The following is a 60,948-nucleotide window of genomic DNA, read 5'->3' as shown; positions in this document are numbered from 1 at the left end:
TTCACATTAATAGAGCAGGTGATAGATGAGCAGGGACGGTTTGTGATACTTAAAGCCCTGATACATGAGGAACAATATGGCATTTTAAACATCGACTGTCCTCTGGCGCATCCCTCAAATTTTTGATTAGTGCTTTCTCTAAGTTGAGTGCTTTTGGAACACGGCACATTATTATAGGGGGGGAGGGGGATTTTAATTGCCTTTTGGATCCGGCCGTGGACAGGATGCCTTGTGGGCCCCAACTATTTCTTCGCAGGCCAAGCAGGTGGTTGACTTACGTGAGGAGTTGGGGCTGGTGGATATTTGGAGATGTCTTCACCCTACCAGCAGGGACTTCACCTTTTTTTCAAACCCACATAAATATCACATGAGGATCGACCTTTTTCTGGCTCCCTCGGCCCTTCTGGATTTGATTATGGGTTGTAAAATTGGGAATATAGCTATATCTGGTCATACGGCAGTATATTTGGAGGTTAAGGCCAAGAGTGAAGGGCTAGGTTTGCGGCACAATTTGCGCGGCCTTTGGTGACTAAGCTACAGCAGATCATAACCCTTTGGGCTGCCTTGAATTCAACACTGACACAAAACGCAAAGGAAGAACTTGCTTTTGCTAGACAGAGGCTGTTCGAATATGGGGATAGGCTAGGGAAGTATTTAGCGTACCTGACTAGGAAAAAGCGTGCTCCCCAATCCATTACTGCAATCAGAGACAGTGTCGGGGTCCTTACATACGATGCTAAAGAGATTAATGAGGTTTTTTGGAGGTTTTACTCTGAATTGTATCAGTCTGAAGATTGCGAAGATAGGAGGGCTAAAATGGAGACCTTTTTTAAGAACCTGGACCTCCCAGGGGTAACCTTGGAACAGGCCTCTCTCCTTAATGCCCCCTTGACAGTTCAGGAAATACAGGAGGCAGCTAGGCAACTTCAGAATGGGAAAGCGCCTGGCCCTGATGGTCTCCCAGGTGAGTTTTATAAGGAGTTTATAGGGATTCTGTCAGGGCTGATGTTGGATATATACAATCACTGCTATATGCATGAATGCCTACCACCATCTTTGAGAGAAGCTAATATTTCCTTAATTCTTAAGAAGGGGAAGGTTTCTGAGGATTGTGCCTCATACAGGCCCATCTCTCTATTAACTTCAGACTTCAAGATTCTGTCCAAGATCCTGGTGCTGAGATTGGAAAGGGTGTTGCCCCATATTATTAAAGAGGACCAGACAGGCTTTTTAAGGGGCTGTAGGTCCTCTAATAATATTAGGAGGTTGCTGAATGTGGTCCAAGTTTGTCAGCAACGATCGATTCAGGGGTTGGTGATTTCCTTAGATGCAGAGAAAGTATTTGACCGGGTGGAATGGCCGTATCTTTTTTACATCTTCAGGTTCGGGTTGGGTGGAGTCTTTGCTAGGTGGGTGGAGGTTTTATGTTGCCACCCTCTGGCCACGGTCATCACCAATGGGATGATGTCTGGGAATTTTAGGATTGGTAGGGGTAGTCGGCAAGGCTGCCCCCTCTCACCATTGTTGTTAACGTTGGTGATAGAGCTGCTGGCAGAGGCTATTCGTCAGAACATCCATATAACCGCTCCAGAAGTGGGATCGAGGGCACACAAGATTACATCGTCCGTGGATCTTGTCCTTCTGTTTTTATTGAACCCGATCACCTCAATACTCCATTTGCTACAATGTATCAAATCATTTGGGGCTATTTCAGGATATAACATAAACTTTGCAAAATTGGAGGCTATGCCTTTGGGGAATCTTTAGGATGTGCCAGGAGTTGAAGGTGGCTCTAAGTTCCCTTTTAAGTGGTCACGGGCAGGGTTCTGGTAGCTAGGCGTTTTTATTACACCCAAGTTTGATCTGTTATTTCGGACTAACTTTGCTCGACAATATTAGGCGAGATCCCCAGAGATGGGAGGCTCTTCCAATTTCATGGCTGGGCCGAATATCTCTCATTAAGATGAATGTTCTTCCTCGTTTGCTTTATCCCATGTGTATGCTCCCTATAATGTTTCCCAGGTCAATGCTGCGGAAGCTTATGGGGTGGTTTGGTTCCTTTGTCTGGCATCGTGGGCGGTCCCTCATCAAACTTCCTAAATTGCAGTTGCCTCAACAAGGGGGAGGAGTTGATTCCCCAGACATCAGGAGGTATCAACTGAGTTCCCTGCTGTCCTTTGTCTGCAATTGGGTAACGATCCAAACTCAATATGGCTGGATATTGAGGCCTTCCAAGCAAAGTGCCCTCTTATTAACCGGTTGTTCATGGATAATATGAGGGCAGTTATGGACCATTGCCGGAACCCCATGTCATTAGTACAGTCAAGGCACGGAGGGCTATGTGTCAGAGTGAGGGTTGCTTATCCAAGACTTCACCACGACTTCACCACTTACACCTATAGTTGGCATGCCAGTGTTCCAACTAGGGATGATGGACGCAGGGTTCAAACTATGGGCAACGAGAGGAGTTTCTAGTTTGGGAGACTTATTTGAGGGGGAGCTTATGATGTCTTTTGAGCAACTGAGCTGCAAGTACAGGTGGCCCAGCAGAGACCTTTTCCGTTTTTTTTTCAGGTTAGGGATTTCATCCAGAAGATGACTATGCTTCTCACTAAGCCCTATTAGCCTGATACAGAGAGGTTGTTGCTACACTCCACAAGCATCCTTTCAGTTAGTGCCCTCTATCTCCTGCTGGGTGACAGGGCCTGGCAGGATATTAACCGGTTATGTGAGGTCTGGGAGCAAGAGGTAGGAGTGGAGATCTCTTCTGAAACATGGGAGAACATATGGGAGAAGACTCAAAAATCTCAATATGTAACAGGACATGCGCTACGCAGTTAAAAGTTCTGCACAGGGCTCATCTGGCACCAGACTGTCTGGCGAAGTTTAAAATCTTCAGTGTGCCCCAAATGTAAAATAAGCGTAGGTACTCTTACCCATTGCTTCTGGACATGCCACAGGCTCTGTGTTTATTGGAGGGCTGTGGAGGGAGAGATAGGGAGGGGATTGAGGACTGAAGTCAAAGTAGACTCGATATCTCCCCTCTTAGGTCTACTGCGTTTACCCTCTTTAGATGTGGGATGGGAAAGAACTATTTAATATTCTTGCACACTGTGCATGGAAGAATATTCTGATGAATTGGGTGTCTGAAAACCCGCCAGGATGGCAGAAATTAATTATGGAGCACATTCCCTTGGACTTTTTCACAACATGAGCACCACACAACAGACAATTTTTATAAGAAATGGCAAATGGGTTATTTGGATATAGATTTATCAGTTATCTTAACTAGGGCATTTGTTTAACGAGGATGATTAGACTGGTCAAGCCTTGGACCCTGGAGGGGGTCTCCTGAGCTAATACGGGTATGTATACAATGCTCCCGTTCCTTTGTATGGGAGCCTTGCGCCGAGCAGAGCTGTTATATTAGATTAGATTTACAGTGTGGAAACAGGCCCTTCGGCCCAACAAGTCCACACCGACCCGCCGAAGCGTAACCCACCCATACCCCTACATTACCCCTTACCTAACACTACGGGCAATTTAGCTTGTCCAATTCACCTAACCCGCACATCTTTGGACTGTGGGAGGAAACCGGAGCACCCGGAGGAAACCCACGCAGACACGGGGAGAACGTGCAAACTCCACACAGTCAGTCGCCTGAGTCGGGTATATTTTGAGGTTTTTGTTTTTGCTTTTTTTTGGTGTTGCTTTGTATTATAGAGTAGATAGTAGTTGTATTGTAATTTGCGATTTTAAAATTTTTATTATACTGATATTGGTGACTGATTTTTTTTCAATAATTTTAATAACTTCACAAAGTTTAAAAAATTGCTAATAAATATATTTACCAAACAAAAAGGGATAAATGGCTTCTTAAAAATTTTGATCATAGACAAAATAAATTACAAGTTTCACTTGTGCAACATAAATGCCCAGTATTAAAATCAAATTCAGTTTGATAATCTTGCAAAGAGCGTTGGATATTTTACTATATTAAATACATCATACAAATTGCTACTGCAGTCATGATGCTATTAAAAATAGTTACAAGGTGTTGTCTTTACAATGTAATTATTCATATGAGGCCATTCTCAATCAATCACTAAACATATTTCAGAGCACTTCCTTTTGCTCCAAGAACTCAATTTGTTTGGAGAAGCCAGAGAAAGATTGAAATAATTTTAGACAATTCTATATAAATTCAACTTAATACATTTGTTACTCTTAGAATAGAATATGCATCCTGCAAATCCTCAAGATATCTAAAATGCTCGAGTCAATGAATGACTTTAAATATTGCTGCTTCTTTATGTCGACAAACATGACAGCCAATTTATACACATCCTCCTCCCCAAGCAGCCATCTAATCTGAACACAAAAAGTGCTGGAAATCATGGCTCATCTAGACTCTAAACACTGTCTCTCCATGGATGCTGCCTGATCTGCTATAATGCCAACATCTGCAGTCATTTGCTCCAACCATCTAATCTGGTTGTTGATTCTGGTTTAGGGAGGAAGATAAGCTAGGACAGTTTGGGAATCCCCTGCATCTCATCCATTAAGCCCATGGAGTTTTGAATAACCATTGGAGTATTTTACTTTTGTCCATCAGGGCACAATTGTAGAACCTGCATATTAAAATGCAAATGACGTGTTACAGATTTGCTCCTCTCAATCAAAATAATCTTCAATGTCAATATTTGGGTTGAGTAAATCCTCTCCGTATGCAGTAAGATCCATCTGATTTAAAATGAGGTTTTCAAAGGTCTCTTCTAAGTCAGTTTCACCGATAAGCACAGCTCCCTTCATCCTTCCATTGTGCATCACTGTTTTCACATACTCCTGGCCACTGGTGCAACGCAGCAACAGCTCGTGATCAGGCCCCAGACCCTGACCATTGAACTTCCCGAGCAATACCACCTGCAAGATAAGAAAAGCATTACGGTCAACTGACATCCTCTAGTAAAGTATTACATCAGCACAGTCATTTACTTTAAAAAGCCAATTGTGTAGAAACTGGTAAACCTCTTTAGAAAGCAGCACATGTGGAATATTGTCTTATCATTAGTACAACTGCATGGGTTTTAAACAAAAGAACTAGGTACAGCTTCGATGAAATCCTACCCATTTTGTCACAACTAATTTCATGATTACCTTATAATTGAAGAATTTGGTGACGTGGGCAAATGATTCAAAGCAGAAATCCAATTCGATCGGTTCCCCTGAGATTTCCGCTGCAATGCACTTTGCTGCATAATATCCCATCTGTCTAGCCTGGGTCCACAGACGCATCTGTTAGGTTGTGTAGATGAATTTTGAAAATCTGTAATTATTCAGGCAAATTGCATTTTCTAAGGTGAATGAAAAATTCTCAGTGACAGATGGTGTGTGTCCCCCGTACCTGTTGCCAAAGTGGACGAGGCTCCCAAGATACAGTACAGACATCGCCTGCAGCAAAGATATCTGGGATTGAGGTATTCATCAGCTCATTTACTTTAAGACCCCCATCTTCTGCCACATCAAACTATGAAAAAAAATCATATCTGTTGATTATTTATTAGAACTTGTCAATAAATGACTGCTGATAATTGTTTTGAATGAAAAGCTCAATTTAAGAATTTCCTCTTCATGTTGTTATTTGCTCTTTAGCACCATAGCGGTTTACAAAACTAGTTAGCATTTGATCCTGTTGCACTCACTCCTCGTTACAGAAATATTCAATTAAGTCCACTTTCCTGCTCTCTCCCCACAACCCTATATTTGGAATTTTTCAAATATTTATTCGCTTGTCCATTAAAAAGTGCTACTAATTAACTTTGCATCGATTATAATCTAATTAAACTTTAATTCCTTAAATGGAGAACTTGCATTTGTATTAACACCTTTCACAATGTTATGATTTCGGAGATAGCACAGTGGAAATCTGCTATTCTCAGAACTGTCACAAGTTAAACATGTAATAAAAGTACACACAATTCTCCCAACCTGGCCTTTTAGACCCAGGTTAACAAAGCACGGACTGGTTTCTGGACTTAAATAGTACAAATAAATAGTTACAAGTAAATGACTTTAAACCGTTGACAAACGACTGACAATTACATCTCTAACCCTCTTATGCAACTTTTTTTTTTACACACACACACACACACACACACACACATACAGGCAGACAAAAAAAAAATGGTGTTATAGATTAAGAGAAGGACTGGGAAGATAGTTCAATCATCCCTGGCCACAAGATTCATGGAGATGACCTTCTTAACTTGTCATGACTTGTTGTTCTGAAATCTTCCTTCTTCAGGTATTATTGCTTGCATGCAGGAGTTGCACATTGATGCCCACATATAAAGTCTCTGACTTATTGGTTAAAACCCACAGCTTATAGCAACTGAGAAGGGGAAATAAACTGCTTTCATCAGACTTGAGGTATTTATTTACTGCAGAGAAAGAGGACAACACTTTCCTTTCTGAAGGTCCATTAGCTTCTGACCAAACAATCATACAGTTGCCACACTACCAAAAGGATGTGGTTCACCAGGATATTGCCTGGTATGGAGGGTACTAACTATGAAGAGAGGTTGAGTAGATTAGAATTAGCTTTGTTAGAAAGATGAAGGTTGAAGAGGCACCTGACTGAGGTCGACAAAATCATGAGGGGTATAGACAGGGTGGATAGCAAGAAGCTCCCCCCCCCCCCCCCCCCCCCGAGTGGGGGACTCAATTACTAGGGTTCATGAGTTCAAGGTAAGAGGGGAAAAGTTTAAGGGAGATATGCGTGTAAAGTTCTTTACACAGAGGGTGGTGTGTGCTTGGAACGCATTGCTAGCGGAGGTGGTAGAGGTGGACACGAGAGCATCATTTAGTATATACCTAGACAGATACATGAATGGGCAGACAACAGAGGGATACAGATGCTTGGAAAATAGGTGACAGGTTTAGATACAGGATCTGGATCAGCGCAGGGTTAGAGGGCCTAAAGACCTGTGCTGTAATTTTCTTTGTTCATACCCATTAGCCACCTAACAGCCAAACACATAGCTGTTAATAGGCAGAAGATCTTTGCAATCAATAACTTTTCACCATTATACAGGACAATCAGCTACATTGCTGGCTGAAGTTTACTTTGAACACACCATTGCAGTCTGCAGCCCAACGCCCCACTCTTTGAACAGCAGTGTGAACAGCACCAATAATCAACGTTGCCACCAAGTTGCATGGCTGCATTCCGTGCACAGCAATTTGCGTCAACATGCCTATCGTGGCATTGTAGTTTTGGACGTCACCGCCATGCATGGGTCTCAGAGCGCCACATAGCCAGTAAGAAAATTAAAGGGAAAGCTGCTTACAATGAATGTCAGGTAACTTGGCTTCAAAAAGGTGCATCAAGCCCTTCAACAATCTTTGTTAAGAACAGCCCATTTCACTTTGCAGTCCAAACTTAACATCACAGAATGTCTCAAAGCAGTTTATAGTTAATGAAGCATGCTGCAGTGCAGTTACAGCTTTAATTTAGGGAAATGTAGCAATTAATTTGTGGAGGTCAAATCAACTCCCAAAAGTAGTAATATAAAGATACAAGTTTTATTTACCAAGAAATAAGTATTTCTGAGGTGACATCAATGGTAATGAAGTAACGTAACCTTCTTGTACTAACTTCCTAGTTTCCTACATTGATTACATACATTAAATCCAGTTTCTAGGGGAGACGTGCATTAGCAGACAATGAGTTTAAGGAAACAAAATAAAAATAGAGTATGCAGATCTGAAATAAAAGCAGAAAATACTGGAAAAAACTCTGGTTGGGCAACATCTGTGAAGAGAAACAGTTTACATTATAGTCCGATATGACTGCTGCTGAGTTTCTCCAGCACCTTCTGTTTTTATTTCATGAGTTCTGGACCTGTCTCTGGCAGAGCATATATTGAGGAAGGAAACTTTTGAAACCAACATGCCTGAACATTTCTTAAGGGGACAATAACATTTTCCTGCCAAAAGCATGTGGAATATTAGGATAGTGTAAGACAATCTGCCTGGCAGTTCTACTCTGAACATCCACAAGGTGGTGTGTAAGCGACACAATCTCAAATTTTTTCTCCACTGCAATGGACTGGACTGGGAATTTCTTCGACTACAAACAGAACCCACACTGAATCACTGCATAGTCCAAGTTGCTGAAATATTCGAGCAAATTCAAATTATTTATTAATCTATTTATCAAAGGCATTTTATGAATCAAGGTAAAGCTAAAAGGAAAGTAGGTGTAAGTCAAGAAGAGCATACTAAATCTGCACTTCCGACACTAAGCACTCATGTCTCAAGTCTCAAGCCATATTGAACAACTTTTATTGTTCAAGGGGACAGAGATAGATTCCAGCCTTTCCAATCTGGCCTTTTAAAAAAAAATCATTCATGGGATGAGGGCATGACTGACCAGGCCAGCATTTATGACTCATCTCTAATTGCCCAGAAAGCAGTTAAGAGTCAACCACATTGCTGTGGGTCCAGAGTCACATGAAGACCAGACTGGGTAAAGATGGCAGTTACCTTCTCTAAAAGACTTTAGTGAACCAGATGGGTTTGTCCGACAATCATCATTAACTCTTAATATTTTTATTGAATTCAATTTTCAGTTGACACAAATTGTCAAAAATATTTGAATGCTTTGTTTTACATGTGTTAACATTTGTTTTACATTTTTAAATCTGTTGTTCCAGGCTGTCCATTTTGATTTGCTAAAGTTTAACGATTGGTGCCTTTCATTCCTAACTGTTATTTGATATGTTATGGTTTGATATCTCAATGAAGGTTTACCTACTGGAAAGATTGGAAAGTGTTTTAGTTTCAGGTTTAAACTGTAGATCAATCACTAGACTGAATTCCTCCAAATTGAGTGTAAGTAGACCTTGAAGCAATAACTCCTGATTGTGCTCTGAGTTTAATGAATGGAGCTTAGGGTACAGAACTAATTTTATTATAAACTGGTCCAAGATGATGTTTAGGTTGTGGTTAGAAGAGTTTGCATGTTTAGGTGTCCTATTAAAAATTCTGGAACTCCTTTGTCAATGAGATTGAGTGCTCCAACATCATATAAGTTGCACCAGATCAGGAAAGCAGTTCATTACCATCTTTTAAACTGCAATTAGGAACAGCAATACATGCCAGCCCAGCCGGCAATATACACATCTGGTGAAGGAACAAACAAAAATACTGATCAGATAAGCCAAGTAGGACAAAAATTGCTACACCTGTTCCAGCAATTGATTCGTGGTTCTGACTCACTCCTTACAAACACAGCATTTGGCTGGAAAAGCACCTTCTACTCTTAGTCAAGGACTATCCTGATTTCAAGTGGGGGAGTCAACTGGCTGAAAATGATTACATACAATACTTACAGGATTGTCTGAGATGAATGGTTCAACATTTGGTATTACTCCAGTTGCACTCACAATTAAATCAGAACCATAGATCTTCCCATTTGTCAACTGTACATAAACAGGCCAAGATTCTGAAAAGAATGGAAAAGTAAATTCCAGTAAGACATGTTCATTGTTTCAGCAACGGAATACCCAGCAATAATTGCACATAATGATACATCTCTCTGCAAGATTCTTTACACAGTTTTCTGTACTAGTTTGAATAGGATGACTGGATTGTTTCCATTCAAACATATGTTGCTCAAGACCATTATAAGCAGGAAACAAAAGGAACTTTGGCCAGTTTGGGCTGAATTCTAATGTACATGCTGGTAGAACAAGAAGATTGTACTAATGCACTATTGTTTGTAGCTCCATGAAGAAAGAATGGCCAATCTGTAGTATCCATTGTTACATTACACATTCACTTTGTTTCTTGCTTAGTACAGTGTAGTTAAAGTACTTGGATCCAGATGGAAGTTCTTCATTTAATTTTTGTGCCAATGGAATGCCTCAGGCATTGTGAAGTGAAGACCAAATACAGTTGCATACTCAGTCATACAGCATGGAAACAGACCCTTCGGTCCAACCAATTCATGCTGACCATTATCCCAAAATAAACTAGCCCCACCTGCTTGCGCTTGGCCCCATATCCCTCCAAACATTTCTTATTTAAGTACTTATCGACATGTCTTTTAAACATTATAACTGTACCTGCATTTCACACATGAATCACCATGTAAAATAGTTACCCCTCGTGTGTTTTTAAAATCTTTTTCCTCTCACCTTAAAAATATGTTCCCTAATCTTAAAATCCCCCAGCCAGGGAAAAAACAAATGCCATTCACCATGTCAATCTCCCTTGATTTTTTTAGACCTCTAAGGTCATTTCTCAAACTCCTACACTCTAATGAAAAAAGTCCCAGCCTATCCAGCCCATCCCTATAACTCAAACCCTCCATTCTCAATAGCATCCTGGTAAATCTATTCTGAACACTCTCCAGCTTAACAATATCCTTCCTATAACAGAGACCAGAATTGGATGAAGTATTGTAGAAAAGGTCTCACCAACACCCTGCATAACTTCGACATGACATTCCAATCCTATACGCAAACATCTGAGCAAAGAAGGGAAACATGCTAAACACTTTCTTAACCACTGTGGTTAATGTGATGCAAACTTCAAAGAATTATCTACCTGAACCCCTTAGGTCTCTTCATTCTACAACACTACCTAAGGCCCTACTTCTAATTGCATAAGTCTTGCCTTTGTTTGTTTGACCAAAATTCAATACTTCACATTTATCCAAATTAAATTGTATCTGCCACTGTTCAGCCCATTGATCAAGATCTCTTTGTAATCCGATATAATCATTTTCACTGTTCACTATAGTACCAATCTTGGTATCTTCCGCAAACTTACCAACCATGCTTTCTACAATCTAATGTAAATCATTTATATAAAATGAAAAACAAAAGTGGACCCAGCACTGATCACTGACCTCCAAGCCAAAAATCAACCCTCCATCACTGTCACCTGCCAACTTTGCGTCCAATTGGCAAGCTCACTCTGAATCTCATGATCTAACTTTACTAATTAGTCTACCATGTGGAAACTTCTTAAAGGCTTTACTAAAGCCAGAGTAAACAGCGTCTACCGATCTGCCCTCTTCAATCTCTTTGGTTACTTCCTCAAAACACTAATTTATGAGACATGATTTCCTTCACACAAAATCATGCTGACTATCCTTAATCATTCCTCGCCTTTCCAAATGCATATAAATCCTAGCTTTCAGAATCACATTCCAACAATGCCAGACTCTCAGGTCTACAGCTCCCAGGCCTCTCCTTTCATTCCTTCTTAAACAAAGGCACAATGTTGGCCAGTCAGCACCTCACCCATATTTATAGATTATAGAAATATCTCTGCAATTTCCTCCCTAACCTCCCACAAAATCCTGGGATACACTAGATTAAGTCACGGCGATTTATTAACTTCATATTTTCCAAGACTTCCACCACTTCCTCTTCTGTAACGTGAACTATTTTCAAAACATCAATATTTATTTGCCCGAGTTCTCTAGCCTCTATTTCTTTCTCCACATTAAAAACTGATGCGAAATATTCAATTAATAACTCATTTACTATTTTCACCACTTCAATATTTATAGCTGTATGTTAATCACAGGTAGTTCATACTACTTTATCAAATATATCAAATATACCAATCGATAATCAATATAAAGAATCTTGTTTGTGCCATTTTGCAGTCTGCTAGGATTTATCATACTGGCTCCCAAGACAAGAATTGTAAATTTATCAAAATTTTGAACTGTGATTATTCTGCAAGACAGCATCATTAACTCTGAGCTATATTAAAATTCAAGTCCTTCCATAGATTGCAGCAGCTGTCATTCAGTAGACCATGCTGTGGTTTTTATGTTGGAAATATCTTTACAATCACACATTATAAAGAGCAGATAAATGTATACTTCAGTATTAACTATATCTTCCTTTCTTTAACTAACGACTGGAAAATCAGAACAATGAACCTTGAATAAAACTACTGGACATTGTTCATCATGCTTCATTCATTCATCCAGACTGCTCACAATGTAGGGGTCACAGTGATTGAGCAGATATATGATTGTGCACTGCTCACAGTTAAATAAGTTCATGTAATCCTCCCCCCCTCATAACATGAAATTTGTCTCCTACCTCAGTTCATCTGTTGCTGAAATCCTCATCCCTTTTAATCAACTCTAGATTTGACTATTCCATAACACTCTTATATTGCTTTCTATTTATTTTAATCTGTTACAAACTTCAGGTCATCCAACATTCTGTTGTCTGTGCCCTTACTTGCACCAAGTCCTACTCACTCATGGCCTCTATGCTCACTGACCCCTGGTCAAGCAAAGTCTCAACTTTAAAATCCTTTCCCTCTCACCCTGCCCCATCTCAGTAATTTCCTCCAGCCCACAACTATCCCAAGAATCTGCATTCCTCTAACTCTGGACTCGCATATTTCGGATCTTACTCGCTTCACCACTAGCGAGGACTTTAAGTGCCTCGCCCTAACCTCTGGAATTCCCGCTCTCACCTCTCTATATCACTTTGCTTTGTTTAAGATGCTCCTTGTAATCTTTTTGGCCAGGCTTGCGTTTCCTGCCACTATATCACCTTAAGTGACTTAATGTCAACTTTTGTCTTATAATACATCTGTGGGGCACTGTGGAATCTTTTATTTCATAAAGAGCATTACAGATAGAAGTTGTTGTTGCTGTAGGTAAAAACAATGACTGCAGATGCTGGAAACAGATTCTGGATCAGTGGTGCTGGATCAGCCGTTCAGGCAGCATCCAAAGTGCAGCGAAATCGACGTTTCGGGCAAAAGCCCTTCATCAGGAATAAAGGCAGTGAGCCTGAAGCGTGGAGAGATAAGCTAGAGGAGGGTGGGGGTGGGGAGAAAGTAGCATAGAGTACAATGGGTGAGTGGGGGAGGGGATGAAGGTGATAGGTCAGGGAGGAGCGGGTGGAGTGGATAGGTGGAAAAGGATATAGGCAGGTCGGACAAGTCATGGGGACAGTGCTGAGCTGGAAGTTTGGAACTAGGTTGAGGTGGGGGAAGGGGAAATGAGGACACTGTTGAAGTCCACATTGATGCCCTGGGGTTGAAGTGTTCCGAGGCGGAAGATGAGGCGTTCTTCCTCCAGGCGTCTGGTGGGGAGGGAGCGGCGGTGAAGGAGGCCAGGACCTCCATGTCCTCGGCAGAGTGGGAGGGGGAACTGAAATGTTGGGCCACAGGGCGGTGTGGTTGATTGGTGCGGGTGTCCCAGAGATATTCCCTAAAGCGCTCTGCTAGGAGGCGCCCAGTCTCCCCTATGTAGATGAGACCGCATCGGGAGCAACGGATACAATAAATGATATTAGTGGATGTGCAGGTAAAACTTTGATGGATGTGGAAGGCTCCTTTAGGGCCTTGGTTAGAGGTGAGGGAGGTGGTGTGGGCACAGGTTTTACAGTTCCTGCAGTGGCAGGGGAAAGTGCCAGGATGGGAGGGTGAGTTGTAGGGGGGCATGGGCCTGACCAGGTAGTCACGGAGGGAACGGTCTTTACGGAAGATGGAAAGGGGTGGGGAGGGAAATATATTCCTGGTGGTGGGGTCTTTTTGGAGGTGGCTGAAATGTCGGCGGATGATTTGGTTTATGTGAAGATTTGTAGGGTTGAAGGTGAGCACCAGGGACGTTCTGTCCTTGTTACGGTTGGAGGGATGGGGTCTGAGGGCAGAGGTGCAGGATGTGGACGAGATGCGTTGGAGGGCATCTTTTAACCACGTGGGAAGGGAAATTGCGGTCTATAAAGGAGGCGGCCATCTGGTGTGTTCTATGGTGGAACTGGTCCTCCTGGGAGCAGATATGGCGGAGGCGGAGGAATTGGGAATACAGGATGGCATTTTTGCAAGAGGTATGGTGGGAAGAGGTGTAATCCAGGTAGCTGTGGGAGTTGGTGGGTTTGTAAAAAATGTCAGTGTCAAGTTGGTCGTCATTAATGGAGATGAAGGGGTCCAGGAAAGGGAGGGAGGTGTCAGAGATGGTCCAGGTAAATTTAAGGTCAGGGTGGAATGTGTTGGTGAAGTTGATAATTGCTCAACCTCTTCGCAGGAGCACGAGGTGGCGCCAATGCAGTCATCAATGTTGCGGAGGAAGAGGTGGGGAGTGGTGCCGGTGTAATTACGGAAGATCAACTGTTCTACGTTGCCGACCTGCCTAGCTCCTTTTCCACCTATCCACTCCACCCACTCCTCCCTGACCTATCACCTTCATCCCCTCCCCCACTCACCCATTGTACTCTATGCTACTTTCTCCCCACCCTCCTCTAGCTTATCTCTCCACGCTTCAGGCTCACTGCCTTTACTCCTGATGAAGGGCTTTTGCCCGAAACTTTAATTTCGCTGCACTTTGGATGCTGCCTGAACTGCTGTGCTCTTCCAGCACCATTGATCCAGAATTGTTGTTGCTGTAGCCAATGTTACTTTACAGTCAGATGATGCAACAAAAGAAATCTTGGATTAGAGCAAACCAAAGAAACCTTAATTCCTAAATACCATCATCTGTTTTTCTTTCTTCTGATCCATTTTCAGGGAATGCCAATGATGTTTTCTGTGATGCTGTAAACTCATCTTGCAGGTAAATCTGATCAACCTCACACTGGTATTCAACATGGACTCTGTGGGAAATCTGAAAGAAAGAAACAAATTCAAGTACAGCACGTTTCACAATCTTCAGACATCCCAATGGTTTTATATCCACTTAAGTGCCTTGACAGGGCGGCACTACACAGTTATAGTGTAGGAAGCACGCTAATCAATTTGATACAAACGTCCACAAATAGTGCTGTGATGAGAACTGTAAAATTCTTTTCAATGATATTGATTCAGGGATAAACACTGGCCAGGAGAATATCAAAAACAGCCCGGTTATTTTCAAAAAGGCACCACGACGTGATCTAGTTTATCACTCATCCAAAGATAATTAAACAATGCAGCACTTGCTCCGTATTATATGAAAGTTAGCTGAGACTTTACTGCAGATACTGCACAGGTTTTGAATAAAAAGCTGATGATACAAGAAAAATCAAAGTGCTACAATACACATGTGAACCGGTGTCAAAAAAGATTATTACTGGTTTTGTGCCTTTCAACTTCATGCCCTCATGCCAGTCTGGTCCCAATGCACTACCATGTGCTCCATCTTCAGAAAGAGTTTTCCTTTCCTGATCCAAACCTGCATTCAAAACAATAAAATAAGTTGATTTTCATCTAGACCATTTGCCACATTGATCATATCAATTTTAATTTAATTCAGGAACTACTTTAGATATTCGCAGTTTCAGTGGTTCACTTTGGGGAAGAAAAACAGTCTCACCAAATGGTGATATTTGTCAAATTTTATGGGGTTACAAGAGATCCAACAGCTCCTGACATCATTTTTTTTTAAGAAGTTCAGTTTCAAGAAACCTGGCCGTACTTAAAAAGATTTGAAACAATAGAGGAATATAATTCCAGTAAGGGAACACTCAAACTTGACATGACTGTCATCCATCAATGCCCTACGGTGCTGTAATTAATATAATAAAACATTGAAAATGATCATCTTAAACTGTAAGAATAAGTGAAATTTCAGTGTAGTTCAGGTCCACTTTATTGCATAAGATGTTAAGTGAAAGGCAAATATTCTAAAATTAGATATAAGTAATGATAATGCAGCTTTAACAATAATGGCACAATTGGTCTAAAGTTATCAGCACATCATTCACTATAAAATGGATTATAAAAGCTGCATCTCTGCAATTACCTTCTGCTGTGTATTTTGTCCTTTTACAAGGGAGAAGAGCCTCGGGCTTATCGGCTTTAAGCTGGGGAATCAAAAATTCAGCTGCTCCTGCATCAAAGAAAGTATTTCCAATAGCTTTATCTTTTATTGCCCAAATCACTTCACATCCTTCAACTTCATAGCTAGAAATACAAAGGCATGACAATTTTAGAATATTTCAGGCACTCAATGAAAATATTACTGTTACAAACTCAAGTCTAGCCTCTTAATAGGTGATTTTGTTAAACATGGTATATTCACTGGCTAGCATTTAAGGTGCAGAGCAGGTCCAACGACTGCTAAATAACAGGTAAGTACTGCCTGCATTTGCTTGAAATGGTCAGCTTCTTAATCTACTCTCATAATGGAAGTGAGATTGCAAGATTAAGGACCAACCCTGGCATCCAATTTTTAACTTATTAATTCCTAGGTTTTAGCAACTCTCCTATACTATCCAGAAGTTTATTTTATTTGTTGGCCAATATTTGCATTAAATTGAATTTTTTATCATTCTGTCTATTTAATGCAACTAACTTCTTTCAGTTTTTGAATGTCTCTTCTGATCTAATTTCCCTTCATCCACATCCACAAAGTGTAGATTTGTGATGTGACAAGTTGCCATTGTACTCCTCAGTCCAATACGCCGCTGTAATTTAAAGAGTAGGAGGGACAACTTCATATAGCACTTATTCCTCCTTCCTGGATACCTTTGCCAAATAAATAACATCTCTTTCCTGCAGCTTCTTAAAATAATGAGTAACGCTGCAACGTTGGCAATTATGAAAGAACACCTAGACACATTTTGGATCATGACATTTGTTGAGTGTCTGAATGGGACTTGGAAGGCAATTGGTGAAGTCGAGGGTACCTATTCAGCTGTTTTATTAATAAATGACAAATATGACCTTAACCCCAAATTTTACTTGTTGTTAATTTAGGAAACAATTACCATCTATTGATGCCACTGGAATATCATTTAGACTCCAACACTTCTGGTTAATGAAACAACTGAACAAGAGAATCACATCCCAATTTATAACAAAATATAGTATTTTAATCAAGGCATTTTTAAAAATTCAGAAGAGTTTCAGAAAAATGCAATGTTTCTCATTGAGGTTCCTTCAGGTCAATATCAAATACCCTCAGAACATGTGCAACATAGCAAAGATCGCCTTAATCTACACAAACAACAGGCCTCAGACCAAACCTAACAAAAACCCCCTTATTGAAATATTGTGGCCTATCTTCAACTCTCACATTAACCCCACTGTGGACTACACACACGAGATTGCTAATTATGGCTGACTACCTGAAGCCCACTTGTAAAAACCCAAACTCATTTCGCATAAGGTAATTACCAACAGACTCAGCAACCTTTTTACATTGAGTTTGAGGTGAAGAGACTTTTTTGTAACCAGCATATCCTCAGCCCTGAGATTATGCTTTCCAATGCCAATATTCTAATACTTAAATCTGATAAACCAAATGTGAGTATTTTATCAAACACTTCACTAAAAGGCATACTTACACCAATTCAAGTGCTATACCGCCATTCCCTATAACAGTAATCCTTTTAGCTTTAGCCAAACGATTTTGAAATTCCTGAAAAGACAAAAAAAAACTGCAAGTAATATGAAGCACTGCCATACTGCAGCACTCCGTGTCCTTATCTATTTTCCCCTTTAGGCTTTATGATTTGTTAAACTAATAGTTATCATTCTCCATTCCATTGTCTGAATCCAATTAATAAATTACAACATTAGAGCTTCATTTAAAAGCAGGGCCTTCAACAGGTTTTAGACTCTGGCCCTATTTTATCTTGTGTTGTGTGCTGACAATGCGAATCATAGCTTCGCCTCAAGTACTGTTTCCCATTATTAGAAAATCATCCCCCTTTTCAAAAAAAAAGTCTTTATAATCTGTTCTACTATTTCCAAAGTCTTTAGATTTGTGGCGATCTTTAAATCCAATCCTATTCCCCCCCCAGTAACTCCTGTGTGAAGCTCTCAAATTGCATTTCTAGTTTTGTCACAGCATGAATATAGTCCTTCCCAAAATCACAAATGACATCATCTGTGACTATGACCATATGGTGCATTCTCTCTTCTCATCCTCTCTACATTTGACCACATAAACTTCCTCCAATGCCTTTCTCCCTCAAACAGATTTCTCCTTGTGCTTTGCTTTTAACAATTCAAACACTACTAGAACATCACCATCACATTTCTCTCCCTATATGTTACCTACAATATCCTCAGAGTCACCCATGTAAATAATTCTTCCTATGGCTTTTTAAGGACTTCTTTTCTATGGAAATCACTAGATTAAAGGAAGTTGCTGTTGCAACTGTAAAATGCACAGATGTATTGGATTTGGTTGGGGAACTGCAAAAGAAAGTATAAGATTGAGTCATCGAATTCATAAGACTAAGCAATTTGAGAGCAGCACGAAGCACACTTGAAACTACGACGGGGTTAACAGCCTCCTGATGTAGAATTTTTGGTACTCAATTTTATCTGATGAGATTTTGCATAAACACACCTTGGCAATGATGACGAACATTTTTTGTAGGGCTAACAATTATGAGTAGGATATACAGAACTTCCAGCAACTGAAAAGGTAATTCAGACTAATTTATCAGTGCTAATAATTATATTCTACATGAGTCTCCTTCCATCTATCATCTCTGCTTGCCCTTCTATTTCTTTTACTCTCATATACATTGAACTTCTGTTTAAATACATAGTTACCATTATTCTCAACTACATAGTTTCACATTCTCCGAGTAAAGACGTTTCTCCAAATTCTTCATCGGATTCAATAAACACTTTACACTTACGACCCTAATTGTGGACCTACCCCGTAACTGGAAACACCTCTTCTCTATACCTAGTTTACTAACCCCTTTCAGAATCCTAAAACACCTCTTGTCAGATTTCCTCTCAGCTTTACCTTTCTAGACTAGATAGTCCAATTTTGTTCAATACTGGAGTCTTCTAACCTGTCTGCCCTGGTACTTGATATCATCCTTACCATCACTTTGCACCTTCAGTATTTCTATACTTTCTAAATTTACCTGGACTCCCTCAGACTCCTAAAATTGGCCTGTTCACGTATAATAAAGTGTCTCCCTTTACTGATGCCTAAGCAAACTTCCTTTGGATCACTTTTCAACGAAGAGATTACATACTTGTGAAAATAGCTTGTGCTCTTGCAAGCAGCAGTTTGAGTCCTTTACTGTCAACGGTATGTGTCTTATAAAACTGTGCAAAATATTGTAACAGATTTTTCTTTAATTTTCAAGGTATTTCCATGGACAGTCCAGCAAAATTATGTTTATTAATTACTATTCCTTAGATGGCTGAGAAATTCTTCGCTTGAACTAGAAACCACCATCTTTAAGCCTCTCAACAGCTCTGGTAAGTAGCAAAGAACCTGCAGCCTCTTCTCCTGTTGACCATATCAACTGCTACTCTTTCCTCTTTGTTGTGCCTCAAAAAATTTAGGGCCAATGACTTTATTCATGGTTAACACAGATGCCTTTGCCTTTTGTCCTTGTTTGCCAGAACTTTACTCCTTTGACTAAACCGAGCTTGCCGAACAGAATTCAGAACTAGTGTTCCATTTAAACTATGTTTCAAAGCACAATCCCAAACATTTTTCATATAAACCCCATTATTGTAACAAAATAAATTCATTAAACTCATACTACTGCTATTAATTCATTAGATTGAAATTCCTGACGGAATAGTAATATGCATCCTTGCTCTTACCAAGAATATTCAGGCTCAGACTAGGATCAGTTTATTTTAAAGGTGTTGTTATGAACCTACAATTAAGTAAAGGAATAATCACACTGAGCTGGAATAGCAAGCAAGAAAGGAACTGGTAGCACAATCTGATAATTGCACTAAGAGAACCTACATTGTACCGATTTGTCTTACGTTTGCTGGACTGTCCATGGAAAGAATGCAGGCTTGGACAACAGCTCGGGGCTCTTCCATTGACCTAGACACCATATTCTTTGCATGCTCAGAAGGCTAGATCTACCTTCTTCCTTGTGAATATAAGGCATTTTATAGTATACAGGGACTAACATTCACAATAGCTCCCAATAGAATTGCCTGGAGTCTTATACAGTCCAATTTCCAGCGATTTAAATTCAATATTCCATTCCAGCTGCTCCTCTTCCAACCCTATGACCCTGCAATGGCTTCCTGGCAAAGTTGGAGCTCAGTATTTAGACTTAGAAGTTTAAATGCCAACACCAACTTCAACTTTACTTATGAGATACATCAGCTCAAACCAAGTACACAAAGTTAAAAAAAGGCTGCTCTAACTTTCCATAAAATGAATGTTTCTGCTGCTGAACTCACGTCACATGATCCAAATCAGATAATTAAATTATAGCACTACCTACTATCCACCGCAGCCCCTTCAGATGATTATACCCCAATCTCTGGAATTCCTTCCCTGAATCTTTTTTGCGTCTCTACCTTATCCTCTTCTTTAGACATAGCTGAAACAGAATCGATCAAACTTTTGGTCACACGTCCCAATGTTACTTTCTTTGCTTTGGTGTCAATTATTCAGTTACAATCTTCTGCAGTGCCATGGAATGCTTTGCGACATTGAAAAGTGTTATACAAATTACAGTTATTGTGTCTGTGGTGGACATTGTCGAAAGCAATAGTCAGAAAATGCCTACAATGACTACATAATGGCTACAAACCTGCAAGTAAATTATCACATCTTAGAGTGTACATCAGGGTCATAATACATTTCAGAGTTCAGATCATAGTGAAAAAGCAGCTCAAGATATCCGAACTCAAAGCTTCACTCACAAGTTTGAATACAGTACTGGCTTCATTCAAAATTGGTTATTACCTTTGCACTGTCTGTATCCCGAATTCCTAATACAAACGGATTGTGCTGGACTATCAGTTTCGGCTTTGCTCCAGCACATATGCAGAGCTTCTCATAAATGTACTCGGTGCCTTCTTCTGTGTGCAGTTTCTGAGTGTAAGTTAACAAAATGTCAAACAAAGTAGTGACAATCATAAAATCTTACAGACCAAAAGGAAACCATTCAGTTGGTCATCTGTGATAGTTCATTAAACAGCTGTCTAATTTAGACCCACTCCCAACTTCATCTTATAACACATAATTCTCTTCAATCACACTTTCTTCAGGAAGTTCTGAAGGAATTTACCTCCGCCATCATTTTAAGTAGTACATCAGAGATCTTAAATCGGAATAAATTTCAGAATTTACCTCCAGTACTGCTGCCAATCATTTAAAATTTATGACTCCTCATTGCCAGGGCAAACAATATTTCTGTATTTGACTGGTCAAACTCCCTCAAATTTGATTAGCTGTATTAAATCTCCCAACTTTCTCTGCAGGAAGCAAAAGAGTCAGTTTATCAATCACTCCACAAAACCAAAGTCACTCATTCTAGCTATTATTCTGGTAGTCCTTGCCTATATCCTCTTCAGGATCTTGATTTAATTTCAACAACAAACATTTTATTAACTGGTACCATGGGACCAGGAGTGTGTCAACTGATCAAATATTCCAGATAATCAATGTAAAAAACACACACCAACAGAAATATAATGCAGCGATATACACTTCACTGTTATATTTTATTTACAGCATAAGTCAGAAATAATAATGCAACTTTGCCTTAAATAAAACTAACTAGTAGACAGCGTTCTCACTCACACCCTCAACAGACTATGTGGATATTGCGGTATTTGAGGAGAAAGCGATTTGACATTGAATCAACTGTTGTTATTTCATGCGGCCATTCAGTTGAACAAGTATATTTATATTCAGGTAAACAAATTTTAAAAACTATAATTTTGCTGGTTTATTGTGTGTGCCGGTTTATAAAGTGCCAGTTAAAACGAAGTTTGCTGAACAGTATTCAAAATTCTGAGCAATATTAGAGGTTTTTGAGGGTTTAACGAGATAATGAGAACCAGTAGATGCAGTACTCTTGAATTCCCAAAGGCATTAGGACTGGAAGTCACCAGTATTAAAAATAAGGAGTCACCCACTTATAATGGAGATAAAGAGAATTTTTTTTCCCTCAGAGGTTAAGTTTTTGGAATTATCTTCCTCAAAAGCTGAAGAAAGCAGAGTCGGTGAATATTTTTAAGATGGAGATGGATATATTCTTAATAACTAAGGGTGAAATGTATCAGGGATATGTAGGAATGCAGAGTAAAGAGATAACCACAATCTTAATGAATAGTGGAGCAGACTCGAGCGCCAAATGGTGTATACCTGCTCTGAACTTGATAACTCATGTGTAGGCAATTTTGGTGCATTTTTCTGGCAACACAGAAATAGATTTGAACAAACAGACAATCTGTCGATAAAATAACATGGTGAAAAATAAAAGGAAAGCTGTGGTCTACAAAATGAAAAAATGTTGAAACTTAACAATATTTTCCAAAATATATTTGATGATATTTTAGAATAATTCACATGGATCCAACTGCAAAGAATCTTAGCATTCAATAAGCATGAACTATCTTTAAAGAAATACTTTCTTACATGATTTGCTGCATCCAGTCTTCGAACTGCAGACTGTATCACTTTAACATTGGGATAGTGCTCTTCCAGTATATGAGAAGGTTTTTCTTCAACCTCAAACTCTTCTAATGTCTTGGAAACCTTCAGAGAAAAAAAATGCCAAATTTGTAATCCACACTGTTAGTGAATGGATAAAGAAACAAAGGCAATGCTAATATTCTCGGTCACTAAACTATGCACACCTGTTTGAAGTTCATCACTGCCTTTATGAGAGGTGATGCTGTAATTAGAAGGATGTCATCTTCTGGAAACTGGCCAGCAAGCTATCAAAATAAAATGAAAATATCTATCTATTGAGAACTGTTAAAAACTATCCAGAAAAGTGCAGCTTAAGTCCAATAAACATAAATGCTATCTACATATTAACATTACAAATAGATAATTAAAACACAACCTGTCAGCATCGACACTCCAAATTGGATCCCTTGAAGATGTTGAGATTCCCAATCAGAATTTTCTTTATATTTGTTTAAAGGTGAAATTGTTGACATTAACACGATGTCCCAGGCAGGCATAGATAAAGGGGACTTGTTGATGGGGCTCTCCGTGCTGGTTCAGGATTCTGGGTGTTGTGTCTGGTTCTTGTCCAGAGCTTAGCACCCTGCCTTGCTGGTAGCTTGACCATTCTTCCATCCTCTACACACACACACTCACTCACTCACAACCACTTGCCTGGCTCTCTCTCTCTCTCTCCACTCATTGTCTTTACCTGCTCAGCTGATTCCACGAATGCTGCGTCCCACTCATCTGTCTCAGCCTGATTCACACGCCTGCCTCACCTGTATCCTGCCATCTCACCTACCGTCCTGTTACAGTAATTGCTTCCCCAGGCTGTGGCATACCTATTTCAGCCCCTACCCACCTGCCTTGCTGCGACCTGTCTCCTGACACCCTGACTTGAGTGTCTCTCTTCTGCTCAACCAGTACCGCCCTTTCCCACTTGGCACTCATCTCCCCAGTTCCATGCTACTGGCTAACCGGCACGTGGCCACTTCCGACCAGTTTTTACCCCTCTCTCCCCCTTCACCCACTGCCATTAAACCGACACCCGTGACACAATGCCCGCTGCCACATCCAGATCTCCCACACACCTGCTTCTTGTTTCCTCACCCACTTCCATCTCCCTCCCTCCTCTCAGACCTACATCTGAGCACCTTGCACCCCCAACTTACCCCACACATGCCTCACTCCCAGCACACCTGCCGGTCCCCGTGCCTCCCCCGTCCTCTCCCAACCCCCCCGCCCCATCGCGCCGCCCCCGTCCTCTCCCAACCCCCCCGCCCCATCGCGCCTCCCCCGTCCTCTTTCCCCCCCCGCCCCATCGCGCCTCCCCCGTCCTCTTCCCCCCCCCCGCCACATCTCACCTGCCTGTCCTCCCTCGCCCACCCCAACAACTCACCTATTTTCCCTCCACCCTCACACCCCAGTCCTCCATACTCACCCACCTTGTACCCTCATTGTGTCCCTGTGTCTGATAGTATGGAATGACACGATAGAAACAGACCCTTCAGTCCAACCAGTCCTCGCTGAACACGTTCCCAAACTAAACTAGTTCCACCTTCCTGCGCTTGGCCCATACCCCTCCAAACCTTTCCTATTCATGAATTTATAATATTTAAGAAACATTTGAATAACCATACTTGCACCACTTCCTCTGGCAATTCACTGCACACACAAACCACTCAGTACAACAAAGTTGCCCCTCATGTTCTTTTTAAATCTTTCTCCTCTCACCTTAAAAATAAGTCCCCTAGTTTTGAACTCCCCAAAGACCCTTGCTATTCACCTTAACTATGCCGCTCACAATTTTATAAACCCTCAAATGTCAACCCTCAAATTCCGACACTCTAGTGAAAAAGTTCCATCCTTAAGTCTACTTTTACATCTCAAACCCTCCATTCTCAGCACCATCCTGGTAAATCGTAACTGTATCCTCTCCAGTTTAATAATATCTTTCCAATAACAGGGCAATTAGAACTGCACGCAGTACTCCACAAGAGGCCTCACCAATGTCATATGCACAACAGTCTGAGCACTGAAGGCAAACGTGCTAAATGTCTTTTTAACCACCCTGTCTACCTGTGATGTAAATTTCAAACAATTATGTACCTGAACCCCTAAGTCTCTCTTCTTCAACACTACCCAGGGCCCTATCATTAATATCATGCTGCCCCTGTTTGGTTTACCAAAATGCAATACCTCACATTTATCCAAATTAAACTCCATCTGCAGCACCTCAGCCCATTGACCCAAATAACCAAGATCTCTTTCTCATCTTAGATACCTTCACCAATTTTGATGTCATCCACAAACTTACTAATCATGCTTCCTATATTCTCATCCAAATCATTTATATATATAAAACAAAAATGGACCCAGTCCCAAACACCACTGGTCACAGGCCTCCAGTCTGAAAAATAACCCTCCACTCTTTAATCCAAAAAGGTCCCCCCTCCCCAGACATCACCCCACCAGACTTTCTTGGGATGAGAACAGCACTGGGTTAAGCCTGGGGCAAAGCTCACTCTCCTTTTTAAAAGCAGAGAAGTAAAAATATTGACTTTTGAACCAAATTGAAATGCCATTGACATTGGGAAAAGCAGAACAAAAAAAAAAATGGCTTTTCTCTGCCCCCATCCACCACTCTCTGGGTACGGACAAGGGTCAAAATGTGGAATAAATATTTCTTGATAAAACAACAACCCCATGGCTTTTACAGGCGGTCAAAAATTGAAACCAAGGGAAAATAAGACAGCCCTCTTCCTGGGGTAACAACCCAAAAAGCAAAATGGAAGACGATCAGAGGCTTAGAAAGGGTAGACAGTGGAAGTCTTTTTCTGAGGATGACGCCGTCAGCTTGTGGCATGGCTACAAATTCAGGTGTGATAGATTTAAGACAGATGTCAGAGGTAGGTTTTTTTATTCAGTGTGGTAAGGACATGGAATGTCCTGCCTGCCAATGTAGTTAACTCAGCCACATTGGGGAAATTTAAACAATCCTTGTATAAGCACATGGATGACGACGGGATGGGCTTAGATTAGTTCACAGGTCGGTGTGACATCGAGGACCGAACGGCCTGTTCTGCGCTGTATTGTTCTGTGAAACTTATACTACTGAAACAGAAAGATTTACTAAATCAAAATGTTATCGTTCAGGTTTACAATGCCTTCCAGTCCCCGCGGCATACACTGGTCACAAAAGGCCTCGGCTAGCCTGATGGTTGGACCTGTTAATGGCCGTTTTGGCAAAACAATTCTCCACTCCCCTAAACTTAAAGGGTAAACAGAAAATACACGCAAAAGCTACGCCAACACTGGCCCCATCTGACACTTCCAGGATGGGGACAGCACAGAGTAAAACACAGAGCAAAGCACACTCTGCTCTTTGGAAACAGAAAATAGAGCTGCTTTGACTTTGTTTAACAAAAGTGAAGTCTATATTACAGAAAAGCAAAAAATGGCTCTACAATGACTCTGTTCCCATCAACATGTTTTGGGCAGGGACCACACAGGGACAAAATAAAAATTAAGAAGCAAAATAAAAAAATACAAGTAATGAAACAAACAAATAATCAACTAAATGAATAAATCTCCTCAGCTCCATCCACACTAAACACTCCTGGGATAGGAACAACAATCCAGAGGAAATTCCCCTGTTCATTTCAACGAAAGATAAAATTCTCCTCACACCAACCTCCATCAAGCACACCTGAGACAGGGACAGTACAGGGCTAAAATAGAAGCTTCCTTGGCTCTTCCAAGTGGGCCAAGATCAGAACAAAGGGAAAAATAAAACAGGCCTCTTCCCGGGACACCAAATAAAACTAAATGCAAACCCAAAAAGCAAAATGAAAACTTATACTACAAAGACAATTAACTAAATCAAAATATTATTTTCCAGGTAAATAGTGCACTCTAGCCCCAACAGCGCCCAGTGATCTTGAAAATTGTCAACTGTGCACGTGAGCACTGCCTGCCCCCTCTCCAGGGACACCCTAGTGTGGACATAATAGTGAAAGGGCAGACAGTCAGGAATGAGCCCCCCCCCCCCCCCCTTCGACCCACTGCCTGGACCGGTCAATGGTCATCCAGGCCAGGCCCAGGAGCAAAGCCATGAGAACGCACGCAGACTTGTCTGCCAATTCCCACATGAGGTGATCATACATCAGGAGGATGGGACTGAAGTGCAACCAAAATTTGAACAGCTGCCCCTTCAAAAAAAAAATCTAAGAATGGGCTGCAGATGAACGTATTCGGCATACAAGCAGAAGACATTCTCCCTGTGTCTGCGTGGGTTTCCTCTAGGTGCTCCGGTTTCCTCCCACAGTCACAAAGATGTGCAGGTCAGGTGAACTGGCCATGCTAAATTATCCATAGTGTTAGTTGCATTAGTCAGAGGGAAATGAGTCTGGGTGGGTTACTCTTCAGAGGGTTGGTATGGATGGTTGGGCCGAAGGGCCTGTTTCCACACTATAGGGAATCTAATCTGAATCTAAAAAACCATCTCCTCCAGATCACAGAACGTGCACATGGTCTGGTAAACTTGCTCAGTTGTTGGTTGCACAGGACTGCTGCATACAGCGCCCTCCACCCCAGAACCCCGGTATAAGGGAGGACTCCTTCGCTGAGGGCCCTCCACTGCGGATCTTTGTCGATGGAGGGTAAAATATTACACCAAGGCATATCCAGGCAGCTGGTGAAGGCACAGCAGTAGAGAGCGTGCAGCATCAAGACATTCCAAACGGCACTGAGAGACACAATCCTCCATCACCAGCCTCTGCCTCCTATCATCAAGCCAATTTTGTATCCAACTGGCAAGCTCACCCATAATCTCACGGGCTCTAATGGGTCCACCATGAACAGAGGATCCCTGATTATTCGGCATTCAATTATTTGAATTTCTGATTATCTGGCAAGATTGCATGGTCCCGATGCTTGGTTAAACTACGTTATCTGGAATTCAGTTAACCAAACAAAATACTCCCCGCTCATGTCCTTTGGATAATCGAGGTTCCTCTGTAGAACCGTGTGAAAGGCATTACTAAAGTCCATGGAAACAACGTCTACCGTTCTGTCCTCAATCGTTTTGGTTACTTCCTCAAAAAAAAACTCAATCAAGTTTGAGAGATGTGATTTCCCTTGCACGAAACCACACTTGCTCTCCCTAATCATTCCTTGCCTTTCCAAATGTGTGCAAATTTTACCTTTCAGAATAATTTTCAATAACTTACTCACCACCAATGTCAAGACTTTCGGGTCTCTAGTTTCCAGGCTTCTCCTTACAGCTTTCTTAAACAATGGCAAACATTAGCCACCCTCTCAACGAATGAAATAACCATGGCTGTCAGGTAACCTTTCTGCTCTCCCCTTCCCTCTGACTCCATCCCTTCTCCCAACCCTACCTCCTGTCAGATGTTCACCATCCCTCTTAACCTTCTGCTCTCAGCAAAGGTCTCAGCTTTATCCCTCTGTTTCTCGACCTTAATGAATTTTGAGCATGACATGACATCAAACACGTCTTCCGTCATCTTCACCTCCGTGATCATTTCTTTGGACAAGAGTCCTCTCCCCATCCCACAGACCCATTCGGCCAGCTCCATTCTCCCTCCACCTAGACCCCTCCCTATGGCTTTTTATCTGTACTCACTCAATCTGTTCATTGAGAACTGTTGACAAGACACTGATTGCTTCAACTGCTCTGCCCCCTCACCGAGTCCAACCTATTTCCCTCTGAACTGACTGCATTCTTTGTGCTTAGATCCAACCCTGCATTTTGTTAATATGACCCCACCATGGCACTTCAGGCCAGTGTATCAACTACAGTTACTAACCTCATATCACCTGGTGATCGTCCCCTCCACTGCCTCCAAGCTGATAGTCCCTCAATCCCAGACAGTTTGCTTCTACCTCCTTCTGAAAATTCACAAACAGGATTGCCCAGACAGACCTATTGTTTTAATCTACTCCTGCCTCATAACTTATCTCTTCCTATCTTGACTCTGTCTTTTGCCCCTGGTCCAGTCTCTGCCCACATATTTGTGATACCTTTGACACTTCACACCGGTTTCGGAATTTCCGGTTTGCAAGGTTCCAGCCAACCAGGACGGTCTCAAGGCTCTCCGCTTCTTCCTGGAGCGGAGGTCTGAACCATCCCCACCCACCTTCCTTGGCTTGGCCAAGCTCATCCTCATCCTGAGCAACTGCTCTCATTTTCTTCAGGTCAGGTGGTGCCCATGGGAACCCACACGGGCCCTTTGTGGGATATGTGGAACATTCCTTGTTCCATTCTTATTCTGGCCCCCACTCAACTCTTTTTCCAATATAGTGAGATATTATCGGTGCTGTTTCCCTCTCACCTGGAATTGGAAAAATTCATCAATTTCACTTCCAATTTCCACCTCACCCTCACTTCCACCTTCGGACTCTTCCCTTCTTTTCCTTCCTCGACATTTGATTCCATTTCTGGGGATAGACTGGCTGCCAATACCTAATATAAACATACCAGACCCACATCTATCTGTTCTATATATCCTCGCACCCCACTTCCTGTAAGGACTCTATTCCATTCTCCCAGTTCCTCATTCTCCGTTGCATATGTTCCAACAAGGCCAACTTCGACAAGGGAGCTTCCGAAATATCTACTTTCTTCATCAACACCATTTCTCAGCATTTGTTGACAGGGCCTTCAACCAGGTCCAACTCATCCTCTGCACTTCTCGCCTCACCCCTTCTTTTCCCTCCCGCAACAGCGATAGGGTTCCCTTAGTTCTTATCGACCATCCCACCAGCATCTACATCCAGAAGATCATCAGCCGCCATTTCTGCCACTTCCAGCAAGATGCGACCACCAGACACTCCTCCATCGTCTGCTTTCCGCAGGGACCGTTCACTCCAGGACATCCTGGTCCACTCTTCCTTCACTCCCAACACTGCGCTCCCCCACAGCCCTAGACCATTCTCTCCTGCAACCACCAATGGTGTAACACATGCCCATTTATCTCCTCCTTCCTCAGCATCCAAGGGCCCACACATACCTTTCAGATTAAGCAGCACTTTACTTGCACTTCACACAATCTAATGCATCCGCGGCTCACACCGTGGTCTCCTCTATATTGGTGACTGCTTCATAGAACATCTACGTTCTGCCTGCAAAATATAGCCTCAGCTTCCAGTTACCTGCCACTTTAACACACCACCCTGGCAAACATCTGTCTCAGGCTTGCTGCAGTGTTCCAGCGAAGCTTAGTGCAAGCTGAAAGAACAGCACCTCATTTTCTGCTTGGGAACCCTGCAGTCCTCCAGACTCAATACAATTCAATAATTTTAGGGCCTGAACTCTACCATGCCCCAGCCCCACACACCAGGCCTTGTTATCACATTGTCTGCCATTACACACTACCTCCTGTTAGCCGCTAACAGTCTCCATTAACAGCTATTCACATTCCGAGCCAGACTCCTTTGTCTCTCTTTGGGCTCTATCCCCAACTATAATTTACTCTATATCCCCTCCCCTACCCTATTTTCTATATACAGTATTGTAAAAGCTGATATTTTCCTATCTAGCACCGGTTCTGAGGAAATGTCACCGGACATGAAACTTTAACTCTGATTTCTTTCCACGGATGCTGAGCTTTTCCTGTAATTTCTGTTTTTGTTTTTAATTACAGCATCCACAGTTCTTTCGTTTTTTTTTAAAATCAGCCACTGTCCAGTCCTTACCAAGTTTGTGGATGTACAAATATTGTTTATAAGTGCCCCGCAATTTCCTCTCAACTTCCTGGGATATACTTGATCAGTTCCTGAAGATTTATCCGCCTTCGTGCTTTCTAAGACCCCCTGCACTTCCTCTTCTATAATGTGAACTGCTTTCAAAACATCAATATTTACTTCTGAGCCTCTAGTCTCCATTCCATTCCTTCCTCAATGGTAAAAACCAATGCAAATTATTGATTTAATATCTCTCCCATCTGAGATTCAACTCAAAAGACAACATTGTTGATCTTTAAAGGGTCTTATTCTCTCTGTAGTGGCTCTCTTGCTCTTAAAGTATTTGCAGAATCTCTTTGGGTTATCTTTAACCTTATCTGCCAAGGATATTGCATACCCCCTCTTTACCTTCCTGATTTCCTTAAAATTCAGTTAATCTCAACTGTCTATATCAATGATTCTTTTATATTCTTGAGTAGAACTTCAATATCTTTATACATCTATTGCTCCCTAATCTTGATTTGGAGATGCTGGCGTTGGACTGGGGTGGACAGGAACTCCCCAGCAACCCACCCTCCCCTCCTGGCACCTTCCCATGACACCACAAGAATTGCAAAACCTGCACCCACACCTCCCCCCTCAACTGCGTCCAAGGCCCCAAAGGAGCCTTCCACATCAGTCAGAGATTTACATCCACTTCCAAACACGTGAATTACTTATCCATTGCTCCTGATGCGGTCTCCTCTACACTGGGGAGGCAGGACGTCTACTAGCGGAACGCTTCAGGGAACATCTCCAGGACACACGCACGAAGCAACCCCACCACCCCATGGCCGAACACTAACTCCCCATCCCACAAGCACATGCAGGTCCTGGGTCATCTCCATCGCCAAACACTTACCATCTGCCGCCTGGAGGAAGAACGCCTCATCTTCTGCCTTGGGACCCACCAACCACATAAGGATTAATGTGAATTTCACCAATTCCCTCATTTCCCCTCCCTCCACCTTATCCCAGATCCACCCTTCCAACTCAGTACCGCCCTCTTTACAATTCCTACCTGTCAATCCTTCTTCCCACCTATCTGCTCCACCCTCCTCTCTGACTTATCATCTTCATCTACTTAATCACAATCTCTGATACCTTACCCCCAGCCCCAACCCTCTCCAGTTTATCTCTCAGCACCCTTGGCCCACAAGCCTCAATCCCGATGAAGGTCTCAAGCCCAAAACGTCGATTCTCCTGACCGGCTGTGCTTTTCCATCACCACACTCTCAACTCTGATCTCCAGCATCTGCAGTCCTCACTATCTCAAAGTTACAAATCTCACAACACCAGGTTAAAGTCCAACAGGTTTATTTGGAAGTACTAGCTTTTGAACCACTATTTCTTCTTCAGGTGGTTGTGGAGCAAGATCGTGTGGAGCAGATTCTGTTCCTCAACCACCTGATGAAGCAGCAGTGTTTCGAAAGATAGTGCTTCCAAATAAACCTGTTGAACTATTCCTCATTCCTGTTGAAGGGCGTTTGCCCAAAACTTCGATTGTCCTGCCCCTCGGAAGCTGCCTGACCTACTGTGCTTTCCCAGTACCACACATGACTCTCCAGCAATACCTGATTCTGCAGTTCTGCCTGATTTTTAACTCTGTCCTCCCTAATCTTACCAGCCTTACCTTTCACTCTAACAGGAACGTAATGTTTCTGAACTCTTGTTATCACACGTTTGATGGCCTCCCATGTCATTTATTCCTTTACCTGCAAACAGTCTACTCCAATCAACTCTTGAAAGTTTTTGTTTCATATCCTTAAAGTTTACCTTAGTCCAATTGAGAATTTTAACTTTTATGGAAGACTTATCCCTTTCCATAACTATTTTAAAAGTAATAGCATTATGATTGTTGGTCCCAAAGTGTCACTCAAAGTCTACCCCGACCCCACCCACCTGTACCCCCACCCCACCTCAAACACACCCCCACCCACCTGTACCCCCACCCCACCTCAAACACACCCCCACCCACCTGTACCCCCACCCCACCTCAAACACACCCCCACCCACCTCACCTCACCTCAAGCTCCCCACTTGTACCCCCATCCCACCTCAAGCTCCCCACCCACCTGTACCCCACCCCACCTCAAACCCCCCCACCCCCACTCACTTGCTGTCTCCTCGACAACAAACCCCCCCGCCCCCGTCCTTACTTACGTGTTCAGTGCAGGTGACCCCCGCCACCCCTCCCCCCACGATGATAAACCGAGCTCGAGCAGGTTCAGGCACCGTCGCCATGGCAGCACTGCGACCCACTCTCCGACCGAAACCCGGAAATAACGTCAGGGGGAAGCAGCCGCTCCGCGCATGCGCTACCTGCCAGCCTAGATCCACGTGGTTCGAGGTCCCCAGGAGCCGTGAGAGCGCCACATGCAGCCACTGGGTGTAACTTCAGCAGTAATTCATTCGCTGAGTGTTCATTCATTGCAATGGGACATCTTGTCCCGAGTTCTCATGATGCAGTACCTAGGTGCTCCTTAATTGTCCTACAACTTTCACCTTCGAATTGCCTAAAAACAAGCTCTGAGATGAACTTATTACAATTGGCTTAGGGCTTATGCTCGAAACGTCGAATTCTCTATTCCTGAGATGCTGCCTAACCTGCTGTGCTTTGACCAGCAACACATTTGCAGCTGTGATCTCCAGCATCTGCAGACCTCATTTTTTACTTTAAGAAACCTGTCCCTAAAAGCAAATACGTTGTCAGATCATTTGAGTTTTGCTGTCCGTGAGGCACATTTTCACTGGGGCTGTTACAAACGTGATAGGACAAGTGGCCTTCATGTGCTGTAACATTTCTGTGCAATGAAGTATATGGAGTTTCCAACTTCATATTTGTGCCACATCTAAGACCACATCAAACAACTCAACATTGCCCTGCCTCAGCTCATTGCTGTTGAAATTACCTTTCCTGGCACCACAGTTCAGGCAGCATTCAAAGTGCAGCGCTTTGGATGCTGCCTGAACTGCTGTGCTCTTCCAGCACCACTGATCCAGAATCTGGTTTCCAGCATCTGCAGTCATTGTTTTTACCTCTTTCATGGCACCACGCCAATCAAGTTATAGAGTCATCCAGTTTTGAAGCAGACCCTTCCGTCCAAATAGTCCACAACGACCATATTTCCAAACTAAACTAGTCTCACTTGCCCGCGTTTGGCATATATCCCAAACCTTTCCTATTCATGTACTTATACAAATGTCTTTTAAAGGTCGTGACTGTACCTGCATCCACCACTTCCTCTGGCAGTTCATTCCACACACAAACCACTCTCGGTGTAAAAACGTTGCCCCTCATATTCTTTTTAAAAATTCTCCTCTCACCTTAAAAATATATCCCCAAATTTTGAACTCTCACCTTAAAAATATATCCCCTAGTTTTGAACTCCCCCGCCCTAAGGAAAAGATACCTGCTATTCCCCTTATCTATGCCCCTCCTGATTTTATGATCCTCAATAACATCAGATGAAGTGATGAAGGAGCAGCACTCCAAAAGCTTGAGATTTGAAATAAACCTGTTGGACCAATAAGCTGGTGTATTGTGACTTCTGATTTTGTCCACCTCAGTTCAACACCAGCACCTCCACATCATATAATCCTCAATAAGGTCACCCCTCAACCTCCTATGCTCCAATGGACAAAGTCCAAGCATATTGTTGATTTTTATAACTCAAACTCCTCCATTCCCTGAAACATTTTGGTAAATCTTTTCTGAACCCTCTCCATTTTAATAATACTGTTCCTTTAATAGGGTGACCAGAAATGCGCACAATACTCCAGAAGAGGCCTCACCAATGTCCTGTACAACCTCAACATGACAAACCCAACTCCTATACTTAAAGGTCTGAGCAATGAAGGCAAGCATGCTAACTACCATCTTAACCACTTTATCGACCTGTGATGTAAATTTCGAAGAATTACTTCTCTGAGATTTATCCACCTTTACATTTCTAATACCTCCAGTACTTCCTCTTTTGTAATGTGAACTGTTTTTAAAACATCAATATTTATTTCCACAAGCTCTATCACCTCCACTTCTTCTGTCCAGTAAAAATTGACACATAATCTTAATTTAGTATCTCTCCCAGCTTCGGAGTTTCAACATATAAATGACCTCATTGATCTTTAAGGGACTCTATTCTCTCCACTTGTTATTTTTCTCTTAATGTGTGATGCTGTTGCTCCATTAACAAGGTTATATTGTCCTTGTTTTTTTCAAAAGACGTTGTAAAAGGCAGAGGTACCAATTTGTCTATGTTTAGGCCACTTTGTGGCTGACAGAAACTGCCTAAGGCAACAATCAGGGACAAGGGCTTTTAGTGTTTTTTAAAAACATTTGTACAATGAAAGGGGAGTGGCCAGCTCTCCCAATTCAGGAATTTTTCTGGTTTGGTTTAGTTTTGGCTGGGGACCCCAAGAAGCTGCTGGGAAAAAAAGAGGTTCCATGTTTCAGCCGACGATCCCTGGCTGATCCTCTCTGCAATTTCTCTCTCTTGCGTTTGAATTTACCTTTTAGCCAAGGGGTATGATGTGGGATGTTGCATGAAATTGGAACAGCTGTTTGTTAAGTTGTGGGGGATATTGTGTCGGTCGGATTTTCAAATAGTTGTTATTGTTGGGACGGACCCGTAGAGTCTCGTCTCCACGTGTTCTTTGGAAGGAGAGATCAAACCGGCTAGAGTTTGGAGCAAAAACACCGTTTATTACAGAATCAAGACTGGCAAACTATACAACGAATTCAAAAGCATGCAATTCGTTGGAGAAGGCGTTCTGTCTTCCTCTACGGTCCTGGAGCAGTTATACTTCGCGCTTCCTCGAGTTCCCGGTCAGGTTCCCCTCATTTGGTTCTCTCATTGGTCGGTTCACCTGTCTGTGAAGGGATTAGTGTCTCTATTGGCTGCCCCGAGATACCTGTCCAGCTCCTGCTGTGCTGAACAATGGGTAGACATCCTGGGTTCAACAGTTTCCGATCTTGTAATTTAAAAGTTTATTGTTTGGAAGGGTTTCCTCATTGCTATGCGTCTGGCTGTCTGGGCGTTCACAATAGTTCTCCATAGTTGAATATACAGGTATTATCATTTAACACAGGACCCGAATGAGTTTGATGTCAGCGGAGGCATTAGCAAGTACTTTATCAATCAAGTGTAGTATCGGTGCGATTTACACTATCCGATAGTTACCGGTTTCCTTTATTAACAATGAGAGTGTAACAGGATGATCTGAAACTGACGGACATGTTCTAATCCCCAAGGAATGTGGCCCCAGGCAGACAGTCCTGCAGTGGCTGGGTTTACTTTACATGGCTGTGTTTTAGCTGGTATCTGACAGTGTCTGCTTTAATAATGGTGCTCCCCTCCCTAGCCCCAATGTAGGTACCCCGATAGCAGATTATCCCCAACATTATTCTGAATTGTTTTCTTTTGCTTGTGTTTCATTCGGTAGTAAATAAAAGCTTTGGATCAGAGTGGTGCTGGAAAAGTACAGCAGGTCAGGCAGCATCCGAGGAGCAGAAAAATTGACGTTTTGGGCAAAAGCCCTTCATCGGGAATAGAGCATCTGAGGAGCAGGAAAATCGATGTTCAGGGCAAAAACCCTTCATCAGGAATAGAGGGTCTAAACTTTGGTTTCCAGCATCTGAAGTCCTCACTTTTGCCTTGTAAATAAAAGCTGTTTTGGTTTAAACTGAGTGGTTTGGCCAGCTGCATCACTCCTGGAGTATCTGCCTTACATCTGCCTAGAAACATTAGGGTCTGGGCTACCTGCTTGAAATGTTTTGAGGGGTTCTAGCCTGGTCTATAACAAATGTACTTGCAGAATCCCTTTGGATTATCCCTATCTTTATCTGCCAGGGCTATCTCACGTGTATCTGCTGGAGTATGCTTCTGACGCTTCTGAGCCATGAGTGTAATCCACTGTGCCACAAGATGCTATTTGCTGCAAGGACACATTTTAAGTGTGGGATGGCCAGTGGTCATTGGGCCCCGAGTGGAGTGGTGCGGCCAGCGAAATGGGGTGCATGGAGCAGGGTGGCTGGCAGTCAGTAGGCAATCAGCCTGTCCTAGATGGTAGTCAGCGGTTTGTGAGCCAAGAGCGTGGGGGAGAAAGGCCAACTGTGGAAAAGCTCAATGTGGAATGACTGCAGGCTATAGAAGGACTGAAATGTTTATATTGTTATGGACCAAACCAGACCCCCTCAAAACATTTCAAGAAAGTAACCCAGACTCTAACTTTGCTAGTTGTTTTAAGCAGGCGTATGGTGGATATTCCAGGAGAGATGCAGCTGGTCAAATCACTTAGTTTTAAACAAAACAGAGTTTATTTACAAGATTACTGAATGAAACACAAACAAAAGAGAACAGAATTTAGAATAACTTAACCTATCTGAAAACCCAACAGATTATCTCAACTTAATGATGCTGTTCCAAATACTTGCAACAATCTCCATAAACACCCTTTGAAAAAAAGGTAAAATCAAACACAGGGTCTTACAAGGAGAGATGTCAGAGAGAGAGGATCAGCATGGACCTGCATCTTTGAGTCCAGCAGCTTCCAAATTAACTGCCTGCTTTACTAGACTACTAAAACAAAGCAAACGAGAGCAAAGCGGAGCTGGGACAACTGGCCACTCCCCTTTCATTGTACAAGTGTTTTTTTTCAAAAACGTGAAAGCATTCTTAAGTAGATCAACCCCAGACATTTCAGAGTCTGTGTCATTATGACCTCCTGAAAAATAAACAAGGACAACATAACGTTGTTGAAGGAGCATCATCACCACAATCTTTGAACTTTATTTTCCTAATTAATACCGTGAAGAATGTAATGTAGAACATTTAGTCTTCCTCTTTATTTCTCTATTTTTGTACCTAATCTACTTTAGTACCTAAAGTTTGAGAGTAAGTACTTTATACCTAACATGGTGACGTGTGTGGTAATATTGTACACCTTTCAATATTACTTTGTGCTATTGTGCTTGAGTATACATGACAATAAAACCTAATTCTAATTCTAAAATGGCTACCACGTGATGGTGTGCTGTCACATGCTGATAATAACAGTCAGCTATGCCATGAAACGTGGCAACAAAGCTGACTCATGGACATTTTACATTCATAATTTCTCCTTTTTTAGCCGTGCAATATAATCTGTCTTCAGCAGCCATGAAATAGGTTCCTGTGACACACCTTGCTGTGAGAATATTGGTCTCTCTCCAGGTGTCATCTGTTCTACCTCCGCTGCTCATCTATATTGTTCATTCAGTGTGAAGCAACCCCTTACTTTATTTTACATTTCCCTTTTGCTAGTTTAAGCTTTTGTCCTCAGCTCATAATTTACTTTAAAGCAGAGCTCTTTCCTGCTCAAATAGACAAAGAGGTCTTTCAATCCAAATGTGGGGTGGATTCAAATACAGATTCTCAGATAGCTGATGAGTAGCCAACCCTAAAATATCACCCATTCCTTTTAGAATTGCTTAATTGCAGAAGAGCGATCATAGATTATTTGAACTAGCTTAGCTTGTTTAAACACAGTATCGCTCCCTTACATATTCTTAATCTTTAAAGAAAATGCCACTGCATGCAATTCTGGTCTCCCTGCTATAGAAAGGATGTTGTGAAACTTGAAAGGGTTCAGAAAAGGTCTACAAAGATGTTGTCAGGATTGGAGGGTTTGAGCTGTAGGGAAAGGCTAAATAGGATGGGGTTATTTTCTCTGGAATGTCGGAGGCTGAGGGGTGACAGTACCGAAGTTTATAAAATCAAGAGGGGCATGGGTAGGGTGATTAGTCAAGGTCTTTTCCCTGAGGTGGAGGTGTCCAGAACTAGAGGCCATAGGTTTAAGATAAGAGGCGAAAGCTTTAAAATGGACCTAAGGGGCAATGTTTTCATGCAGAGGGTGGTGTGTGTATGGAATGAGCTGCCAGAGGAAGTGGTGGAGGCTGGTACAGTTACAATATTTAAAAGACATCTGGATGGGTATATGAAAAGGAAGGGTTTGATGGTATATTGGCCAGATGCTGCCAAAGGTATTAGATTAATTGAGGATATTAAAGAGTCTGTTTCTGTGCTGTACAGCTCTATGACTCTATGCACTTGGGTTAACATTTGGGCCATTTTCTTAATAATGATAATTAATGATTTAATTTTATATAATGCCAATAGCTGTTGATTTAATTAGCCTACAGAAATAACTCGATAAACGTGACTTTTACAAGTTTCAGGCATTTACCATTTTCTACTTTGTATTTAGCCCAACAAATTTGTGCTATTGATGTCAAAAATGGAAAAAAAACCCTATCTTATGCTCTTCACAAGTGTCTTGTGTTTTGTACCAACAAGGTTGAAATTGAGGATGAGGGTTAGGTGCTGTCTCTGTTATTGCTGTCCTCAGAACAGGATCGATGCCTGCCTCTGTTATCACCCAGGTGATCATAATGCTGCACAAGTCATTCCCACAGTGAAACCTGTTTGAGAGATCATCAATTTTATTTCTCCTTTTTGTTTGCTTAGGTAATCAGTCACAATTGCAAGAGGCTGCCATTGTACATTCAACAAGATAACACAAAAGGTTATTACGTAAAAGAATGACATATTATCCTGGACCGGCACTATTGGAATGATCCCATTACAAAAAAACGGAAGAAAAATATCATCCCTTCTACCCCAGTAACATCCTTGCATATACTCAAACCTCAGTAAAGAGTCACTTGTGTCTCTGTGTGTAAGTTTCTTGCTCAGCTGGCAAGGTTCCCCTTTCCCAAATCTCTGCGCATTCACTTCATTTTCCTCAATCTATACCTCTCCCCAAGGATCTTAAAAATAAAGCTACTACCTCAGCTCATTTATTGTGTGACAAGAGTGGGTCTGGGTGCGATGCTGTTCAGAGGGTCGATACAGACCCAATGGGTCGAATAGCCTCTTTCTGTGTCACTCAGCTCCTGATCTCATCAGCCCCACCTTGGCTCAAACATGGAGAAAACAGCAGAATTCCAGAGGTTAGGTGAGAATAACTGCCCTTGATTTCAAAGCAGCAATTGATGGAGTGTGACGTCAAGGAGCCGTGGAAAATTTAGAATCAATGGAAACATGGGGAGAAAACTTTCCACTAATAATATCTAGTACAAATGAAAATAGTTGTGGCTATCAGCGAACAATCATTTCACTCTCATGATATTTCTGCAGGAGTTCCCTTGGGCAGTACTCTAAGCCTAGCCATCAAAAGCTGCTTCATCGTGATTGACGTTCCCTCAATCATAAATGTGGACATTTGCTGGTGATTTCACAATGCCCAGTGCTGTTTGCCATTCTTAGAAACTGAAGCAGCAAGACCCAGACAGCATTCAAGCTTAGAGTGATATGTAACAAGCAACATTCACAGTACCAAAATACCAGACTATTACTATCTCCAGTGGGAAATAATTTAACCTTCTCCTCTTGATTTCAACATTGCAAAATCTTCAGTAGGAGTTGTCATTGAAACGAAACTTAACTAGAGAAGACATGTAAATGTTGTGGCTACAAGAGCAGATTGGAGGCTGGGAATTCTGCAATGGGTAACTCACTTCTTACTTCCCCAAAGCCTGTCCACCATCTACAAAGAGCAAGCCAGGAGTCATAGTCAGCACAGAAACTGACCCTTCAGTCCACCTTATCCTCTCTAAGCACACATCCCTTCCTGTAGTCCTATTTGTCAGCATTTGGCCGAAATTCTTCTATACTTGCCATTTGCCTGATGAGTGCAGCTCCAACAATCTAAGATCGACGCTATCTAGTATGAGGCACCTACCTACTAGGCACTGCACTCACTGACACTGACACATTTATTCCCTCCACGATTGGTGCACAGTGGCAGCAGTGAGTGTTGTACACTAGTTGCAACAAATCTACAAAGCTACTTCTGCAGCACCTTCCAAATCTGCAAACTGTAGGACAAGAGCAATGGATGCAGGGGAACAGCACCCTCTGCAAGTTCCTCTTCAAGCCGTCACATAGTTGTTCATTGTGGCAAAACCCTGGAACTCCCTCCCTCATTACACACACGAGCTGTGCCTGCCCCACCTCCTTCTTACAGGCAAAGAGAGATGCTGCACTCTAAATTCTGTGAGACCATCACTAACTAGACTAGTACTAATCCCTGAGTGCTCTTGAGAAGGGTCAAACATTTCGATGTCCAACATTCTATTTGCAACTTAAAAATGCAATCAGTATATGAGTATCGCATTGAAAAAAGGCAACTTATTGACGTGCAGTTGTAAAACTTAATGTAAAAGTTCCCAAGGTAGCATTTTGAAGAAGAATGAAAGTAACCTTCCTTATGTACTGCCCAATATGTATACTCCCATCACAGATCAGTGGGACAGATCCTTCTGTCTTATCACGTTGCTGTTTATAGAAACTTGCTGTGCCTGAGAAAATAGTCATAGAGTCAAAGAGATGTACATCATAGAAACAGACACTTCGGTCCAACCCGTCCATGCCGACCAGATATCCCAACCCCATCTAGTCCCATCTGCCAGTACCTGGCCCATATCCCTCCAAACCCTTCCTATTCATATACCCATCCAGATGCCTCTTAAATGTTGCAATTGTACCAGCTTCCACCACTTCCTGTGGCAGCTCATTCCATACACGTACCACCCTCTGTGTGAAAAAGTTGTCCTGTAGGTCTCTTTTATATCTTCCCCCCTCATCCTAAATCTATGCTCTCTAGTTCTGGACTCCACCAGCCCAGGGAAGATAATTTGTCTATTTACCCTATCCATGCCTAAAATGATTTTATAAACCTCTATAAGGTCACCCCTCAGCCTCCGACGCTCCAGGGAAAACAGCCCCAGCCTGTTCAGCCTCTCTCTATAGCTCAAATCCTCCAACCCTGGCAACATCCTTGTAAGTCTTTTGTGAATCCTTTCAAGTTTCACAACATCTTTCCGATAGGAAGGAGACCTGAATTACGCGCAATATTCCAACAGTGGCCTAACCAATGTCCTGTACAGTCGCAACATGGCCTCCCAACTCCTGTACTCAATACTCTGACCAATAAAGGAAAGCATACCAAATGCCTTTTTCACCACCCTATCTACCTGCGACTCCACTTTCAAGGTCTCTTTGTTCAGGAACAGTCCCTAGGACCTTACCATTAAGTGTATAAGCCCTGCTAAGACTTGCTTTCCCAAAATGCAGCACCTCACATTTATCTGAATTAAATTCCATCTGCCACTTCTCAGTCTATTGGCCCATCGAGTCAAAATCCTGTTGTAATCTGAGGTAACCCTTTTCACTGTCCACAACACCTCCAATTTTGGTGTCATCTGCAAACTTACTAACTGTACCTCTTATGCTCACATCCAAATCATTTACGTAAATGACAAAAAGTAGAGGGCCCAGCACCGATCCTTGTGGGACTTCACTGGTCACAGGCCTCCAGTCTGAAAAACAACCCTCCATCACCACCCTCTGTCTTCTACCTTTGAGCCAGCTCTGTATCCAAATGGCTAGTTCTCCCTGTATTCCATGAGATCTAACCTTGCTAACCAGTCTCCCATGGGGATCCTTGTCTAACACCTTACTGAAGTCCATATAGATCACATCTACCTCTCTGTCCTCATCAATCCTCTTTGTTACTTTCTCAATATGGTGAAGGAGTTGGGTCTTGGGACAGCTCATAGTATGTTACTTGTCCTGGCTCTATATAGTCTAAACGGGTTTTCTCTGCATAATTGTCTCCTAAAGTGGCATCAAAGTCTGGTGTCATAGGTTCATAGAGTCATAGAGATATACAGCACAGAAACAGACCCTTTGTTCCAACATGCCGACCACATATCCTAAATTAATCTAGTCCCATTTGCCAGCACTTGGCCCATATCCCTCCCTTTAAACCCTTCCTATTTCATATACCCATCCAGATGGTGTTGTGTTATTTCTCAATGTTGGCATGCCAGTGCACCTTTGAGAGACTTGCTCATAATATCTTCACTGTATCAAAACCCACAACCTGAGGATTTGAACATCTCAGATTCCACCTTAATTCAGGTCTCTTGCAACAAGCCATGTAACCACATAGCATAATATTCGCCCAGATCCAGATCTATTTGTAAATGTAATATTTGTTTTATATTATTGAGTTGTAATGAACAATGGTTAGATCTTGCCATACCATGTTACCCATATTTCAGTTTCCTAATTTATGGAAGATCCGATATGTATTGCTGCATCAGGTAACGATACCTGCTAAAGGAAAAGTGCACATTGTGGGTGTGTACAACAGGAGCTTGGCTGCCATTTGCAAAGCCTACCACCTGAAGGAGGATCATGGCATATCTTGTGGTGGAGGTGCTGGTATAGGACTGGGGTGGACAAAGTCAGAAGCGACACAACACTAGGTTATAGTCCAACAGGTTTGTTTGAAATCACCAGCTTTCGGAGTGCTGCTCCTTCATCAGGCATATCGTGTGGAACAAGTGAAAGTCCAAGAAATATTTCTGGTTTTCAGGGAATGAATGCCTGTCTGGATACCTTCTAAATATGGCAGCATAGCCTTCACTCCATCGTCCAGTCATAGACTCTTTACAGATACAGCCAGACAACTGAGAATGGCAACACAGCATTAGATAAATTTTGAGGTAGTGCAAACAATTATGTTCAGCAGAACCAGTGAGAAACTTCCTGTTGTGCTTTGCATCCTTCCCTGTGCTCTGGAGTTTACTATATGTCACATTTTTTTGTTTTGATAGAAAAGTTATCTGATGCATATAATAGCAATAAAAAATATGTTCTCCAAACATCGATAAATTCTAAGCATAGGAATGTAAACTCCTTCTTCCGTGTTTGATATCCACCCCCAGATCCACAGATCCTGTTCTATGGTTGTTCTCAGTAAAATCAGCACACTTTCAACTTTTCACAGTTCATATTCACACGCATTCACCATTTCTCTACTTCTTGGCTTACCACCAACGATCCCTTTGTTTATTTCTCCTTTACTCTCTCTCTTTCTGAGCACTACCTCCATCATTCCTTCATCTTTGTTCGCCCCACCCCCCTGCCAATCCTCGTTACCAGCATAAATCCATCATTTCCCATCTGCGTTCAGTTCTGATGAAGGATCACTGGCTTCGAATTTTTTCCCTCTCTCTACAAATACTGCCAAACCTTTCGAGTTTCTCCAGCACTTTTGGTTTATGTTTCAGATTTCCAGCATCTGCAGTTCTTTGTTTTATTATATTGGGGGCTGATCAGCTTTTCTCATGTATTATAGTTCATCATATATGCATCCATGAGGACAACGGCAAATTGTGTGATGGGAGTGAGAGTTTGAGTGATAGCTGTAAAGTTCTGACAGTGCGTTGCGAACTTACATCACTCCAGAATGTAGGAATTGTAATGAGTTCAGCCAGCAGGACCTCAGGATATGAGTTCCCTGACTGGGGCTGTTAATTTGGTCCAAATATGGACCCCTGGTTGACATCTAAAAAGAGCAGTGTCAGATATTCTGGCACTTTGAGAGCTGACCCTGAGACCCTGGGTGGCACGGTGGCTCAGTGGTTAGCACTGCTGCCTCACCAGCGTCAGGGGCCTGGGTTCAATTCCCACCTCAGGCAACTGTCTGTGTGGAGTTTGCACATTCTCCCCGTGTCTGTGTGGGCTTTCTCCGGGTGATCCAGTTTCCTCCCACAGTCCAAAGATGTGTAGGTAGGTGAATTGGCCTTTCTAAATTGCTCATAGTGTGAGGTGCATTAGGCAGGAGTATATAGAGGGCAGGGGAATGGGTCTGGGTGGGTTACTCTTCGGAGGGTCGGTGTGGACTTGTTGGCCCGAAGAGCCTCTTTCCATGTTGTAGGGAATCTAATTAAAACATGCTGTACTAAAGTCAAGGACTCTCCATGTGAACCCAGAAAGATAGTGAGAAAAGAGGTCAATCTGAGACTGGTACAGTTGAGAACAGAAGCGAGTCAAACAGTCAGGGCAGGCAGGGACATAGCAGAGAACAAGGTAGGACTGATCAATTAAACTGCATTTATTTCAATGCAAGGGGCCTAACAGGGAAGGTAGATGAACTCAGGGCATGGTTAAGCACATGGGACTGGGATATCATAGCAATTACAGAAACATGGCTCAGGGAAGGGCAGGACTGGCAGTTTAATGTTCCAGGATACAAATGCTACAGGAAAGAAAGAAAGGGAGACAAGAGAGGAGGGGAGTGACATTTTTGATAACGGATAGCATTATAGCTGTGCTGAGGGAGGGTATTTCTGGAAATACATCCAGGGATGTTATTTGGGTGGAACTGAGAAATAAGAAAGGGATGATCACCTTACTGGGATTGTACTATAGACCCCCCTAACAGAGGGAAATTGAGAAACAAATTTGTAAGAAGATCTCAGTTATCTGTAAGAATAATAGGGTGGTTATGGTAGGGGATTTCAGCTTTCCAAACATAGACTGGGACTGCCATAGCATTAAGAGTTTAGATGGAGAGGAATTTGTTAAGTATGTACTAGAAAATTTCTGATTCAGTGTGTAGATGCACCTACTAGAGAAGGTGCAAAACTTGACCTACTCTTGGGAAATAAGGCAGGGCAGGTGACTGAGGTGTCAGTGGGGGAGCACTTTGGGGCCAGCAACAACAATTTTATTAATTTTAAAACAGTGATGGAAAAAGATAGTGCAGACCTAAAAGCTAAAGTTCTAAATTGAAGGAAGGCCAATTTTGACGGTATTAAGCAAGAACTTTCAAAAGCTGATTGGGAGCAAATCTTCACAGGCAAAGGGACGGCTGGAAAACATGAAGTCTTCAGAAATGAGATAGCGAGAGTCCAGAGACAATATATTCCTGTTAGTGTGAAAGGGAAGGCTGGTAGGTATAGGGAATGCTGGATGACTAAAGAAATTGAGGGTTTGGTTAAGAAAAAGAAGGAAGCACGTGTCAGGCATAGACAGGATAGATCGAGTGAATCCTTAGAAGAGTATAAAGGTAGTAGGAGTTTACTTAAGAGGGAAATCAGGAGGGCAAAAAGGGGACATGAGATAGCTTTGGCAAATAGAATTAAGGAGAATCCAAAGGGTTTTTACAATTATGTTAAAGACAAAAGCGTAACTAGAGAGAGAAGAGGGCTCCTCAAATATCAGCAACACTACTTTTGTGTGGAGCTGCAGAAAATGGGATAGATACTAAATGAGTATTTTGCATAAATGTTTACTGGAAAGAACATGGAAGATATAGAATGTTGGGAAATAGAGGGTGATATCTTGAAAAATGTTCATATTACAGAGGAAGATGTGCTGGATGTCTTGAAATGCATAAAAATGGATAAATCCCCAGGACCTGATCAGATATATTCTAGAACTCTGTGGGAAGCTAGAGAAGTGATTGCTGGGCCTCTTGCTGAGATATTCGTATCATCGATAGTAACTGGTAAGGTGCCAGAAGACTGGAGGTTGGTTAACTGGATGTCATTGTTTAAGAAGGGCAGTAAGGACAAGCCAGGGAACTATAGACCAGTGAGCCTGATGTCAGTGGTAGGCAAGTTGTTGGAGGGAATCCTGAGGGTCAGGATGTACATGTATTTGGAAAAGCAAGGACTGATTAAGGATAGTCAACATGGCTTTGTGCGTGGGAAATCATGTCTCACAAACTTGATTGAGTTTTTTTGAAGAAGTAATAAAGAGGATTGATGAGAGCAGAGTGGTCGACGTGATTCAGTAAGGCGTTCGACAAGATTCCCCATGGGAGACTGGTTAGCAAGGTTAGATCTCAAAGAATACAGGGAAAACTAGCCATTTGGATATGGAACTGGTTCAAAGGTAGAAGACAGAGGATGGTGGTGGAGGGTTATTTTTCAGACTGGAGGCCTGTGACCAGTGGGGTGCCATAAGGAATGGTGCTGGGTCCACTACTTTCCATCATTTATATAAATGATTTGGATGTGAGCATAAGAAGTATAGTTAGTAAGTTTGAAAATGACACAAAATTGGAGGTGTAGTGGACAGCAAAGAAGATTACTTCAGATTGCAATGGGATCTTGATCAGATGGGCCAATAGGCTGAGAAGTGGCAGATGGAGTTTAATTCAGATAAATGCGAGGTGTTGCATTTTGGGAAAGCAAATCTTAACAGGACTTACACATTTAATGGTAAGGTCCTAGGGAGTGTTGCTGAACAAAGAGCTAAGAGCAGCAAGGAGGGGACATGAAAAGTCCTTGGTTGGTATGATTAGGGAAAACCCAAAGGCTTTCTATAGGTATGTCAGGAATAAAAGAATGACGAGGGTAGGAATAGGTCCAGTCAAGGATAGTAGTGGGAAGTTGCGTGTGGAGGCTGAAGAGATTGGGGAGACACTGAATGAATACTTTTCGTCAGTTTTCACTCAGGGACAGGACATTGTTGCTGATGGGAATATTGAGTCACAATTAATTAGATTGGATGGCTTTGAGGTATGTAGGGAAGAGGTGTTGGAAATTCTGGAAAGGGTGAAAATAGATAAGTCCCCTGGGTCTGATGGCATTTATCCTAGGATTCTCTGGGAAACAGGGGAGGAGATTGCAGAACCATTGGCCTTGATTTTTATGTCCTCGTTGTCTACAGAAATAGTGCCAGAAGACTGGAGGATAGCAAATGTGGTTCCCTTGTTCAAGAAGGGGAGTAGGGATAACCGTAGTAACTATAGGCCGGTGAGTCTCACTTCTGTTGTGGGCAAAGTCTTAGAGAGAATTGTAAGGGATAGAATTTATGAACATCTGGATAGGAATAATGTGATCAAGGATAGTCAGCATGGTTTTGTGAAGGGGAGGTTGTGCCTCACAAACCTTATTGAATTCTTTGAGAAGGTGACTAAGAAGGTGGACGAGGGTAAAGCGGTATATGTGGTGTATATGGATGTTAGTAAGGCATTTGATAAGGTTCCCCATGGTAGGCTACTGCAAAAAATAAAGAGGTATGGCTTTGAGGGGGGGTTGGAGGTTTGGATTAGGAATTGGCTGGCTGGAAGAAGACAGAGGGTAGTAGTTGATGGTAAAGGTTCATCTTGGAGTGCAGTTTCTAGCGGTGTTCCACAAGGATCTGTTTTGGGACCATTGCTGTTTGTCATTTTTATAAATGACCTGGAGGAGGGGCTAGAAGGTTGGGTGAGCAAGTTTGCGGATGATACAAAAGTCGGTGGAGGTGTTGACAGTGAGGAAGGATGTGGCAGGTTACAGCAGGATATAGATAAGCTGCAGAGCTGGGCAGAAAGGTGGCAAATGGAGTTCAATGCAGGTAAGTGTGAAGTGATTCACTTTGGTAAGAGTAACAAGAAGATGGGGTACTGGACTAATAGTAGGATACTTAGTAGTGTGGATGAGCAGAGGGAACTTGGTGTCCATGTACACAGATCTCTGAAAGTTGCCACCCAGGTAAATAGTGCTGTGAAGAAGGCATATGGCGTACTGGCTTTTATTAGAAGAGGAATTGAGTTCCGGAGTCCTGAGGTCATGTTGCAGTTGTATAAGACTCTGGTGCGGCCACATCTGGAGTATTGTGTGCAGTTTTGGTCGCCATACTATAGGAAGGATGTGGAGGCACTGGAACGGGTGCAGAGGAGGTTTACCAGGACGTTGCCTGGTATGGTAGGAAGATCATATGAGGAAAGGCTGAGGCACTTGGGGCTGTTTTCATTGGAGAAAAGAAGGTTTAGGGGTGACTTGATAGAGGTGTACAAGATGATTAGGGGTTTAGATAGGGTTGACCATAGGAACCTTTTTCCACGTATGGAGTCAGCTATTACGAGGGGACATAGCTTTAAATTAAGGGGTGGTAGATATAGGACAGATGTTAGGGGTAGATTCTTTACTCTGCGAGTCATGAGTTCATGGAATACCCTGCCAGTAGCAGTGGTGGACTCTCCCTCTTTATGGACATTTAAACGGGCATTGGATAGGCATATGGAGGATAGTGGGCTAGTGTAGATTAGGTGGGCTTGGGTCGGTGCAACATCGAGGGCCAAAGGGCCTGTACCGCGCTGTATTTCTCTATATTCTATATTCTATACAGAGACCTTGGAGTGCAATTTCATTGCTCCTTGAAAGTGGAGTTGCAGGTAGATAGGATAGTGAAGAAGGTGTTTCGTATGCTTTCTTTCATTGGTCAGAGTATTGAGTACAGGAGTTGGGAGGTCACGTTGCGGCCGTATAGGACATTGGTTAGGCCACTGTTGAACTACTGCGTGCAATTCTGGTCTCCTTCCATTCAGAAAGATGTTGTGAAACTTGAAAGGGTTCAGAAAAGATTTACAAGGATGTTGCCAGGGTCGGAGGATTTGAGCTATAGGGAGAGACTGAACAGGCTGGGGCTGTTTTCCCTGAAGCTTGAGAGGCTGAGGGGTGACCTTATAGAGGTATACAAAATCATGGGGGACAGGAATAGGATAAATAGACAAAGTCTTTTCCTTGGAGTGGGGGAGTCCATTACTAGAGGGCATAAGCTTAGGGTGAGAGGGGCAAGATATAAAAGAGACCTAGGGCAACATTTTCACGCAGAGGGTGGTACGTGTATGGAATGTGCTGCCAGAGAAAATGGTGGAGGCTGGTACAATTGCAACATTTAAATGGCATTTGGATGGATATATGAATAGGAAGGGTTTGGAGGGATATGGGCCAGGTGCTGGCAGGTGGGACTAGATTGGGTTAGGATATCTGGTCGGCATGGACAAGTTGGACTAACGGATCTGTTTCCATGCTGTACATTTGTGTGACTCTATCAACCTGCTCAGAGATGTTATTTCATTCCTCTGGAGCAGGTGGGAATTGAACAGAAGTCTCCTGGCTAAGAGGTAGGGACACTGCCACTGTGCCATAAGGACCCTTTCTTTTTACTTTTTTGAGAATAGCTTATTTCATAGAATTTGCAGCATCATTTTGCTCAATAAATTTGTGCCAGCTTTTATGTTCCACTGAGGTATCCTGTTAACTTCTTCCCTCTCACTCTGCATCCTTCCATGAGCTGCCAGAGGATGTGGTGGAGGCTGGTACAATTGCAACATTTAAGAGGCATTTGGATGGGTATATGAATAGGAAGGGTTTGGAGGGATATGGGCCAGGTGCTGGCAGGTGGGACTAGATTGGGTTGGTATATCTGGTCGGCATGGACGGGTTGGACCGAAGGGTTTGATTCCATGCTGTACATCCCTATGACTCTATATGTTTATCTAGCTTTCCTTAAATTTCCTTAAATGCATCTATACTTTTTGTCTCTAGCACTGCTTGTCCCACACTCTTGGCAAAGAGGTTGCCCATGAACACTTTATTGTTGACTGTGCAATGCGTAAAGTGTTAAGTATTGACTACCTGTTATTTTAAAATATTATATTTTATGAATGGTTTTGCAGACTTATGTGTATTACCCTTTGATTTTACAAACTTTGCCTGATATTACAGCAAGAATTGTCTGACTGTATGGGCTACTATAGTGATTGTACTATCACCACATTAACCAGAGAAAAGACAAAGAACCTTTCAATCTCATCAGCTGCCATCACTGGATGCAGTGCAAACTGTGAAAGAAACCAGGACCGAATAATCTTGTGTCACATCACGTCATGTTCAATAAGCGGAATTGGCCATTTTCATCATGAACACTGAAGCAATCCACCCACAGATTACCTCAATTCACAAACCAATATATTTGTGATGCGACTCCAAAACCTCCCTGGTAATTCTGTTTTGCAGCATTTGTCAGCCTTAATTAAGGCACATTGCATCTGTCTTGCAGGTGCTTGAATGAGACAAAAGGTTGGACATGGAGAGATGAGATTGAGACAGACTCTTGGGGAAAGGGTTTTGATTTGGGACAGGGTTAGGTGTTGGCAATATTGAGTACAGACCATGTAGTGCAGCCAGTTTACTTAAAGGGCAGCAGTACTGACTGATGTTGCTGGAATTGAAAATAAGGTAAACTGAATGCAAGGGCACAATGCCTTGCACACTGCACTAGCGGTGGAGGTAAACATGATGAGAGAAGGCTGGGTTCCACAGGGGTTAATGGGGAGGGCACAGGACCCTCCAACAATTGCCCTCAGGAAAGAATGCAAGTTGTTGACCCAAGGATACGGCAGCAGGGCTGCAAGATGTTCACTACCTCACAAGAGTGATCAATGTCCTTCAAACACCACAACACCAGGCTCTCATGCTAACCAATGAAGCACACCTCTAAGAGTATGGGAGCTGCTCTCCCAGGCACTGAGGACTCCTGCCTAAATGTTAGCCAGTCATATACACTAGCTCTTGTGGCCTTCAACACCACCCACTCTTCATTCATTAGTAAAGATTGTGCCACACAATCCCTGGTATTATTCCTTCACTCTTGCACGTGGCACAAGCATCGAAAATGATACCATCACCTGCCTTATACCCAATTCCCAACACCCCTTCATTCGTTTGTCTGACATGATGAGCAAGCTGCAGAAAACATGACCATGGATTTTTTGCTTCTGAATTAATGAGCCACTACTTTACTGTTGGTTTTGTTTTCTGATTGCCCGCTTACCGAGAGTGAGAGCTGATGTCTGTCTGGCCATGCCAAGAGGGAAGAACAACAAGGAAACACTGATAAGGAGGGCCTGCCAAATGTTTGGATACTCATAGTCACTTCGCCTGATGAGAGAGCAGCACTCCGAAAGCTTGTGATTTATAATAAACCTGATGGACTATAACCTGGTGTCATGTGACTTCTGACAGTATCAAGTTAGGATCAGCAGTGAGTCAAGAGGCTTTAAGGTTCTCCACGGTAGGCTATTGCACAAAATAAGGAGGCATGGGATTGAGGGTGATTTAATGGTTTGATCAGAATTTGGCTAGCTGAAAGAAGCTGGTGGTTAATAGGAAATATTCATCGTGGAGTTCAGTTACTAGTGATGTACGTCAAGGATCTGTTTTGGGTCCACTGCTGTTTGTCATCTTTCTAAATACTTGGATGAGGGTATATAAGGATGGGTTAGTAAATGTGCAGATGACACTAAGGTTGGTAGAGCTATGGATAGTGCCGAAGGATATTGTAGATTACACAGTGACATAGATAAGCTGTAGAGTTGGGATGAGAGGTGGCGAATGGAGTTTAATGTGGAAAAGTATGAGGTGATTCACTTTGGAAGGAGTAATCGGAATACAGAGTACCGGGCTAATGGTAAGATTCTTGGAAGTGTAGATGAGCAGTATACATGATGTCCATGTACGTAGATCCTTAAAAGTTGCCACCCAGGTTGATAGGGTTGTTAAGAAGGCATACAGTGTGTTAGTTTTTATTGGTAGGGGGATTGAGTTTCGGAACCATGAGGTCGTGCTGCAGCTGTACAAAACTCTGGTGTGGCCACATTTGGAGTATAGCATACAGTTCTGGTCACCGCATTATAGAAAGGGTGTGGAAGCTTGGGAAAAGATTCAGAGGAAATTTACTAGGATGTTACCTGGTATGGAGGGAAGATCTTATGAGGAAAAGCTGAGGGGCTTGAGGCAGTTTTTGTTAGAGAGAAGATTGAGAGGTGACTTAATTGAGACATGTAAGAAAGTCAGAGGGTTAGATAGGTTGGACAGTGAGAGGCTTTTTCCTTGGATGGCAATGGCTAGCATGAAGAGACATAGCTTTAAATTGAGGGGTGATAGATAAAGGACCGATGTCAAAGGTAGTTTCTTTACTCAGAGAGTAGTAGGGGCGTGGAACGCACTGCCTGCAACAGTAGAAGACTTTAAGGGGATTTAAATGGTCATTGGATAGGCATATGGACGAGAATAGGATAGTGTAGGTTTGATGGGCTTCAGATTGGTTCCACAGGTTGGCACAACATTGAGGGCCAAAGGGCCTGTACTGCACTGTGATGTTCTTTATTCTAAGAGGCCACAGTGCTTTAGCCAGGCCAAGGTAGAAAGGTTCATTTTAAGCTTGTCAATGTGATAGATGAGCAGTTGCTGGAACTCAGATGAAGGACTGGTTAACTGAGCGGGAGTGCATTGATAGATGACAACAATCAGATGCTATATGCATTTGCTGGCCTGCAAGGCTGTCAGCAATGGCGGAGGACTCCAGCTTTAACTTACCACAGGACATAGCCTACAGAATGCACCCGCTCTATCTTCTACATCTATCACATTTTTCATCCTGCAGACCCTACTGCCTTTATGTGAGAAGGTCACCTGTTGCAATGCTCTCTGCATGTACTGGAATCCACTAAGTATTCCAGAAGTCCTACTTACAATTTGTGTCCCTTGTACTTGGTATAATTGCACAGCAGTTGCTCATTGAAGTCCTATTTACTGCTCCTTGCTGGCTGTATGTGAGGTAAACAACACAGAGCACATGAGCACATGTTTCAGGAATTTACAATACTGATGGTACAATGGCTGATTGGGCGGTGTGGTGCCAGAATAGCATCGACTTCAGGCATATGTAGGAGACTTCTCTACAAAAGTTCTTTTCTTTCAGCAGGGTCATGTGGGTCAGACAAGGAGCAGTCAGCAGGATGGAGTTACAAAATCTACATGACTCAAGACTCCTGTAGCATTACCACAACTGGTAGTCCATCTAGCATTCCTGCACCTTAACATACTAGGACTATTAGAGAAGATGAGGACTTGGATGGAGTTGAATCTTCACAATGAGAAATTGCAGAAGCACAGTTGCATTCTCTCTACAGTGTATGAATTGATTCTAAATACAGGCTAAAGCAATGGTAATCATTTTACTGCATTAAAAAGTTGAATTAATTACATGAAAAACCTAGGTAGAACTTCCCACACGTCAGATCATCTACGCAATCAAATGTCACAAGAGGAACCCTTGGATATTTTTCAGAGGGTTACTTATCTTTATAGAATTAGTGATGTTTTCCCCGCTATTCTTTTGAAGCAGGCATTTAAATACGTAAACTACTTTCCTGAGTTCCAGTAAAACCGCTGCTTTAACCCCAGAACTTCAGTAATGCCATCACTACAGGAAAAATACTTTCCATTCTCTCAGAAGCACTTGTGGCAACCGAACTCTCGAATTATATAAAGTTTATATAATTGATTTTAATCAATGCTGTACATCTCTATGCCTGTGTGAGTCTATGAGTCTTAGTGTATTAATCTGTTTGAACTGTGATAGAGTCATAGAGTCATAGAGATGTACAGCATGGAAACAGACCCTTCCGTCCATGCCGACCAGATATCCCAACCCAATCTAGTCCCATCTGCTAGCACCCAGCCCATATCCCTCCAACCCTTCCTATTCATACACCCATCCAAATGCCTCTTAAATATTGCAATTGTACCAGCTTCCACCACTTCCTCTGACAGCTCATTCCATACATATACCACCCTCTGCGTGAAAAAGTTGCCCCATAGGTCTCTTTTATATCTTTCCCTTCTCACCCTAAACCTATGACCTCTAGTTTTGAAATCCCCGCCTCCAGGGAAAAGACTTTGTCATTTACTCTATCCATGCCCCTCATAATTTTGTAAACCTCTATGGATGCTGCATGAACTGCTGTGCTCTTCCAGCACCACTGATCCAGTATAAGATCACCCCTCAGCCTCCGACGCTCCAGGGAAAACAGCCCCAGTCTGTTCAGTCTCTCCCTTGATGTTTTTTCTGCCTATACAGGTGACTTTGCACATTGTCATTTTTGAACTTTTCTGAGGATACCCATATCATTGATAATAGTCATGTGATATTTATAACAAACATAATCTATGTCTTGATACATATACAGGGAAAGCAGCTACCATCCATAGCTGATTTGCAAACCATGGATTGGATAACACTAATTTGTTAGGTAAAAACAATGACTGCAGATGCTGGAAATCAGATTCTGGATCAGTGGTGCTGGAAGAGCACAGCAGTTCAGGCAACATCCAATGAGCAGTGAAATCGACGTTTCGGGCAAAAGCCCTTCATCAGGAATAAAGGCAGTGAGCTGGAAGCATGGAGAGATAAGCTAGAGGGAGGTGGGGGTGGGGAGAGAGTAGCATAGAGTACAATGGGTGAGCGGGGGAGGAGATGAAGGTGATAGGTCAGGGAGGAAATGACCTGGGAGTTGCAGTGGGAGAGGGACTCCCTGAGATTCTTGTAGAGGGAGGAGGAAAACTTCTTCAAGGCAGGCATCCTTGCAAGAGGATTCGCAGTAGGGTTAAAATCAACGAGGTAAAAACAATGACTGCTTTATGAATAAGATGATGGTTTATAGGGCCTGTATTGTCAGCAACTTGCTATTAAGTTTCAAAAATGGATGACTTACAGCTACCAGCAAAAGAAGCTCAACAATTTCCAACTTGGCTACCTGTGGCACACTGCGCACTATCACAGCAAGGCAAAATAACAAATCTGTTTTCCAAGGCGGATCTCCCAAATGAATTGACAGTAATCATACAGAAGCTACTTCAGAGGCTTAGACCTGGCCACAGGGTGGAGACAGTCTCGTAGCCAGGGGCCTTCTGTATCATGATTGCTGGAGCCAAGTTGCCAATAGGGTGCCTGAGTATCTGCTTCAAGAATGCTTGCAAATGTGACATGAAAGTCCTTTCTGACGATCACATCTGGGAGTCATTGGCTGGTGAAAGAGAGGAATGGTAACACCTCCTGTTTGCTGGTGTGAGTTGCCACGATGACCAGTGGCTATAGCAGCTTGGTAGCAGGCTTCAAGATTAATGACAGCACCCATGACTTCATGTGTGGCATTTGTGCAGGACTGGCTCAAGGTCAGGAAAGAACTGGGCTGCACTCTAGCGATCTCAATGGTTACCGAAACCTGCCTGTCTGTATCCACTGCCGGGGTCACACACAATGAATGACTATTTTGAGTGAGGGGACACCTTGAGACCTGTGCCCTAACTATAGGGAATGGTTTCACCTTACAGTCCAGTGAAAGAATAGCTTTGTTGTTCTCATTCTCATGTTCACATTGGCAAACATTGCAGGTGAAGGACTTTGTCCTCAAAAGATCTTGAGTTAGCGGACACATAACCCTGGGTGCCTTAGTTATGTTAATTTGATTTCTGACCATCCATTATTTTAATGACACACAGGGGCATTCCAATTGCAGTACATCGTGTCCTTTGCATAAAAGAAAGCAAGTTAAAGTAATCGGAAGTGAATGTTGACTGATTAGCTACAATAGATGGAATGGCACCACCTACATGCACAGATTCTGGCATATATACCTACAAAAGGCCTTGAGGACCTGTTTTCTATTAGTCTGGATTGATTGAGATGTGAAGTGTGCCAGTATTTCAATGACCTGAAACTTGACTGTACCTCCTCACCACCTATTTTAATGTTGATTTAAGGGGTTAATGCAGGAAGCTGTCCTCAAAATCACCTTAAACAGTCAGACTCCTGTGAAATAAGCTTGGATGCTGAACAATACTTTTACTTGTCTCCAGAGTCATCCTGCGCATGTCCTTCCGCTGTCTTTCATTTTCAACTATGTTTTGTTAATATTCAACTTCTTCCATCTCAAATGCTGGGTTAATGTTCTCCTTAAGAATAAAATCTCTCTGATGTTTTGTTCCATGATTGCAAAATTCATCTTTAGTTGTCCCTTTAAATTTGACTTGTGTACAATTTCCCTCTCCCACCATGAATAACTTCCTTCGATGTGCCTAATTACATTCCATCAGAAAACTGAGCATCATTTGCACTTGACATTTCAGGCACACTGTATTCTACACTATGTAGAGCTGCTTCAAATCTGAAATTTGCATCATTGTTATGGGCATGGGAGGAAAATAGAATTAAGAGGAAAGGTGGGAAGAAGATTTAGAAAGGTATCACTTATTTTAATTACTGCTTTAAATTTATTATTCAATAATTATCTTATTGCCTAAAGTTACAGTGTAGAATACAAAACTTTCAAATATTTAACAAAGGAGGCAGGTATTTCTGTATGTTTACCATATCACTTTCATTGTGATGCAAAACATCAGCACTGATTACCTTGTTTAAATAAAAGGTGAAAATGCATGGTACTTGCGTCACTCATTGATGTGAAAATTATAAATATAGAAAATGAAACATCCACTTCAATGGAGCATAGACTGCAAAGCAATAGTCTAACCCATTTCTATACAATGTTGCCAGTCTCTTGTGCGTTTGTTATTCAAGCAAGACTGATGTCTATATTTCATTGCACCAAAGATGTAAGTCTGTGAAGAAGTTTTTTTTAGTTTGTCCGACACTGGGGTCTACTAATGGATGCCCAAACTGTAATAACAGTGCAGTAATGGAATGAAATCAGATAGGTGGATGTGACTGAAGAGACTGATAACGTCATTTAACACAAGAAATGAAATGTCCTGGTTTGTATCTATGTGCATAGATCTATACTTCTGCATAGTATGGGTTTATAGTGTAAAAAATTATGGTAACCGAGTTATAGGGCAAGGGTCTAATTGGTTGCCTTTTTAGAAAATAAGATTCTGTTCCAAGCATCACATTTGCACAACCTACTCTACCACTTTCTGTTTGATTTATTTTATGAAATAATATCTTTCATTTTGATTAAAGGAGAATTGAATGAGTGGATAATTAAATTGTTATAGCAATGAATTGTTTCCACCACTGCTTTAAATGCAACATGTTACAAACATTTTCCATTCTACATGGTGAGTATATTTGACATCAACATTTTTAGGACACAGCAATGTTCCCGATTCATTTCCTCTCTCAAACAGTAAGATGTCAAAGATTCTTTAACTGCTTTTCAAACTGGGAAAGTTTTCAAATTTATTCAGTGCTTCAAAAAATTTTGTATTCTATGAAAATAAACAAAAAAATAATTGAATCGAGAACTTTAAAGAGAATTTTTAACTGCAGAATTCACTTAAAGAGGTTACATTTTAAATGCACCAAAATCATTTCCTGGGGTTCAGAAATGAAGAGTTGTATGTTTTCTAAATGCAAATAATTTGATTTATTATGGCAAACTTTACCTCATTTGTCAAATTCTTAAACTGTATCTTGTATTCCAATTGTACAGTGACATCGGCACTTATCGTCATGCATGGCAGATCTATTTGGCGACATCATTATGTGAACATACTCACGTCACCTCATGTTAGCTGCTCCTTTCTACAAAGTCTAAATTGGTTCCTTGGGTGAAATTTACATGATGGAACTCTTGACATTTCATTGTTGCCACTCATTGGCTTTGATTTGTCACCCTTTCTATATCTTGCGTGGGCGTGATCATGGACAGCAGCATCTCACTGACCTTATTGAGGTTGGGGGCCAAATGTGCAATTTGGTTCACAACTGATTTATTTTGTGAAGCCACATTTTACTGCTTTTATATTTATTGCTTTGATTTCCTGTTTTCCTCGAGGGAAACATTCAGGTTTGCAACAATGAAGGCTTATTATTTCCAGTACCACCCTCCTGCCACCCCGTCCCCCTCCTCTTTCCCCACCTTCAACAACACAAAAGGAAATGTTAAATTAATGATTATGTTCCCTCTCATTTACATCATGAATCTGGTCCTATTAAATAAGTACCAAGTTCTTATGTACTAAACTTGTTGGTTGGGGGTGATCCTGATGTTTGTAATTGACAAAATAAAAAGCATGTGGCATTAGTGCACATGTAATTTGGTATCATATAAGCTTCCTATGTTTTTCTTATAATCATGAGGTTAATCATGTTAAACTTATGCTAACCTACTGAGATGCTAAATAGAAGTGCTGTTTTTTTTTGACTGTTGATCAATTAGTATAAAATGTTTCTGACAATCTGTAGCCAAATAACTAGAAATATTAACAAAAATTTCATTACTTAAGGTGATCTGATCATTGATCACAAATTGTGATGCACTGCATCTTTTGTAAATATATGGACAAGGAGTATGTGTCAACATTGGCAGGATTTCCATATGGAATAATTTGAAGCCAAGGACCTGGACTATGTCCTCTAAATGCACAATTAACAGTATGATAAAAGCAGGCTTGTAGGGAGGTCAGATTCATAAAATTCAAATTTGTTAAATTTTATTAAATTCCTAAAGAACATCCATAACAATCCTTCTTAAACTTACTGATACAATGCATCTTCCATGGATTTTAATTGCTGATTACTCCTGCTTGTGGGTCTGCATTGTTTATTCTAGATACTTTCCTAACTGATAGCTCAGAGATGCTATTACACACCTGTGGAGAAAGTAGGACTTGAACACGGGCCTCCTGGTTCAGAGGTAGTGGCACTACCACTACAGCTTTAATGCCTGTAGGTCCAGATGCTCTTGGCAAGCAAGCCTGTTTAAGGTCAGCTCAAAAGGTTTAAAGACCCTTCAACATGAGGTGACCTGCAACCTTTCTCTCTGTTGACTGTAGTAATCAACCACTGAAGAGGTAGACGTTACAGAGGAGTTGGGCAATAGCTGGGGCATAGAAGGTAGGACAGATTAGCATTGATCTGATTCACCTTCCATTGTTGTTCAAGGAGCAATTTAACACAAGAGGCAACATATTTACTTCATTCGTTCATCTCATACAGAACCAGACAGATTAGAACTACATTGTCGATTCTATGAAGACAATTACAATCTCTTTTTGTATTCACTTCCTCTTTCTCACTGGCTGGGGCTGATATTCTAGATTTCATGAATTTTAACAAAACATTCACCCAAGGTGCCATCTCCGCCAGCAAAGACAACTTCTGAGATAACAGCTGAAACAGTATCATACACACCTAACTGTAAAAATATATTCAACTGTTCTCTAAAAAATTCTTTTAGGAAATCAATAACTTTAATGTACTCTCTCACAATAACATAATGATGATTGCTAGCAATTCTGCTAGAAAACTGCCGTTGATGACACAAAAACAAGTGCCAATATTCTGCTTTCCAAAATTGTGGACATAAATAGCTGTAATTATATTAGAATCCTTTCAGCTAATATGCTGCAAGTGATCTTTGCCACTACTTTGGGAGGGCAGATGAGTCATCACTCAGAGGCTGTTAAAGCCTGTAAGTCGTGTTAAGTGGAACCTAATAAGAATGGCCTTTTTTTTGGTTTGAACGAGTATCTGAGCTCAAAGTTGAGGATGGTTTCACTGTTGATTTTATCTCCAAGACAGTTTATATTGTGCACAAATTGTTGAGGATGAGAACAGTAAGATATGAATATAGAGACTTCAAAATACATGCATAACAAATCCCGGATGCACCCAGTTCTATTGCATAAGGTGTTTTTAAAAAATAAGCTTTTAAATCTAGAGAGGCCTTTGAATCATATAGGTTATAATGCAGCTGAAGTCCACTTGTGTCATGAGACCTCTCAGTAATCCACTTTCACCTTATTTCTCTGTCCTTTCCTGTTATCTTTATATATTCTTCCTGTTAAGTAGTTTTTCAATTACTAAATGACTTCCTGTTCCCCAAAGGCGGTCTCAATTCAAATTCCCTTGATACCAATTTACACAAAACTAGTGAAAACATTCTTTTCATTATTTATCTTCCAAAACTTCTTACTGATACTGAAACCCAAACAGGTTTCTCACTAATATTTCCTGTTTTGACTAAAAGGCTGGTGGATGAACAGCCTCAGTTAAGGTCAATTCACTTGGGAGAGCTGCCTTGGAGAGCAGACTTGTGATTTCAACTTGATAGGATATGTGCACAATATGCCACACGTAGCAAAGTCGGAAATTTTTGAGCTTCTTTTGTTTGTAGGTCATCTATTTTTGCAGCCATACAGTAAGCTACTGACAATGCAGACTCTAAAAACTAGGGTCAGATTGGTATTATCCAATCCATGGTTTGCAAATCGGCCATAGGTGGTAGAGGCTTTCTCTACATGTGCATCAAGACAAAGGTTGTGTCTGTCACAAATATTATATAACTATCACTAATGATTCAAGCACTCTTAGAAAAGTTCAAAAATGACAATGTGGGAAGCCACTTGTATAGCTAGAAAAAAACATCAAAGATCACAATCCAGACAGGTTAGTACATTCAAACTCATTGAATGAGAGCAGCTTTATAAACTGTTAGAGAGTAGAAAATCTGTATATGTGTTGAAAGCAAGAATTCCCACCCATGAGCATTAAGGTGTACCTTGACTTTAAACTTACTCAATCAACAGGGAACTGGTCAAGGAAAGGTTAGTGACACCACAGCTGTTCAAGGAGACACCAGTTATGGAATGACAGGCCAAGGAAATGTTAGGTATTGAACAGCTGATCAAAGGACAACTGGAGAAAGATTTCAAAGGGCTTCCTAGACTCATGCCAAACCCAAAATGAAGACAAATTACATTGACATTGCTTACATTAAGCATTAGAAAATTGTTTCAGACTGTCAACTGGAAGTATGACAATTCAAGGTTGATGGAAATGTTTTTCACTGCTATGAAGATTGAAGGAAGGTCAGATGACCAAATCAACAAATTTTGCCTGGAGAATGAGGTGATGAGAAAGATAATGAGCAGTATGACCCATTTGAGTTCGATGGTGAATCTTTAACTGAAGTTGATCAAACAGCAACGTGACCTGGTGAACATATCGCTGTGGCAGATTTGAATGTGATGTCAAAAGCTGTGAATGTCCAAGTTTTAGTTGAACATTTCAGTTCTTCAGTTTCCAAGGAAGAATTATTTCAGTCTACTGAAAGAGACCATGCTATGGAAGCCACAATCCCCAAACAGCATGAATGAAGGTGTGAACATATTAGTGAACAAGAAAAGCAACCATAAGTGGATCAATATAAGCATCCAACCCAATCAACAAATTGGCCAGCAGATCTTCAACTTGAAGATGGAATTTATATAACTCCTTGAAAGTCATCACTGAGGTGGGATAATTCATTGCAACAGAGTT

General features: G+C 41.9%; 1 protein-coding gene across 1 annotated transcript; it reads right to left on the bottom strand.

Annotated features, from left to right (window-relative positions):
- Window positions 1-3,937: 3,937 nt before the first annotated feature.
- pyroxd1 (pyridine nucleotide-disulphide oxidoreductase domain 1) lies at window positions 3,938-32,404 on the bottom strand. Its single transcript, XM_060843237.1, has 12 exons — window positions 32,306-32,404; window positions 22,579-22,659; window positions 22,358-22,477; window positions 20,678-20,806; window positions 17,319-17,392; window positions 15,773-15,933; window positions 15,102-15,202; window positions 14,524-14,656; window positions 9,396-9,508; window positions 5,405-5,527; window positions 5,158-5,295; window positions 3,938-4,923 (listed from the first exon to the last, which is right to left on the bottom strand). The coding sequence occupies exons 1-12, from the start codon at window positions 32,384-32,386 to the stop codon at window positions 4,675-4,677; spliced, it is 1,503 nt and encodes a 500-aa protein (XP_060699220.1). The 5' UTR covers window positions 32,387-32,404; the 3' UTR covers window positions 3,938-4,674.
- Between the last annotated feature and the right edge of the window lie 28,544 nt (window positions 32,405-60,948).

This window comes from Hemiscyllium ocellatum, chromosome 23 (assembly GCF_020745735.1).
Source record: "Hemiscyllium ocellatum isolate sHemOce1 chromosome 23, sHemOce1.pat.X.cur, whole genome shotgun sequence".
Lineage (NCBI taxonomy): Eukaryota > Metazoa > Chordata > Chondrichthyes > Orectolobiformes > Hemiscylliidae > Hemiscyllium > Hemiscyllium ocellatum.
Note: the sequence above shows the minus strand (reverse complement) of the source record. Positions and strands in the feature narration are given on the sequence as shown.

Bases quoted from the DNA above. Each gene is read 5' to 3' on its own strand.
- pyroxd1 (XM_060843237.1), bottom strand. From the start codon at position 32,386: ATGGCGACGGTGCCTGAACCTGCTCGAGCTCGGTTTATCATCGTGGGG. The intron at 17,393-20,677 runs GTAATAACCAAT...TTGTCTTTTCAG, and splicing joins GGGATACAGACAGTGCAAAG to GAATTTCAAAATCGTTTGGC. The intron at 5,296-5,404 runs GTACGGGGGACA...ACAACCTAACAG, and splicing joins CTCGTCCACTTTGGCAACAG to ATGCGTCTGTGGACCCAGGC.